Below are 69,244 nucleotides of genomic sequence, written 5' to 3'. Positions count from 1 at the left end.
GTTCTCTCCATTTGGCAGGTGGAGAAACTGAGGCAGAAAGGTGCAGGGACTAAGCTCTGCTCACAAAGGAACTCAGGCCTAAGCCAGGCTTCCTTCTACGGCTCCTGGCATGCCTGAGGGGGCATCGGCAGAGAGGGGGGGAAGCTTGCAGAGCCGCACAGTGCCTGCCTAATGCACAGACTACCTCTGTCTCCACCACCTCTAATCCAACCCTAAGAAGATAACGTAGAAGGAAGCATGGCTTAGGCCTGAGTTCCTTTATGAGCAGAGCTTAGTCCCTGCACCTTTCTGCCTCAGTTTCTCCACCTGCCAAATGGAGAGAACTTACCTCATAGACTTTAAGGTCCGAAGGGACCGTCATGGTCATCTAATCTGACCTCCTGCACACGCAGGCCACAGAACCTCACCCCCACCCCCTCCTGTAATAGACCCCTAACCTCTGGCTGAGTCACTGAAGCCCTCCCACCATTTGCACTAATTTAAACCTGCAGGTGACCCGTGCCCCACGCTGCAGAGGAAGGCGAAACCCCCCCAGGATCTCTGCCAATCTGACCTGGGGGGAATTTCCTTCTCAACCCCAAATCTGGCGATCAGTTAGAGCCTGAGCATGTGGGCAAGACCCACCAGCCAGACACCTGGGAAAGAATTCTCTGTAGTAACTCAGAGCCCTCCCCATCTAGTGTCCTATCACCAGTTACTGAAGATGGTTGCTGCTAGCAGTCGTAGATTGGCTACATGCCATTGTATGCAGTCTCCTCATACCATCCCCTCCATAAACTTCTCAAGATCAGTCTTGAAGCCAGTTAGGTTTCCCCCTCACCCCCTGCTCCCCTTGGGAGGCTATTCCAGAACTTCATTCCTCTGATGGTCAGAAACCTTCGTCTAAGTTGAAGCCTAAACTTGTTGATGGCCATTTTTATATCCATTTGTTCTTGTGTCAACATTGGTGCTTAACTTAAATAACTGCTCTCCCTCCTTGGTATTTATCTCGCTGATGTATTTATAGAGAGCAATCGTATCTCCACTCAGCCTTCTTTTGGTCAGGCTAAACAAGCCAAGCTCTTGGAGTCTCCTCTCATAAGCCAGGTTTTCCATTCCTTGGATCATCCTAGTCGCCTTTCTCTGCACCTGCTTCACTTTGAATTCATCTTTCTTAAACATGGGAGACCAGAACTGAGCACACTATTCCAGATGAGGTCTCCTCATGGCCTTGTCTAATGGTACGAACACTTCTCTGTCTCTACTGGAAATACCTGGCCTGATACTTCCTAGGACTGCATTAGCCCTTTTCACAGCCGCATCACATTGCCGGCTCCTAGTCATCCTGTGATCAACCAATATACCCAGGTCTTTCTCCTCCTCTGTTGCTTCCAACTGATAAGTCCATTGCTTATAGCAAAACTTTTTCTTGTTAGTCCCTAAATGCAAAACCTTGCACTTTGCACTGTTAAATTTCATCCCATTTCTATTACTCCAGTTTACAAGGTCATCCAGATCATCTTGTAGGATATTCCAGCCCTCCTGCATCTTGCCTAGACCTCCCAACTTTGTGTCATCTGCACATTTTATTTTTGTGCCAAGGTCAGTAATAAAAATGTTAAGTAAGATTGGTCCCCAGACCAATCCCTGAGGAACGCCGCTAGTAGCCTTCCTCCAGCTTGACAGTTCACTTTTCAGTATGATCCGTTGTAGTCTCCCCTTTAACCAGTTCCTTATCCAGCTTTCAGTTCTCATTTTAATCCCCACACTGCAAGCTCAGAAACCTTTATTACGCTCAGTGGAGCACTTGAAGGTAAGTATTCCCACCATTTGGATTTAAATTGATTTGTGAATTCATCCCTTCTTTGTATCGTCAATGTATCTGTTTTAGTGACTGGGGGTCCCCTTACCGTAATATCAGAGCTCCTCACAGTCTTTAATATTTAGCCTGACAACACCCTGAGGCATTTGCCTAAAGTCACACACGGAGGCTGTGGCAGAACAGGGATCTGAAATGGAATCAATCGAAGAGAGCTTCAAATACTGCATTGGTAGCAAATGTGGTTCGTTGCGGCCCAGTTTTCCCATGAAATCTTTCCATTGTCGCTGTTGTCCACTCATCTTTCCTGTCGTCTTTCCTATGTAGCCAAGTTGTTAAAGCACCTGATTACAAGATAGTTACGTATAATCTGCTTTTAAAAAGCACTGAGTAACTTCTATTAAAAAACCTTTCTCTTTAGAAACGTATGGCTACTTTTCTACCATGTCATTCTCGTGCAGTGCAAAATAATGTGTCACCAATTAATTTCGGATCCATTCATCAGTCCCTTGTTATCCATTATCAAAATAGCAAACAAAGATGATGCTAGCTACTGGTTTTTGATGTTTTTATTTTGATAGTTTGGGGGTTAGGGTTTGGACAGCACTGACGGGGGGGTGGGGAAGGTCCTGGGCTGCCAAGGGGCTCGAGAGACCAGGGCACAAGGTGTTGGGGAGGCTGCAGTCTTCCTGGCCTGGCAGAGCAGAGATCCCCACCCAGGACTGTAAGGAGAAAGACGAACCCCCAGCCCTGGGGGAGGCCTGCTGCTCACCAGATCCTGCCCTGAGTCGGCTCCTGGCTGGTGAGTGAGCGAGCAGGGCTGTAGCAATGGAGCTGTGGGCTGGTGACGTTGGAGCCCTGAGGCCCAAGGTGCAGGGAAAGCTGCAGTCCTGGCAGGGCAGAGTACAGACCCACAGCGCTCCTCGCTGGTGAGTGCGGGGGGCAGATCCTTGACGGCACGGCTTCAGAGCGCTCCCTGCACTGCCACAGGAGCCATTTAGCAGTGGGGTCGCCTCTCGCCTGCAGCTGGGCACTCGTCATCCTGCTTGCAGGCCTGGCATGTCTGATCGGCTCTACCCTGCCAGTCCTGAGGCGGCTTGGGGAGACCGCTGCAGCTCTGCTGTCACGGACCCACTTGTTCACTCTTGTGACAGCCAGCGACAACGGATCCCTGCAGGCATGCTGACTTATCCATTGATTTTTTTTTTTCCCATCAACTTAAGTGTCAGTTGAAACTGACATTTATCAACAGTTATCCATTTAAAATCGAATCCTGCCAAGACTCTATGTAACGTTGCTGGGCACTGCTAAATCAGCTGCCGTGCGTTAACCCAGAGGTGGCTGCATTTTGATGGTAGGTGAAGGGAATTCCTCCAAGTAGTGCACATAAAACGCTTGTGGGGTGGAAAGTTGCTATATAAACGGTTGCTCACTGGTTACCAAGGTGCAGGGGATGGGCTTTCACTGTACGTTCCTGTTTCCATTTCAGCACGATACGTGTCCAGTCTGCAGGAAGAGCTTAAACGGCGAAGATTCCACTCGGCAAACACAGAACTCGGAGGCCTCAGCAAGTAACAGCTTTAGCAGCGAAAGCCAATTACACGATCGATGGACTTTCTGAAGCTTGAGGGCTTCCCGGGGGCTTTGGCCGTAGTATTCTTACTACAGTTGTAAATTGTATTATAATTAAAACCAACAAAAAAAGAGTAGCAGGAAATATAGGGGAGGGAACCCAACCCGTGATATTACTGCAACGAGTACTGTCCCTTTCCAAAACTTAAACTAGCATCTCCGAGCGAATCACATCTCCATCAGAATTGCCTCTTTAGTCCTGAATTCAGAGTCTTTGAGTGATTGATTTGATTTTTATACTTGTGAAACCTTAATTAACGTGGTTCTTTCAAAGTGTGTGAGGAAGGGAGCATTTCCATCTCTACAGGCTCACTGGCGTCCTGAGCGCTGTCATGCAGTGTTCAACGTTGAGATGGAATTCCCCCCGCCTCACCCTCAGTGTTCCTAGATAAAATGCCATGGAGAGGTATGGGGCCGGGGGGAATACTCCCACTTGGTAACATATTTGATCAGATGGGAGCAGCTGCTAAGGGATGCAAACGAGGATTTTGACACATCTCCCTCACCCCATTTTGCTCCCCTAAAACAGAGTCGGTGAAATTGACTCCATTAGTGTTTACCTCTTCTCTTGAATTCAAGTGAAATATACACAGTGTTCTAGGTTACTTATGGGGCTGGGAGTGAGAATTTATAAGATAAAAGGGGATGAAGAATCTCTTTGGATCAAAATGTCTTGCCCAAGGCTTTCTTGTGGGGGCTGATTTTGGGCCGGGAGATGCAGAGACATCCAGAATTCTGGGGAGCAGGCATGCACAGAACATTTTTGTCTCATGACCTGATTTTTCTAGTCTTTATCCATGTGCCGATGTTCCCGGGTTTGTCCAAAACGGGTTGTTTGGAATTATTATTTTTTTTTTTTTAAACCCATCTGGACAGTAATTCATGTAGGATCCTTAACTGACTTGTATCATATGGACCACTTTAAGGCATCCTTCAGGTAAACAGACTTAACTGTGCATAACTGTTTTAATGGCTGATTCTTCAGTGTTTAACATGAAATCTTAATTCTCCTAGACCGATAACATTAAGAGAATCTCTCTTTTTATTTTTCACTTCTGTAACATTTCATCCATGTTTAGCTCTTGTTTTTATCGTCCAAATCATGTTTGAGCGTAGAATGCCCACTAACCCACCTGTGGCAGTGTTAAATCAGTGGATCAGCCCGGAGGAAGGAGGAAAGGAGAGGGTAGGTCGCGTCTAAAATTGTTGCCACTTCATTGCTGTAACAGTGTACCAGGTACACTTGATTTAAACTAGTGTTTCGTTTGCTATAAAGTCAAATAAAGGCCTTTCTAAAGAAGATCAAATGTTGAGAGGATTGCTGGGGGGCTTCCAGGGGTGGATGAGGGATTTTGAAAAGTACCAAAAGACTAACCGGAGACAAAATTAGACAGGAGTGTTGCGACTTCTTTATTAAAGAACATAGGGTCTAGCTTAAAGGTGTTCTTTATGTTAAGGGCTTAATCCAGGACCGTTGGGAATCAGGGGAAAGACTCTGGGTTTTGGAAACTGATCTATATTCTGAATTGCAAAGTACCAGACTTAGGGTAAAATTATAAAAGCACCTAAATCTTGTTTTCCAAAGCGACCTGGGATCTCATGGATAAGGTTTTGCAGGGTCGCTAGTGGCTTTGGGTGGCCAACTTGAAGGCACCCTAAAGGCGCCTGATTTTTCAGAGAGTCGGTCCGTAGCACTTTCTGAAAATTGGGCCCCCTCGAGGCGTCGCGTGTGGCACTCCCCGCAATTGAGACACCTGGGATTACTAGTCACTTTTGAAAATCTGGACCTATCCTATTGAAAGTCAGCAGGACTTCAGCTCTGAGGCACCTAGGTCGCTGGTGAGAATGGCGCTCGGGCATTTGATACTTTGGTCTTGACTGTGTTGGTTAGAAAGCTGCGCCCTGGTCACGGCCCAGTGGAACAATCCTAGCAGACGCTGTTGTTAAGCCTGGCTCCGGAATACCATTGCAGAGTGCGCTGAGTCGAGATTTGAGGCACTGAAGCCGACGGTCACTCGTTGGAACAGCTCAGTCTAGCGCACTGCCCGTAATGTGCATTGAATTGTTCGGCGCCGTCCACGCGAGGGATCTCCCGCTGGGTGAGGATGGTTTATCTTCCTGGCTATAAACAGGGCTGATCTGAAGCATACTGAAGTCAATGGGAGCCTGCAGCAGGCCTCGAGATGGGGAACCGGGAGCTGCAAAGTCCCCTTTTAGAGCCTCTCCCGAGAAGCTGAAGCTGCAGCACTAGTGGGAGTTGTTAGCAGGATTGGAACACCCCTTCCCTGGCTAGCGAGGATTGTGTGCACACTCGAGAGCCGTGTTAGGCCCTTAAAGCGAAGAACTCCATAAGGGACAAGTGTGTGCGGACTGGGTCTCAGACACACAGCCCCTGTGCCGCTGCTGAGGGAAATGCGATTGGCACTGCTAGTGGTTCTTATTCTAGTGTGGTCGGGGCTTAAATTGGTGGGGGGAGAACGGCTGGGATACAGGAGGGTTTCTATGAGCGATTCATATGGCCTATGAGGGCCTTTAATGAATAAACGTCCGTTCTGGGAGATAGCAGAGGAGGCGAACATTTGGTATGTTATTATTTTAACTGTTTTATTGTGCTAACGCCTAGGGTCCAGCTAGATTGGGACCCAGTTGTTCTAGGCATTGTATAAACGTACCACCTGCCCTTTTTGCAATCTAAAAGTATATTGGTGGTGGGAGGAAGCATCAGGAAATTCATGCCGTGGAGTCTATTCTGTTCTATTCTCTGCGTTCTTAGACCGCCCTCATCGTCACTGTCGCATCCGAGTGCCTTCCAGTCATGCATTAAGGGATGTGACTAATATCTGCCACAGTAGGCTTGGTTTGGCTTTTGCAAAAGCATCTCTGAGTCTCCCGTTGCGTGGTGGGATCTAATCTCTCACTTGATGGTGCAGTATGCTAAAGCATAATCACCTGCAAATACATCTCACTGCCAACTACACACCCTCTAGACTTGATATTCAGGATCTCTGATTCCTGAAACCCTCAATCACTGAAAATTGTTGGGTATTCCGTTAAAATCAAGCTCTGATTTTAAAATAAGAAATGAATCCCCAGCCAGGCAGACTGATGTTGTTTCACCTCTTGCAACCTAACCAGATGGTATCGTAATATTTTCTCCAGTCTTTCTCATCTTCTATTACTGGCACTTCCAGACATTGTTTGCTCCTTCACAGTCCCCTAGAACTTAAACCCTATGTTTGCACAGCAGCTCTAATTCTGCACCTTGATCATGGTGGCTGTTCAGTTGGGCGGGGTGGATTTCCGATGCTCACGCGGCTTAATGTCAATATTGTGGCGTATTCTTTTAATGTGTGTATTCCTGGTTCAGTTCTGATTTCACGGACAAGTCACCCATGTTTTTTGCCCAATCAGCTGCCACGTGGACGTGTCACAAGTGATGCGCTAAGTGTTTTCAGTTAAGACTCGACTCCCCTTGACTGGGGATCTGACTGGCCAGACTTCGGAGGCCAGATTTTCAAAATGTTTGGCACCCAACGCACAAAGTCGTCCTACTGAACGCCTGGCCACTTATTTCGGTGCTTACATGGGAGGTGAGCTCTTCTGTATATCTGGCTTTTTAGTACTTGCAATTAATCTCTGTCAGTTGTCACAGGAGAAGTCTATAAGGGGCACCAGTGCTGCTCTTACGGTATGACTGTTCACTGTAGGGGTTGTGTGGGCAACAGCACCTGTTGGTTTTGACTGGGAGTATTTGCTGAAGGGGGGATAATTGCATCTCTGCTGCTGAGTGTTTGTCAAAGACAAGCAGGCACTTCAAAATGTTTTGCTTCCCATTTCACCTTGACTGCAGATCTACCTGTCAATGCTTCGTTATTTACAGAAATCTGCTTGGATTGTTCCACCCACTTCTGTGTCTTCAGTGGTTTTTTTAAGTGCTGCAGCGTGCCTGCATCCTCACATAGGTGTCATGAAAGGTCGAAGGGTTTAAATGATCTGTGTTGAGCGAGCGAGCTGAGTAGAATTGGTCCATCTTGTGGCAACGAAAGGCCAAATTGTATCCTTAGATACAGGGATGAAAAGCAGGGCTAACTCTACTGACTTCGGTTGAATGATTAGCTTTGCCCTGCTGTAACTGAGAGCAGAATGGCGCTCTGGCTCACCTAATTCCATAGCAGTATTACTAGTGTGAATCGTTTGTGTCATCCTGACCATGTATTTCTCCATTCCTCCCCCTGCTCGTTGGTGAATTTCACAGGCCTCCGGAAGCAGCTGTTCAAGAAGGAGACAGACGTTTGTTTGCTTGAAGCATTGCCATTGAATAATTTAAAAGGGAAAGGAGAGAGCCCGACTGAGCTTATCCACAAGCTATTTAGATAATGGCGGGTCTAACACACTGAATGCAAAGGAAATTTGGTGAAAGGGGGCACGTGGACTGCGTGGTATATGTGTGTTGGAAGGGGTGGGATAATGGACGGATGATTAATTGATCCATCCTACAGCTAATTCGGAGGGTAAAGTTATTGGAGGTAGGGGCAGAGAATGAGCCTATGTTTGGTCTGTAATTAATGACTCCCTGGTGGGGAAGCGGGCTATATCGTGAGACCTTTTTATGACCAAGGTCATGTCCACACTAGGGGGCCGTAGCACCATCATAGCTATGCCACTATAGCCTCCATAGTATAGACACAACCTCAAGCCACGGCAGGGGTTTTTCCGTCAGCGTAGGAGTGCCACCTCCCTGAGCAGTGGTCCATGGAAATATTCTTCCGTCCGCCTACCTGCATCTACACGTAAAACCTAGATCAGTTGACCGAAGTTTTAAGTGGAGACCAGGCCCAAGATCTAAATCCCACTGCAAAAGAAACACAGTCTTCATTAAATGTTGCACCACAGTTGTAATACAGAAATCAAACGTGACTAGTAATGTGGGGTGCCTCGCCTCACCTTAGCCGCCTTAAAAAGAGCCCTAATTTTCAGAAAGTGCAGACCCCCCTCCCCATCTCCCTGAAAATCAGGGCTCCTTTCAGGCATCTCAAATTGAGAACCCAGAAATAGAAGTGCCCTCAAATCGCTACTCACTTAAGAAAATCTTGGCTGTCAATTTTTTAAGGCTAGAAGGGACCAGTATAATAATCTAGACCAGTGATGCATAGACTGAGGCTTGGGAGCCTCTGTGGCACATGATATTAAAATACCGTGTGATTGGTTAATAATTAAATGCAAGTTATTAACCAATCAGGATACTTTTCCTATGTTATTAACCAATTGTAGCTGATAAAATAATACTTGGTCAGTCATTTTGCTTTGAGAATCGTATATAAAAATAATAAAACATACTCAAATGAAACAATGAATTCACACTACTGTGGCTCTGTTGGGTACTGTTGATGGCCAATTTGGCTCCTGGACCAATGAGGTCTGAGTATCACTGATCTAGACTGACAAGTTTCAGAGTAACAGCCGTGTTAGTCTGTATCCGCAAAAAGAAGAACAGGAGTACTTGTGGCACCTTAGAGACTAACAAATTTATTAGAGCATAAGCTTTCGTGGACTACAGCCCACTTCTTCGGATGCATATAGAATGGAACATATAATGAGGAGATATATATATAAACTTCAAAAGTTTTTTTCTCTTAATTAATTGGCCTCTCAGAGTTGGTAAGACAACTCCCACCTGTTTATGCTCTCTGTATGTGTATATATATCTCCTCATTATATGTTCCATTCTATATGCATCCGAAGAAGTGGGCTGTAGTCCACGAAAGCTTATGCTCTAATAAATTTGTTAGTCTCTAAGGTGCCACAAGTACTCCTGTTCTTCTTTTTGATCTAGACTGACCTCCCGAATAACAAAAATGCTAAACGATTTAGAAAAGCTAGCCTAGGAGGAAAGACTAAAAAAAATCTGCAAAAAGAACAGTGGGCTGTAGTCCACGAAATCTCATGCTCAAATAAATGTGTTAGTCTCTAAGGTGCCACAAGTCCTCCTGTTCTTTTTGCGGATACAGACTAACACGGCTGTTACTCTTAAAAAAAAAAAAAATCTGGGCATGTTTAGTCTTGAGAAAAGACTGAGGGGGGATCTGATACGTCTTCAAATATGTTCAGGGCTGTTATAAAGAGAATGGGGAATCTGGTGTTCTCCATCTCCGTTGAAGGTAGAACAAGAAGTAATGGGCTTAATTTGCAGCAAAGGAGATTTAGGGTAGAATTAGGGAAAACTTTCTAACTCTTAAGTGTAGTTAAGGCTTCCGAGAGAACTGGAATCCCTTCACTGGAGGTTTTTAAGAACAGGTTGGACATACACCTGTCAGGGATGGTCTAGGTTTACCTGATACTGCCTCAGTGTAGGGGGCTGGACTTGATGACCTCTCGAGGTCCCTTCTAGCCTGACGTTTCTTTGATTCTATAACACAGGCTGTAGAATTTCACTCTTTCCTTCACTGAGCCCGGTAACTTGTAGTTGAACTAGAGCATCTGTGTATCCATACTGGATCTCTCAGACTGACTCCAAGTGATGGAGAAGCCACCATGTCGCTTGAGAAACTGTTCCAATAGTCAATTACTCTCACTCTTAACAATGTGCATCTTATTCCCTGTTTGAATTTTGTTGACTTCAGCTTTCAATTTGGAACGGATATATGGAGCCATCAGACTGCTGCTTTGGAGTGTATTCTTCACTTGTGTTTTACCTGAAACCGTGGTATAAATTGATGGCAAAGCCTGGTGTCGCCAACTTCAGAAGCCTCTGTGAAAGAGGAAACCCTGGTCTGGTAACTTTGGGTTTATATGGTACCCAAAGAGGTAGGGAAAGAATCTTGAGAAATGCCACCAATTAGGGGGTTTGCCTTGTCTTTATTTAATTATTTAAATGTGTAGTCATTGAGATCAGTTAGTTGTGTAACCATGTTTACACTCCACAGAAGAGCTTGTTCATTCTTACCGACTTCCCCATATCAAATCATGGGAATGACAAAGAGCGGTGGGAAACCAGAGTAGGAGGCGGCGTTTGAAATGCACTTTGGAGCCAACTTGGCCTGGTTCTGTTGTTGTCTGTGCATTTGTAATAAACAGCCATCTTACGTGATCACCTTGTCTAGACTTTGTGTTACCATGGCTGCTTTTTGTGGGGGTGCACGGTCAAAAAAACCACAAGATTGACTTAAAAATCCATAGAAACCAACTGTCCAAGAGTGTTTGGGTTCTTTGTGTTTTGGCAGCCTTTGGGGTTTCCATTCTTAAGCATTCTTCTGCACCTTTATTTTTTTTATTTCCATTTATTTATTTATTTTTATTTTTTAAGGACAGCTGAAATTCTCGTGTCATCACATGACTCCAGGAGCTGGAGCTTTAAGAAACAAAACATTAAATATCACGAGAATTGCAGTTGAATCCAGGGGCGTTGGCAGCACCTCATTAAGAGGGTTGTTTGCCCTCCAGAGAATGAGGGGAGAATATTATCCCACCGAACAAACAGTTTGCCATTAGTAGGGAAGTTGTGGCTTGTGCATTTGCCCACTTCTTTATTGATGTAGACGGTCGTGCTGAATTTGACTCCTGCTGCTATTTCAGGGAGACAGAAGTCCCAGGGTGTAGTCTTAGCTGTGCCACTGACTTGTATGATTTTGAGCAAGTCACTTCCCCTCTCTGTGCCCATCTCACCAACTGTAAAATTGGAGGGAATGATGCTGACCTCCTTTGTAAAGTGCTTTGACATCTATGGATGAGACGTGTAACCACAAGAGGAAAGTATATTTTCTACTTGAAAAATCACTTGTTGCTCATTCCAAGAACCTCCGAAGAGGGCTATGACTAGACTGCAGATAAAAAGACTCTGGGCCTGCTTCTCCTTTGCACTGAGGCCCTTTTATACCACTCTGGCAGTGTCAAGGGGCCTTAACGTGGAATTAATTCCATTAGTAACTCACTGGTATTAGAGTCAATGGTTAAACATTGGATTACTCTGTGCAGTTGACTGCCCAAAATGTCAGTTTCTCTCTTCTCCTTGGGCAGTCTGTTTCCCCTGGTGTGGGAGGGTCTCTTTTCCCTGCCCTTTAGCTGCATGGAAATAGGAAAATTAATGCTCCAATCCTGCAGTGGGGCCGCGATGCAGGGATTTGCCATTGCAGGTTTGGAACCTGTGGCTGTGAGACCACAAAATTGGCAAGGGGATGCAGAGCTGGTTACGGGGCCTGAAACTAATACTTTTTATTCAACTGATTACTTCCAAGTTGATGGTGTTGCTTTAATTGTAAAACCTCTATTCATCCGGAGATCTCAAAGTGCTGTACAAAGGAGATCCGGTGCCATCCGTCTCTTACAGTAAAACTGAGGCACGCGGGCATAAAGTGACATGCCCAAGGTCACCCACCAGGCCAGTGGCAGAGTACAGAATAGAATCCAGGTCTCCTGAGTCCTAGCCCAGTGCGCTGTCCACTACGCTACGCTGCCTGCCCGCTGAGAGTTGGGATCCGGTCTGCCCCCTTTCCCCCCAGAAGCTGCTGCTAATGATTGTCATTTTAAACCTGCTGCAATAATTGCATAAGCAAAAACAAAAGCTACGTTCAAAGGAGCTTCTTGGCAGCCAGCATCATATAGGTGGCAAGAAGTGGGCACCGTTTGATTTCGCAGGAGCTGGGAAGACGGATTTGCTCACTACACAGGCAGGAGACTGCAGCCTGGAGGCTAGTGGTGGAGTTTAGACCACGTTTAGAGAGACTCTCTTTAGAGCTTGTTTGCATGGGCCGCTTTTCAAAGGGAAGCCACGAGAATACATCCTCTTTTCATGAATACGTTTTTATTTGCTCCAGCAGCAGTGTCACGGATTTGCTTGGTTTTGTATTCAGTGCAGACGGAAGGGATCAGCTTTTCCTTTGAGGCACAACCAGAGGGAGGGGGAAACGAGAAGTGGGTTGTTAAACAGCGGAACCTCTCTAATGCACGTGTGCAAGTGGGAGTTCTAGGGCAAGCGACTGAAAGTTGTGAATTGGCTCTTTGCGTGTCCTGTGTTTGTTCGGCACCCAGCACGACACTGCTGGGTGCCACAAATAAATCAAGGCTGTGACTTCACCAAATGTTCCCTCTTCCCTCCTTTGGACAGATGTAGTTGCCATTGTTTGTAAAGGGTTCTACATGTCAAGTATTAATGGTTGATTCTATAATTAGTAGGAATACTTCATACCCCTGTTAGCAAATAATAGAGATTTGAAACATAGCCATAGGTGCTGTCGTTGGAGTGCCGGGTCAGCTTTGAAAGCTTTGAGTGGATGCATTAGTGTGAAAGCTCCTTTTTGGGGTGCGTGGGTTTGTGAATTAGTAAAAATGAACGACTGAGATAGAAGTGCTCTTTTCCAGCATCTCTAGGCCAGGAGCAAGGTTATTTTGGTGACCTCCATTGTCCAATTCTTATAAAGGTGGGAGAAGGTTAACTACACATCAGAAGGATCCCGCTGCCTTCCTGTTGTTGCCTGTCTACGTGGGTAACTGCTTAACTCCCTTCCTAGCGACAGTCGTCCTCTCTCATTTCTCTCTGCGGCCCTACAGCTCGTTCCTTTATTATAAATCATGTCCCAGCAACTGCAGGACCTAACCCCATGAAGACTTTAATCTACAGTCGGGACTAGCCTGGGACCAGGACATGCAGCGGGTTTACTTCAGCTTCAGTTAGTGCGAACACCTGCCTGATTTAGTCTACACTTGGGGGACAGAGTCATGGGGGTTATACAGACTGCCGAAGCCTAGATGTTCTTGTGTGTAGAAGGCCTTGGAGATTTTCGTAGTCATTCCCCTGATGCAGACAGCAGCTGACAACCTCAGCCTAGAGAGTGACTCCTCTAAACACTACTTTGTGGCAAAGCTCTGCTTATTAAAACCAAACCGTGCCCTTCACTTTACATTGGTGCTGCTGCTTGATGATTTTGCCTCTTTACCCACTTGGCTAGTGGTCCGTTTCAGTCCCTGGCATCTGAGGCAGGCTGTTCTTTAGCTTTCATAGACGTGGCGGGCTGGAACGGACCTCAAGAGGTCATCTAGTCCTGTGCTGAGGCAGGGCCAAGCATACCTAGACCATCCCAAACAGGGATTTGTCTCACCTGTTCTTATCCCTCCCCAGTGCTGATACACATGCAAAATGGGAAACGACTGCCTCGGAAGGAGTACTGCAGAAAAGGATCCCGGGGTCGTAGTGGATCACAGGTTAAATACGAGTCAACAGAGTAACATTGTTGCAAAATAAAGTGACCATCCTTCTGGGATGTATTAGCAGGAGTGTTGTAAGCAAGACACGAGAAGTAATTCTTCCACTCTACTCCGCGCTGGTTAGGCCTCAACTGGAGTATTGTGTCCAGTTCTGAGCGCTACGTTTCAGGAAAGATGTGGACAGATTGGAGAAAGTCCAGAGAAGAGGTCATGTTTAATCATTTTTGTTGCTATGAGGGAAGATTGAAAAAATTGGGTTTGTTTGGTCTGAAAAAGAGAAGACTGAGAGGGTACATGACATAACTTTTGATGTACTTCAAAAGTTGTTACAAGGAGGGAAAGGTTAAGAAGAACAATTTTTCTGAGGAAGGGACAAGAACCAATGGGCTTAAAGCACAGCAAGGGAGGTTTAGGTTGGACATTAGGAAAAACTTCCTGTCAGGGTGGTTAAGCACTGGAATAAATTGCCTAGGGAAGTTGTGGAATCTCCATCCTTAGACATTTTTAAGAGCTGGCTGGACAAACACCTGTCAGGGATGGTCTAGATAATACTTAGCTCTGCCATGAGTGCAGGGGACTGGACTAGATGACCTCTCGAGGTCCCTTCCAGTCCTATGATTCTAGCACCAAATGATAGGAGCATCTCTTTGAACTGCTTTATGGGAGACCATCTACTGTCTGTATCAGTGTCCGCCACATTCATCCCACTCTAAAACCGGTTCAGCTCTGGCTGGGCATGGACTGCAGAGCTTGAAGACCTGCTTAGAGTAGGAACTGGTTACACTTTGCCATGGGTACCTTCTCTTGGTCCAGGCTTGAGTCAAGAAAAAATCAGTCTATGTCAGTGCTGGAGCAGACTCCACAGTCTAGGGGATGTCCTAGGAACTTTCCCTCCTTCCGGTTTTCAGGGGGTTGAGCAGACACCCCCAGGAGGCTGTGGCGCTTTTTAACCCTGCTCCTTTAGCGCTTGTGGCCTCTGCCTTTGGAGAAAAACGCAGCAGGCGCAAAGCACCTCGTGCTTCTGGCCTTCAGGCTTGTTCCAGGGGAATGATTCATCTCCTGCTCTACCAGGGACGGAGCAGTAGCCGGGGATGTGACGCTTTCTGACCCGGCCTCCTCCAGCCACAGGATTTTCTAGCCCCAAACTCTCTCTGATCACATGCTATAGTCCCCTTCCCCCCCCCCCTTACCTTTATGCCCAGGCCGTTGTTGCTTCACCTGGACCTGCATCTGAGTGCACCTTGGCTCCTATTAGTCATTCCTGAAAGGGGAAAAATCAGTGGAGCAAGAGGTGCTCCCTGAGCTGTCGGGCGTCCCTTCCCTAATTCCAGCTGTCCTGCTCACACAGACAGTTCCTCTAATTCCTCACCCTGCCCCCGCTCAGCCTGGCTCTGGTTCCAGTGACTAACGTCGGCCCCACTCTTGCAATGGGGGCTCAGGGCATTCCTGCTGTGAAGGGAAACCCCAAGGGGGATGGAGCAGACATGGCTGAGCGACCGGACTTGCACCCTGGTAAAACAGCATCTGCCCAGGGGGGTGAGGTTTATTTTAACTCTTTACAGTCCAGTGCAAGAGGGGGAAAGGACTTGGCAAACCACGCTGCAAACTTTATTGACAAGCCCCAGCGGGCCACGACAAGTTGCAATGACTACACTGCTCAAAGTGCAGTGGGAACACTGCGGCAGCCTGTGGCTGCAGCTGGAGAGGTGGAAAGAGTTTCTGTGAGACAGCATCAGACGGCGCTGCTGTCTTTCTGATTTCAGCTGGCCTGGGCTGATGGGTTGAGTGGCTGATTTGGAGATCCACCCTGGCTTATGGGGGTGGTTTTTGTGCCTGCTTTGGTAGCCGGTAAGGTTCCCCGTAGTCCCTTTGGGCTCAAAATACTTGGGAACTTAGCTGCATTCTTCATGCAACTTAGCTTAGGAGCACTAGCAGGGTTACGGGATTAGCGCCCCCCCCAATCCTGGCACACCATCTTTTGAGTTGTGAGCCCAAGCAGGAGGGGGTCCATCTTCCGCTAGTTCTACTGCTAGAACCCATGTGGCACCAGCGAGAGAGAAAGGTGGTAAGATCCTTGGAGCCACCGGCGTGCCGAAGGAAATGGTCATGGGCTAACCGAGTAAGGGTCTCTTCTGCCCCTCAGCCCAGCCCCTGCTGCTCTTCCTCTGAGGCAGGTGGGATTGGCTGGAGCGTGGTGGGGCTTGAGAGACAGTGAATTTGTTGTAGCAAGGAATCGAGCAGGGCAGCCCCTGCAGTGTCACTGCTCCTCCTTCTCCTCTTCCTGGATCTTCTTGTGAGTAAAGAATCCAAGCTGTCGAGAGAGGAAATTGACAGATCAGTGTGAATTTTGCCAGGGAGGTGGTGATTAGGCCTCGTGGACCTGCAATAGACCAGCGGTGGGGCTAGAAAATAAACGGGTCAAATAACAATCCCCCACTGCTCCCTGGCAAAGGAGTTTAACCCTGCCCAGCCTGCCAGTCTCCCTCCAGGAAACCAAGACCTGTAGTCTGCAGCCAAAGGAAAGGGGAGGGGTGGTCCCCGCGGCAGCTAGACAGCCCGAAGCTGCTGATAAATATGGGGCATGTCACAACATTTGTCCACCCAGCAGTATGCTGTCGCTAAAGGCATGGTGCACTGTGGGAAGGTATCCCAGAATCCTCCACAGCACCTGCAGGTTCACTGTATTGTGTGGCATAGCTGCAGGCAGTGTGGCGTCAAACTCCCAGCCTTCCCTTTGCTGTATCTATTGTTAAACAGGTTCAACTGCCTGACCTTGTTCCAGCTCGATCCGGGGACTTCACATCCGTGAGAACTCAGCCACGCTAATGTGAATGAACGACAGATGTGAATTTCTAAAGTGGACTAGTGAAACCCCATCAAATCCCCGTGGAGATGTGCTCATTCAGAAGGAGTGGCCTTAATGGGGTTTAGCTTAATTCACTTCGGAAACGCAGTCTAATTTAACTCATGCTGAAGTGAATTAAGCTAAACCCAATTAAGGCCACTGTAATTCTGAATGGGAGCATCGGTAGAGGGATTTAATGGGGTATCATTCGTTTAATTAATGAGGTTTAACTTTCTGGGGTGGCCCTGTGTAAACCTGAGCATTGGAGGCCCGAGGGCCCCCTTACATTCCCCCTGGCACCTTTTTACCTTGCTCGGCCAGCGTACGGGGCCTGAAACGCGGCTGTGGTGGACAGGGCTGTCCCGCAGCCTCCGCGTTCAGGGCGCAGTCACTGGGGCAAGTTGAAGCCCTGACATTCGTGAGAGGACAGCGCCTGGTGTCCCAAAGTGTGTGCTCCATTTCTACACGGCCGCCTACCTTCCACAGCCCGAATATGATCAGCGCCAGGAGCAGGAGCCCGCCGACGCTGCTGCCGATCAGGATCCATAAGGAGATGGGGATGCGCTTGGGCTGGATGATCTCCAGGACGGTCTGTAAAGAGCTGCTGATGTCAGAAGCAAGACCAAAACTTCCCTCCCCCTGCCCGCGTTGGGTACGGAGACATTCATGAGGGTGAGCTGCCCCGGGGAGGGGTGTGGTATAAGACCCTCAACAGAGCACACCTTGTAAGGACTGTTTGCCTCGTGTGCCATACTGCCCACTCTAGGGTGGAGCACGGTATCTGTTCACCACGACCCAGGACAAGTGAGGAAGAGCGAAGCCACAGCGGGGCCAGCTCATTCCAGCAAGCCCCTTCGTGCCTGATTCTCAGTAAGTGTGCGTCTCCCCCCACAGTGCTGTATAAGGCTTGTCTACATCGAGCAGTGGGGTTTAGTAGAAATGAATCATGTCCTTAGGATTTAACCCTTTCTCCTTCCCCAAACCTACCTCTGAACGGACTAGCTTATAAGTGAGTGTTAGAAGCAATGCAGGGCTTCTGCACCCATAGCTTCTCCTAGCCTACACCAGTTCATGAGCCTGGACACCAGAAACGCCACCCAAGCGTTGAGACGATGCCAGTGTGATTTCCCTCCTACTAATTGCGGGGCCCGAGGACTCAACCCGCTGTCTTTTGCCACCAATGGACTTGACCAAATCTTGGCTTGTGAGAACATCTAATGCAGCCGCTGCCACTCGGGAAAATTCATCTTTCACTCACACAACTACTCCGTTCCACCCAGCCAGCACCTGCCGTTCCCCAACAGTATAAACACAACCCCCACCAAGGCAGAAATCAGGCAGGGGCAGCCCCTTGACAAAGCCCTGGCTGGGATGATTTAGTTGGGAATTGGTCCTGCTTTGAGCAGGGGGTTGGACTAGATGACCTCCTGAGGTCCCTTCCAACCCTGATATTCTATGATTCATTATTTTTACTACCTTGACTTTGGCTGTATCTGAATAAGAAAATAAGGCTTCAGGCCCAGCTTGTCCCAGGTGCCTAAATCCCCTGTCCCTTTGAGGATCTGGGCCTTGATACGTGTGGACCCAGCCCAAGGTGGGCTGCAGGGAGGGACTAGAATCCCAAACCATGGCTCCGTAGGAAGCGTCCCGCTCTGGCCCTTGCAGGGCTATAAACCCCACCCCCACCCCATCCCCCCCACCCATTACCTCTCGCCGATGCGCTGACTCCTCGAGGAAGAGGAAGCTGTTCTCGTCGGCGACAAGTGCAAACGTGCTGATGACTTTCACGGTTTTGAATTTTGCCTGTTGGGAAGAGTCACGAGGGCCAGGGATCAGCCTGGCGTGGTGCAGTGTGGAACACGGGGCTGCGGGTTGAGCCCGAGGCCTGGTTTATGCTAGAAACGTAGGACGACGGGGCTACAACCCTCGGGGGGTGGGGTGTAGAAACCACACCTGGGGGCTGCAACTGTGTAGCGTAGACATAGCTAGGGCTCTGGAAGAATGTGTCCATCAACCTCGCTCCTACCAGCGCTTGGGGCGGTGGCACTACTCAAGCACTAGGAAAACCCTTCTGTCACTGGTGTGCGTCTGTCCTACGGGGTTACAGCAGCCCAGGTGCCGCTCAACCCTGTGCTGGAGACAAGCCAGCGAATAGGAGGGACCATTGTGGTCGGCTTGGCGGAGCTCCTTTAGGGACTGCCCTGAATTAATCGGCGCACGTCTTTTAAAGGGATCTTGCACAAGGATACAGGGCCGTGCAGAAAAGCAAACTCCCATGCGTGGGAAACAAGTGGCCAGCGTTTACCCCAGCAGCACCTCCAGGCCCTGCTCTGATGCCTCTTAGCAGAGGGGAAGTGACTTTGCCCAAGCTCTCAGAACAGAACTCGACTCTCCCACGTCCACTCGACCATGCGGCTGCTCCCAAAAATGACTACAGTAATGGATCCAGCTACCCTTGCTTGCCCCAGTGCTGTGAGTCTGGGGGGAGGAGGGTTGTGCCGGTATGATGCAGCCGTGTGTGTTACGGATAGAGACGTGGACTGGGCCACTGGCTATTGTATCTCCCCCCACTTTGCGCACACAATATCTGGGCGCACTCACCCTCCTGAAGAAGTCATTGTGGATCCCTCTCAGCAGGTGGATGGACACCTCCGTGTTCTTCTCCAGCTGCTCCAGCTCGCACCTGACCACCTGGCACCAGGAGTTGCTGCAGTTCTGTGAGGGGAGCAGAGGTGGGGCCAGGAGCGTCATACTCCGAACTCGTGCCAGCCGACCCCCACTGTCACCTTAGGCAAGGGCCGGTGGGGGGTGAGGCTGGTGGCGCAGGTGGGGATGTCTCTGCCAGTGCTAGGACATAGCTGGTTAGATGGCAGAGAGATCACTGGGGGTGGAATCCGTCCCAGTGCACTTGACTGAAGCCAGTCTCACCAGCTGCTTGACGTTTCACAAAGGACTTTGCAAAATTTGTCCCATGCCAACATTTTTTTGCCAAGAAATTGTCTTTCAAATATGTCATGGCTGGGTGGGTTCCGGGCGGGATATTATTTCCTCCTTTTCCCATCCCTCTCCCTCTCCCCAGCCAGGTCATTTTTCGAAAATAACCAGGGGGTGGAGGAGAGGAAATGGAAAATCAAACAAAGGAGCAAACTGGGTGCGTTACAATGCCTGCCCAACACCCCCGACTGAAAAATAGAACGAGCTTGTAAAGAAAAACCCAACCGCTTCACCCAGCTGTAGGGTAACATTTTCCAAAGTGCAGCTGTGACTGGCTCCTGGATCCCCTTTTCAAGCATGACGCAGGCACCTATCGCCCACTCACCGGCACTGGTGCTTAAGCTTGTAAGGCCTAGAGCCTCAAAGAGATGCTGCAATATCTTTGTGGCTCTGCGTCCTAAGTACCCAAGACCTTATATAGCACTTTAGCCGCTGCAGTGTAGACGCAGATTTCCTGCTCCAGGGGAGCGTTCTACTGGTCTAGCAGTTCCCATGCGGGAAGGGGAATAAGCTATACGGCACCTTTATACCAGCATCACTATGTCCACTCTAGAGGTTGGCCTGGCATAGCTAAATCACTATGGCCACGTCTCGACGGACAGCGCTGCATGGCCCAGCTGTCCCGAGCACGCTAGGCCACTGCAGCGTGTCTGGTGAAGACGCTCTATGCCGCTAACAGAGTTAAACTGGTATAAATGCTGGGTGCGGATCAGGCCCTTTGGAAAATGGGACTTAGATGCTTTTGAACAATGTCACCCCCTAACCATTATCGTTTGGGGGAGGAGGGCGTGGCAGGGCATAGCAACAGCAGGGGGAATTTAAGGAGGCCCAAAGAAATGACCTGAGCTGGAATTCAAGCAGGACACCAATATTCAGGTTCTCTTTGCCAAGGTGTTGGTGGCAGCGGTGGTGTCCACCAGCTCTTCAGATGAGCACAAGCTGCCACTTTGGCTTGGTTGAGTTGGACGACACCTCCCATGTTGCGCAGCAACTGGCTTCGGCTCTGCTAACCTCCCCACCTAGGGGAGAGCGCCCCCTTCTGAATGGACTGTCCCAGTTTTGGCACACCCACGCTTTATTTGGGGGAGATGTCCCTCCAAGCATGGATTGAGCCCATCCCTGCTTCGTTGGAGGTCCCTGAGTGAAGGCAGTAGGGCCGCTGGCGCTGCCTGACGGTGCCGTGCCACTCACCAGTCTGTCTGCGTGCAAGAGATCTTCAGGGTGAATAGGAATCACTCCAGCCTGGCTCCGTAGCGTTGCCTCCGTCAGGTTTTGCACGACACAGGTAACCTTGAACGAGACAGCACGTGGCAGTGTGGTCGCTACAGGGCCTGGTAGGAGTATGGCCTAGAGGGGGGATGTGGGGGCTGGCGCTGAACAGACAGACAGCCCTTTGCAGGGTAGGGGATCCTACCAGATCTGCCCTCTTCTCTCTTTTCAATTATTTGAGGCGTAGAAGCACCAATGATGGAGAGCAGCAGAGAACTTAGACCTACATCCACTCCTGCGCTTGAGCCATGAACCCATGCAGCCCATGCTCCCAGCTGGAGCTGAGGAGGTCTAGCAGCTGTTAGCACATGGGGAAGGGCTGAGGGCTGGCCCAGGGGAGAGAGGACTCGCAAGCCAAGGACTCACATTGTCGGCGATGATGCGGGTGACGGAGAGGAAGTAGCTGCGCCGGAAGGCCATGGCAGGGAGGTACATTATGATGGAGAGGTTCCTGACCACGTAGCAGCCGAGGTTCTGGACCTGCACGGAGACAGGAGCGATGCCGTTCGACAGCTGGCAAAGGGCAGGGGCCAGCTCCTAGCAGAACCAGCCTTAAGCAGCCACCCAGCCTAGAGGAGGTTGCCTTTGATTGTTTGCTCTTGGCGGGGGAGCAGGGCCAGTTGGCTTATGTATTTGTACAGCACCTAGCACCTCCTCTGTGACTGCTCGGCACTATGACTCTCCATGCACCTTGCTGGACAAACCCTCCATTGGCGCCCTGGGCTTGGTTCATTAAGGGAATGCTTCGGATGGGCGACCCCTGGAGTTCAAAGACCCCCGAGCTCTCCAAGGGGCCATGCTTCACTCCTAAGGGCCCCCCCACCCTTCCAGGTGGGGTTTTCCCAGGGGCATGGCCGGAAAAGGAGCCAACATGATCTAACCCCACCCCCGAGAGCTGTTGTAGGGGCCCCCCTATTCCAACCAACCCAGGAGTTGCTGGAGGCATTCCCCGCTGCATCTCTTGGGAGGAGCTGCCCCTCCCCCCCCGCATTGCTGGTACCTTGATGGTGGTCTTGAACTCCGGCCCGACGCTGCTGGAGAAGGTGCCCGCCGGGTGCACTTCATAGCGGTTCAAGGTGGCCTCGCTGCGGGGACACGGCATGACTGGGGGGTGACGTGGTGCAGAGCAGATCGTCCCCTAGCGCCCCGACCCTGCTGTCTCCAGACACCTCTGGCCCCCAGATCACAGGGACTGGGGGAGCCTGGACTAATTTGGGGGCAGGGGAGCACTGTCAGAACAGTCCCTACTAACGTGGTTTGTGGGGCAGGGAGCCCGATTTATCCCCCGGGAATGGGAAGGAGCAGCAGTGTTTCCTCCTGCGGGGATTGGCCAGTTGCAAACAGGCACGTTTGGTGCTGGGGTTCAAGCATCTAATTGGCCAGGAGGCCAAGTCTGCTGGAATCTCTTGGCCATGTTTTCCCAGGGGCTTGGCCCTGCCCCAAGCAATTGGGAGGCCCTAGTGGGTGGATGGATTTCCCTATGCCCACCTGCAGCAGGGCCAGCAGGGAGGCGGCGCAGGGTGGGGAGGGGCGCAGGCGCCCCCCACAAATCAACTCAGACTCAGCATCGGGGTCCCCTCCCCGCCTGCATGAGAGGAGTGCCCCAGTTTAACTTACAGTGCACCTTCAAACCAGTTTAGTTCTACCCGTGCCAACAGCTGCGGTGGGAACGCTCATTGGGGTTCAAATCAGGATCAAGTTAATTCAGAACAGGTCTAAACTCAAGCACGCTAAGCCGCTCTTAAACCAGATCGAGAGCCTCCACAGACACAGGGCGTAACTAAACCGGGTCGACTTCACCTCTAACGCTGTGCAGGTTTCTCGTGTGGACAAGGGCGCGGTTCTGGCTGCTTTAATCCCAAGCCAACACTCGGGCATCCACCGCCGCCCCTCCCCTCCCCGAGCCTGGATCGGCTTCCCCCAGACGGTCTCACCTGGAGAGGAAGAGGTCGGGCTCGTAGGTGACGTAGGCGAACAGCTGCACTGTGTTATCGTGGAGGGTCTCGTTCATTTCGATGCTGTCGCTGGGAGGAACAAGAGCGGATCGTTACATACCCCGCCCCAGTTCTCAGCAGCTGCCCAGCCTTGGCGAAAGGCCCTGTTGCTGGTCGGATCTCTCCCACTCAAACGCCCCCTCCGCATTCCTGAATCAGATGCTTGGCCCATCAGGGACAGCCAGGGCTGATGCGGGAGGAACAAAGGGGGACAATTGTACCAAGGTCCCAAGCTCCTCCCCCCCCACACCCTCCCAAACATCTGTGTAAAGAAAGACATGGGAGGGGGTGAGCCCCAGCCAACATGTCATCTCGGGAGCCCCAAATTTCTCTCCTCAAGCCTGGAGCTAACACGTGATGCTGAACTGCCCCCGGCTGGATGAGTAGTGGCGGTTCTCTCCTCACCACCGCCCCTTACAATCTTCAATCTCCAAGCCCCTCTGCGAGGCAGGGCCCGGCTGGGATCCCCGCTGCACAGCTGGGGCGCTGCGGCCCAGATCCACGCAAGCTTTTCAAGGCCGAACATCCACTGCGGAGGTTCCAATGAAATCTGTGGGTGTTAGGCGAAGCGACCTGCTCTGAGCCTGTGATTGAAGCCAGCTGTCCCACGTCCCAGGCTAGCACCCCGTCCGCTTCTTGGTGGCGATCAGCTGACACATGGAGGTGTGACACCCTCCTTCCCCCCACTAGCCTGTGAGCCCAGCGGGCCGGGGAGGGTCAGTTCAGCCGGCCGCTCTTACCTGCTGGCCGTGAGTTTCAGCTGCGCTCGGTTGAGAAGGAAGGAGCAACTGAATTCAAACTCGAGCAGGATCGCCACCTGGGAAAAGCAGAGCTTTCAGCCCAGCCCCTGGCCCGTCGCTGCAGCAACCCGGCGTGGGCCATGCCCAGCACTGGGGTGGACGTGGAGACGAGAGCACAGGGTGCATGAGGGGCCAGACAGGAGGGGAGGTCCCATTTTCATGCCAGTCACAAAGGCTCCAGTTCGCTGCACAGCGGCCTTGCAATGGTGTCAGTGACAGCGGTAGGAGGGGGCAGAGCTAGTGGTTAGGTCTAATTCTTTCCTCTGCCCGCCTTTGTTCCAGCTGCTTCTCCTGCCAGGCGTGTGCCGCTCCGTCCTACTAGCCCCAGCCGCTTTCCTTCCTGCCCCTGCCTGGCTACCTGCCAGACCAACGGCCACGCCCAGGAGCGCCTTGGGCCACAATGGGTTAATAAGCCAGCCTGTGGGGGCGCAGAGGACAGCTTCACACCCCACCCTCCCAGCCGCCCACCAAAGGTGGGAGGTGGAACCCAGGGCTGGAAGACCAGGGGGCGTGGGGTGGGATGGAGGGGCACTGGCGGAGGTGGGAGGTGGAACCCAGGGCTGGAAGAGCAGGGGGCGTGGGGTGGGATGAAGGGGCACTGGTGGAGGTGGGGGGTGGAACCCAGGGCTGGAAGAGCAGGGGGCGTGGGGTGGGATGAAGGGGCACTGGCGGAGGTGGGAGGTGGAACCCAGGGCTGGAAGAGCAGGGGGCGTGGGGTGGGATGGAGGGGCATCGGCAGCTCTTAGGTTGAAAGCGGGGAGGGGGCCAGGACTGGAGCTACGGGTCAGGAAAGCAGCCAGGGGGGTCGCGAGCCAGGCTCCCGGCCCTTTAACCAGCAATACGGATTCACTCAGAGCCAAGACAATAAGGGCTTCGGCCGGACTCACCTTTGCCAGGGACCTGAAGACGGGGTAGCTCACGCTGCAGGCGCGGGTGTGCGGGGAGTGGGCCGCGCATTCAACCTTCACCTGGGTTTCCCCCTGCGGGAGCAGACGAGCCCTTCACCATCCCTGCTCACCTCCATCCAGCAACGGGGCTTTACCCTGCCTGGCAGGAGAGGCGGATCACGGCCCCTGTCCCCCATGCACTAAGCTGTCGCAGTCCAGTCACATGGGGCAGCGTGAGGCTGGGTCCAGGCATCTAGCCGGACCAAATGGGCCCGTCCCCTGACCTCGCATGGGCAGGAGGCACGTACCAGACTGGAAGAACCAGTGCTCCAGTCCAGCCCAGCCTCACTTCTGGGCACTGCTCTCGGCAACGTGCCAGCCCTTCCCCGCAGCTCCCCCGCCTCCAGCCCTGGCTCCCACCTTGAGCGAGAGGCTGGCGAAGTGGAGGTTTTTGGAGAACCAGAACTTCAGGCTGGCGTTGTAGGCGTTTTCCTTCTTGTTCTCCAAGACCACGTCCACCAGAACCTTCCTCTTCCCCTTGCGGATAACGTGAGGCTTCTGCCTGAAGCGGGAACAGAGGCGATGATTCAGCGTCAGACTGGGAGCAGCTTTGGCCGGGCGGCTGCTGCACCGTCCGTCCTGGGGCCGTGAGACATGCCTGGGGCGAGGCCTGAACCCACAACCTCGGGATCTAAAGCCCCTGCTACCTCAGCTAGAGAGCTCATCCCCTGGCTGAGACTGACCACACTCGATACACAGACTGGCCTCTAGAGAGAGACAAAGGCCCAGTGTTCTGCATCCATCGCCATGCATCCGCTAGGGCTTGCAAAGCTCCCCGCGTCTCCGGGGAAGCCAGGCTCAGAGCAGCCAGTGGCTAGGCCAAGGGCCCCTGCAAGTCCGTGGCAGAGCAGGGAATAGACTCCAGGCCGCTCCGTTCCCGGGGCTGCCCATACCTGGAGCCGGCGAGATCCGTGCTAGCCTGGAGCACCAGGTCCGTGACGCACTCATTGTCCTCTCCGCAGTCCTTGAAGAAGGGGATCTGAAAGCAACGGAGGAGTCACTGTTGGCCACCAACAGGTTACGGCTCAGCGGGAGGCGCTGGGCTGTTATCCGAAGTCAGTGTGGGGCGGGGAGGCTGTCTGCAAGGCGGCTGTGGGGGCCAGAGTAGATGACAAGGATTCCAGCTCACACATTTTGCCCCACCCAGCTCAGTCTTCCCCATCCTCTTCCTCCCGCAGAGCCTTCAGCGGCGGGGCAGTTGGGAGACGCACGGGGAACGCTCTGAGACATAGAGTTTAGGGCCAGAAGGGATCATCTTGTCTGAGCTCCTCTGTGTCACCGGCCGGACCCACCCAGCGCCCGCACACTCAACCCAGCCACTGAATATAGACCCAAGTATTACAGCTCACAGGAGACTGGATGACTGGCTTTCGAACCACACCAAGACATAACCAGAGTCTAGAACTGCAGCCCCCCCAACAGAGAGTCTAGAATCACCCAGTCTAGAACCACAAACACCAACAGAGAGTCTAGAACTACCCACCCACCCAGGCTAGAACCACAAACACCATCTAGAACCACCCATCCACCCAGGCTAGAACCATAGGCACAAGTCTGGAAGAGCCCACAGGCTACTGGGATCCATTTCCCACGGGCACCTTCCGAAGTTAGTTTCATCCTCCACACCTCTCCGTGTTTTTGGAGGCAACCCCCGCCCCTTTCTGCTGTCTACAGGAGGTGCTATCCAGCCCCCAAGGCTGGTGCCAACTGCAGAGAAGGGGGATAAGGGGAAGCAAGGTTCAAAGTGGCCGTATCCAAAGCCTTGCCCAGCTCCCAATCCCAGGAGGTGGGATCCCGGCCGCCCAGGAACACAGCGACTTGTTAATGACCCGGAGCAAAGGGACAGGCCGAGTGCTCACCAGCTTCTTAACGGTGGTGGACGATCTCTCATCCAGCACGGGGCCTGGGTCAGAATCGCTCAGGGCAAACTTCACCGTCATGCTGACCGGCCTCAGGTAGTCCGTCGTGTCCTGCCGGGAGGAAGGAACCTAGGCTCGAGATGGGATTCCTTAGCCACCCACCGTCCCCCGGGAAGGATGCCAGCTTTGCTTGAGACCCGCTGGACCCCATGCTTCAGCAAGAGGATATGGAAACACTTCCCCTGGGGCATGATGGGATTGAGGGGGTCACCTTCCTCTGAAGCATCCGATATTAGCCATAGCTGGAGGCAGGGTAGCTTAGCTCGGCCAGTGGTGGGATCCATATAACTGGAGGTGACGTGACTTACAGATCCCTAAGTGGTCTGGGACTGGCCCTTCTCTCCCCGGGCCGTACTCCCCAAGCTGGGTCCCCCTTGTTATAAAAGAGGGGGCTGCTGGCCTGGCATTCGCTGGGAGCCTGGAGCTTGGAGCGGTGTTCTGGAGCAGAATCAGGAGGGTTGGTGGCTGGCTGAGCCCCCGTGACACGGATGATTTCCGGGCTGCTGAGGTTTACCTTTCATTGTATTTATGGCCTAATTCATTATGCTAACGGACCTGGAGCCTAAGCTGGGCCTCGTGGTTATTTTAAATGTAAATCAAGAACAAGTCAATAAATAATCCCGGGCCAGGGAGCTCAAAGATGGGATCCGTCGCGGGAGGAAACCCAAATAGGACAAAATGCTTTGATCCCGGGGGGCAGGACAGCGCCCCCACCCCACAATTGGGCAATGGCACATAGAGCAAGAAGGATCAGGCAGTCCTAAGGGAGGCAGTGTGGTCTAGTGGGTAGAGCACTGGGCTAGGAGACCTGGAGCAAGATGCTTCCCCGCTCTGTGCCTCTGTTTCCCCTCCCACTCTTTCGACTGCCAGCTCTTAAAAGGGCAGGGACCGTCTCTCGCTGTGGGCCCGTCGACGCTGCACTCAGTGGCGTGACTGCAGCACGGGCAGACAGACCTGTACCTTAGCCGGCTCGGGTACCAAGAGCAATGAAGCCACTGCCAGGTCCCTGAGTATGCGCTTGACCTGCCGGCAGATAACACCTCTGCTTGCAGGGCAGCGTAGTCTCAGGGGCTGTGTGCAGCAGCGGGGCCGCTGGGTGCTGTTGTAATACTGATGCTGTCCAGCAGGAGGCAGGATGCTCCATCTCTCCCCTCCCAGAGCGCCCCCCCGTACTCACGATCACGTGGAAGGGGAGCGGCTCGCAGGCTGCCCTGCCCACGGTGGCTCGGAGCCGCTTCTGCACCAGCTTCTGGGAGGTGTCGTCGAACACGGCCCTGGCGCTGAACTTCCTGTCGTCCAGAGACACGCTGTACTTGATCCCTGCGCCGACAAGGGGGGGGAGTCACGCCGGAGTCCCGGCACCACGTCCCAAGCCGGGGGCGGGCGCCGGGGCCCCGCGGCACTCACCGAAATGCCGGTCCCCCCGGCCCGGGGACCTGGAGGTGGCGCGGAAGCAGACGGTGGCCGTGACGCACACGGAGTCCTTGCCGTGCCGCTGGCAGTTCTTCTGGAGCACGTTGATGGAGGTGGGGTTGACGGCCAGCGAGGCGTTGACCTGGACGATCCTCCGTGACCTGGCCCCCGGGGACCACACGTTCAAGACACTGGTTCCCTGGGGCGCCCTGTTTGTCCAGCCGCAGGGGAAACTAGCGCACAGGGAAGCTAGAACCGGACACTATGCCTCCCACCACAAGACACCCCTGCACTGGGGGCCTCCCTCCACCCTCCATGCCTCCTGCCCTGCATTAGCTAAGGCAGTGTGGCCTAGTGGTTAGCGCACTAGGCTGGGCCTCGGGAGACCTGTGTTCTATTGCCCAGCCCTGCCACTGGGCGACCTCAGGCAAGTGACTTCCCCCTCTCCGTGCCTCAGTTTCCCCATCTGTAAAATGGGGATAACCACCCTGAGCTCCTTTGGGAAGCGTCATGGCCATTGGCTGGTCCGACACACTCGCCACCTGTCCCGCTCGGTCCCTCTGCGGCGGGAGGGAGCGACTCACCGCAACACCACGGCGGCTCCCTGGGCCCCGACGGCCAAGTCCACCAGCTCGTCCCCGTCCAGGTCCATCTGCCCGTCCACACTGCGGCCGAAGTAGCTCAGACTCGAGTGGAGGGACGAGGCTTCGATCCGCTGGCGGGTAAGTGGGGAGTTAGTCACCGGTGGAACAACGGCCCGGGCACCACAGGCACAGCCAGGTTTAACTCATTCTCCCAAGAGGCAGTGTGGCCTAGTGGTTAGAGCACTGGATGGGGGCCTCAGGGGACCTGGATTCTATTCCCAGCTCTGTCACTAACCAACTGGGTGATCTGGTGCAAGCCGCTGTCCTGTTCTGTGCCTCAGTTTCCCCACCCATGATTTGTCTGGCAGGCTGTTTGGGGCAGGGAGCATCTCATACTAGGTGTCCATGCAGCACCCAGCACAATGGGGCTCTACCTTCTGGGAGTTCCAGTGTAGTAATAACAACACCCCAAGGCCCATTAGCGCCAGCCCCCTGGGGAGCCAGCAAGGGCGTTCAGGGAGACCAGCACCCAGAGCCCCCCAAAGGTAGCTTTAAGCCCACCCACCCTCCTGCCCCAAGAGCTCCAGCCGGGAGATCCCAAAGTCTGCCTGGCTAGCGGGGAAGAATCGCTGTTGGTGTTTCTAACCCCCCTGTCTCTTCCCCTGGGCGAGGGGACATAGTCACCTCCTGGGACACCCAAAAACTGCCTCGCTGGACCAGACAGGTGTCTGCATGATGGGCAACCCCCAACCCGCCTCTGTGCTGAATCTGGGCGCAGGAAAATCTTTCTGCACCTCAAGGGGTCTAGCCAGAGGGCAAGCGAGTGAGTCGAGAGGATTTTGGTGCCATCTGCCACCAGGGGGCAGCCCAGCCGCAAACAAAACCCCGCGGCTCTTTATTCAGCCCTCACGCCTAAGGCCACCCTGCAAAGTTGGGGCTGGCTAATTCCTCCCCCATAAGCCCCCCATGCAGTGGGTGCCAGAGTGGGACCCCTACAGCCAGGGCTCAGATCCTCGCCTATGGAAATTAAGAAGAGTTAGGAGCCTTGAGCATCTGGGCCCAGATATTGAACACGGGATGGTTTCCTGGGAATTTGTCGGGGCTGGCGGTGGAGAAAGGGTGCTTGGTGAGGGGCACTGTGGCAGGTGGGTGGAGAGAGGGTCTAGTGGTTAGAGCTGGTGGGGGCTGGGAGTCAGGACTCTTGGATTCTGTTCCCAGTACCAGGAGAGAAGTAGAGGGGGCCGGGCACCAGGAGTCAGAACTGCCACCCCTGCCACTGACTCAGGCTATGACTTGGGGCATGTCACTGCCCCGCCCTGTGCCTCAGTTTTCCCATCTGGAAAATAGGGGTGAACATTACCCAGCTCACTTGGGGAAAAGACTTTAATGAATTAACATTAGCGAAGCACTTTGATCTCCTCAGGGGCTAGAGAGAGCTGTAAACCTGGCATGACATTATCCATCCATTATTAACAGCAGTTAACCCACTTGTTTACAATAGGTCCTAGTGTAATGGAAGAATTGGTTTTAGGATCCATACAAGTGTCTGGATCTAAATCCTCCTTAACAGGGCTGGGCTATTTCTGTAGGCCAGGCACGCCGTGCTCTCGGACACCCAAGTGACTGACCTGCTGGTACTGTGGCAGGATGGTGCCCCGGGAGCCATGGTAAACGTACACGGCCCCCCGGTGGCCGTCCTCCAGGGGCGCTCCCACCACCACGTCATTAAAGCCGTCGTGGTTGAGGTCGGGCACGGCCGCCAGGGAGTAACCGAAGCGGGAGTCCTGGGGCTTCTTGTCAGCATGCAGGGTCCCGTTGAACGTCAGCAGCCGCTGGGATGCGGGGAAGGAAGTGAAAGGGCCTTATCACCCTCCAAGCCAGATTCAGCCTCTCTCTGCACCTGCCAGGTCCCCGGCCACGTCTACCGGGAGCCTTTGATCATGTCACCCTCTTGTGGCTAGCCCTAGCAATTACAACAACCTACTACTTTCCCGCAGCCAAGAGTTAGCCACATCTACTCTGTCCTGCCTTCCCCCGCCCCACCACATCTAGAGGCCCATGAGCCTGCTACCAGAGCTGGTCTTTTAGCTCAGGACGTGTTTTAAAATCCAGAGGCCCCAGGTTCAATCCCCCCTGCCGACATCCAGGGGTATGGTGCAGGAGCAGAACTTCAGCAGAGAGCGTGTTTGTTTGCGGGGAGAAGGGTGGGGTCTGTCTCAGCTCCAGGAACCAGACGCATGGCTTCTCTTTCCCCTCTGCAGGCTTGCATTCCCATTCCCCCCCCTTTACAAATCAGACAGCATGCTCCTTATATGCACAAGTACCCCACCCGCCCAGGGAGAAAGGTAGGGTGGGCGCTGTAATTTACCTGGCCCACTTTGTAGATATAGACCCGGCCTGTTTCTTTGCTCTGATCTCCCAGGTACATTGGGGCGGCGACCAGCAGGACGTCCGTGATTCCGTCCCCGTTCACATCCACAGGACACACTTCGCTGCCAAAGTACGAGCCGATCTGCAAAGAGGGTAGATTGGGGGGTGGGGGCGTCAGGAGGCAGCGAGCCCTCATTTTCCTGCCTCCCCAGAATGCTTAGTGCCAGCCTTGCTCTCTGCACTGCTCAGGTCTTGTCTACACCCAGACGTGGCCTCGATTTAACAACTGGCGCTGAATTAACTGAAGCTGGAACCGGTGCCAGGGGCCGTGTAGACACTCTGTTAAGCCAGACATAAACTGGTTTAACTTCGGTTGATTCTGAGCCAAAATGGGTTCGCACAGATTTAGCTGAAATCGGCTTAAAGCAAATCAGTTAAACCAGTTCCACTTCCTCATGTAGACAAAACCCCAAACTAACCCGCCCTCTTCGGGAGATAATGGGTGGTGGAATGGAATGGAAAACTGCACTATAATGTTCAGCCACTAGGTGACACTGTGTGTAACTTTACCAGAGCCAGGACTACCCAGAGCAAGCTGTAACGATATCCTCAGAAGTCATCTCTATGTTTCTGGCATTAACGGGGGCAGGAAGGGGTGTATAATTCAGACTGACGCGTCACCATGGCCGGGGCTATCCCCTTTTTTATACACTCGCACGTGCAATTGTGCACGGTGGGAATTTTTCGCCGAATGCTTTTTTTCCTGGAAAAATGCAGATTCACCTAACCCCAAAAACCCATCCCCGATGCCACAGGTCTGGATTCACACAGGAGCAGAGATTGACCCCGAGGGGTCTTTCTAGAGAGACAGGCTCAGCCCAACTCCACGCTGCCTGCCCGGCCCCTACCTGCTCCCCAGTGAGGGCCTGGGATATGACCACGCGCCCGCTGTTGCTCATCTCGAACAGGATAACCTTCCCCTTGTGCTTAAAGCGCGGTGCCCCCGCCACGTAGAGACATTTCCCGTTCCGGAGCCGGACCGAAGAGACAGCGTAACCTGTCACGGAGAGAGGGGACCCCGTCAGCTCTGCCTCCGGCACCCCGAGACGCTCTATGCTGCAGAGAACATCAGAGCTGTTCTATGGGGCAGGCCGTGGGTTCCTGGGACAGGGGGGTAGGCAGCTGGCCAGGTTTGGGGTTTGGTTGGCTGACACAGAGAAGTGGGTTTTACTGATCTGTGGCGCTGCCTCCAGGGGCGTTAGTCTGAAGACAACCCTTCCAGAAAGAGAAGAATGGGGCAGGGACTGTTTCTTTGGTCTGTGTTTGTACAGCGCCTTGCACCGTGGGGGGTGGAAAGGTGCCACCACAATGCAAATGAAAAGAAATTAACAATACAGTGACTAAAGGCACAGAATTGTTCCCTGGCCTAGTCTTCTAGAGCCAGACAGCTCTCCTTTTCCTCCAGGGCCCAGGGAGAGATGTGTTTCCCGTGCGTTGTTCCCCCCAGCCCAGATTTTCCTGGGCCATCCTGATTTGGACAGAACTGGGGTACGGGCAGCCATGGGGCACATGCCTATCAGGGCTGGTACCTCACCCACTCGTGTCACAGAAGCCAGCTGGCAGATAACACTGGCTTCCAGACCCAGCCGGGATTGTCCTTTTGTTCCGTTTGTTCAGAACCCAGCACCAGGGGGTCCTGCCCCATGACTGGGGCTCCCAGGTGCATCCACAATACAAGTAATAAATCCCACCAGCTTCGGGCCAGGTTTTCAAAGCCATTTAGACACCTAAAGATGCAGGTCGGTGCAGAGAGGGATTTGCAAAAGCATCTATGTGAGTCAGGCACCTAACCCCCTTGGGAAATCTGGCCCTTGTGTTGAGCCGGGCGACCTAGAGGAGACGGGATCTGCAGCCCGTTATTAATCCCTCGAGACATTCCACGCCCTGCAGCCCATGAGACATTTCTAACCCATGTGCCCTAGGCGCTTGGCTCCTCCCCCAAAGGTCACATGATAACGAGAGGCGGGACAATAGACTCCCAAGGCCGCTCAGTCCCGGGAGAAGAGGGCTCGGGCCGACGGCGCCACCTCACCTAGGTAGGCCGCGTGGTTCTTCAGCTCCAGCGGAAACTCCTTCTCGAAGGCTTTCCTGGGCGGGATGACCCGGCCGTGTCTGCTCTCCTTGAGGACGGCGCCATCCCAGTCGTACGCTCCCACGGTGCCAAAGAGGATCCCGTCCTGGCAGGGGCATGGAGGAGAGAAGATGGGAAACCGTGATGTTTCTGTTACGCCAATCCCTTGGCTACGAGCCCAATTTACGTTCCCCTTTGCAGGTCCCCCTGGAAGACAGTCAGTTCCTTGTGCTGTTCCTCAGTGGAAAGGGGATTCTGAGGCACAGAGAGGAGAGGCTATTAGGATAACTTCCCACTTCTGCAATTGCTTTCTAGAGAAGTCCCTCGTAACAGAAGCAGGCAATGACTGACATAAGAGACGACATGGTCCGGTAGTGGGACACCTGACTAGGCCTCAGGTGGCCTGGGTTGTCTGGGTGACCTTGGGCAGGTCCCTTCCCCTCTCTCTGCTCCTGTTTCGCCTTTGACTCATCTATTTAGATGGCAAGGTCTCCAAGGACAGGGATAGCCTTTGTATGTACAGCACCGAGCACAGTGGGAGGTTAATTTAATCTGCCTCATTGCAAAGGGATGGAGGATATGATTTTGAGCCCCCCTTCTAGCCCTACCTGGGGGGGGGTAGGGATAGCTCAGTGGTTTGAGCATTGGCCTGCTAAACCCAGGGTTGTGAGTTCAATCCTTGAGGGGGGCATTTAGGGATCTGGGGCAAAAATCTTGGTCCTGCTAGTGAAGGCAGGGGACTGGACTCAATGACCTTTCAAGGTCCCTTCCAGCTCTATGAGATAGGTATATCTCCATATTAAATTAAGCCAACGAGCAGCAGCCTTACCTCCAACAGGTGGGTTGAGAAGCCAATCTGGGACATCTCCAGTTCAAAGGAGCTTTCGTTATATCCATGAGTCCCTGGTGGGGAGGGGGGAGAGAGAGAAAAAATCAGCATCATTTCGGGTAACCCAGCACAGGAAGATGGCCAGGGACATTCCGCTATGAACTCTCACATTTGTCCTGGCTCTTCTAACAGGATGTAGGGCCAGGAGTGGCCGCTTAGCTCTGTAGACTGCTAAGGGGGAACTGGAGCAAGAGGGCCCATGTTTCAGGGAGGACCTAGCTTGGTGTGGGAGAAGGAGGTCAGGAAAGGCTCAGGTGTGACACTGGCCTCTCAGCGCGTAGTATAAAGTTCTGTTATCTCCTATGCTGCTGGCGGCATCTCTGATTGCCAACGAAACAGAACCCACGAGCGTAGGCGTGGAAACTAGGGATGCAGGGGGTGCTGTAGCACCCCCCCGTTTTGTGCAGGATCCCGGCTGCCGGCCCCGCTCCCGGGGGCTCCACTGCCGGCCCTGCTCCCAGCTGCTGGCCCCACACCTGGGGGGCTCTGCTGCTGGGCCCAGTCCTGGCTGCCAGCCCCAGGTCCTGGCCCCTGGGACTCCACGGCTGCCCCGATCAGCCAAACGCAGTTACCTTCAAGGCTGAAGATCCTATCCCCTAAGGCGTCCACAATGTCGTTCAGGGCCGCCTCGTCGCTCACGTTGAAGAAGTATTTCTCATCGGGGTCGCTGGCGATGTACTTGATTTCGCTGATGAAGGAGTGGGGATCCTGCTGTCGGCGCATGTAGTGACCTAGGACCTGAGAAGCCAGGGCTGTTGAGGACCGTGTCACCTTCAGCTGGTTACTCACTGTCTAACATGGCACACTCTACAGGTGTCAGGCAAGAGCCCCTCAACGTGAGCCGGTTGGAAAATGCATTTTTCCCCCTCTCCCAGTGGAAAATTTCAATTTGGAAATTGCCACCACAGTGCCTCATGGGAACTGTAGTTCAGCTGCCTCTTGCCCCCATTCTCCTCTATAGGCCAGGGTCACTGGTTGGACTACATCTCCCAAGATGCACCAGTCTACCCTCTTCGAGGCAGCAGTTGCACCATGGGAGTCTTTGGCCATGGTGCAACATGGGAAATGTAGTTTGGCTGCCTCCTGCTCCTCTATAGGTAGGTTTGGAAGGATTAGCTTTTTAGTGGGTAAATGTTAAATGTTGACTTCCCCGAAAACACACAAACCAAGAAAAAAATATTTCCATTGAGAATAATTGAAATTTACAGATGGGCAAAGTAAGAAAAATGTTGCTTGAGAACTTATTAGAGTAGGTTTAGGGCTATTTACTTTGTATAGTTTGAGATGTGATGTTGACAATTTGTGTTTTAATCTTTATAAAGCCGTCACTTTTTCAATCTCCAGGTCATTAAATAATTTAATTGCCTGATGCCCGTGTTGTCTGACCCCTCCCAATGTCCCACAACTGTGAACATATAAATGGCTAAAAATTGAAAAAGTGCTTCAAAACAAACATTGTTATTATCCGTTGAAAGTATAAAAACTAAAAATTGAGTTTGGCCAAGCCCATTTATTGGCTGGCAGTCTCTGGGTGGACTACATCTCCCATGATGCACCACAGTCTTTCTCTTGGAGGCAGACATTGCATCATGGGAGTCCCTGGTCATGGTGCAACATGGGAAATGTAGTTCAGGTCCCTCGTGTCCCTGATCTCCTCCACAGGCCAGGCTCCCATAGTGATAAGAGTTGACACAGGAAAGGAAGGGACGTTTCCCCGGATAAAATTCCCCATCACCATCAACCAGTCCAGAGCATGAGAATCAGACAAGCCGGGCTGGCGCAGCCACACAGCACTAGCCCATGCCCCAGCCACATCGAGTCCCTGGGTGCTGCCCACTCACCGCGATAGCATAGCGCGTGATGTTGCGTTTCTCACATTCAGCCAGGGCCTCTGGCAGCTCATCCCCATCATGGGACTCGCCGTCGGTCACCACGATCATGAGTTTGGTGGCTCCTTCCCGGCCCCCCCTCTCCGGGCTGAAGGCCTCCGAGCTGCCACAACAGAGGGAGAAGACACAGACTGAGGTTCTAGCCCTGGCTGAGGGTCACATGCTGTGAGAGGCCCAGTTCCTAACCCTGCCCTATAAGGTGCAGAAGGGCTTCAGCCTCCAGGGCCCATTCAGGCTGCCAGTGAGTGGACCAATTGTGGTGGCGGACTCCACCGTGCTAGGGGCTGTACAAACCCCCAGCGAGCGCCCTGCCCTGACAAGCTTACAATCCAAAAAGAACAGACAAAAGGCGAGAGGGGAAACTGAGGCACGGGGACAGGAAGAAACGCACCCAGGGTCCCCCAGCTGGTCAGTGGCAGAGCTGGGCATAAAGCCTAAATCTCTGGAGCCCCAGTCCGATGCCTTCTGCGCCATGCTTGAACTGGGCTGAGACCCAGATTTCATTTCCACTGAGCAGCATGCAGCTCTTCTTCCACAAACCCACCTTCAGGCCAGCTCTGCACTGCAGATGGGGCTCTGTCGGTCCGGAGGTGTGATTCCCCGACTGACCCAGTTGTGCTGGCAAGTACCCTCGTGGCAGACACAGCTTATGCCAGCAAAACTGCACTTTGGCCACTGCAGTTTGCTCCGTTCAGGGAAGGGGAGAGGATGTGGAATAACCAGGCCGGTGGAGAGAAATTTGGGGCCCCGGGACGTCATGTTCGCTGAAGCCCCACCCCCGTTATTTCTGGAGAGATCAGTAGTTAATTTACTCAGACATTACTGATGTTTTGGGCTCCCCCCGCTCTCGGGGAGCTGGTACAATTGCCCCCTGTTAGCCCTGATAACAACCGTACTAGCAAAAGTACAGCTTTACCGATACAAGCCATGTCTACACTAGGCGAGCGTTGCTGGTATAAGATACTGATCTAGCTACCCAGGCACGCACGGGGCTTCAGTCACGTCTCGTCCTAGAGGGCGGGGTAAGAGCACGTTTTCATAGGCTGATCTCTGGGAATCTGTACCAAAGGTTCTTCTACACCCCCTCGCCCCATAATCATAATCCCCAATCCTTAACAGATTCATCCTCCCCAGCCTCCTGGGAGGCAGAGCAGGGCTATTATCTCCACTTTACAGCTGGGGAAACTGAGGCACAGAGCTACTAAGTAACTTGCCCAAGGTCATGCAGGGAACCAAGCAGGGGCTTGAACCTGGGTCTCCCCCATCCCAGAGGTGTAGTACTCATCCTCTCAGTAGCCACCATCTCCTCTCCAGCGCTCCCATGACCAGCCTCCCACCAGCTTTCCCCAGGGCCAGTCTCAGCTCCCGAGAGGCCTGGCCCTGCAGCCCTGCTACAAACGGTGCTGCCTCTTGCTCTCGCCTCGGGCACTTCGCCCTGGCGCCATTAGCGCGAGCCACAGGGCCAGCTGTCCCTTTAATGAAATCTCTGCCCACACAGATCCCTCCAAGTCTGAGTTCTACACCCACTTCCTTTCCTGGGCTCCACAGAGTCAGTTGCGGGCAGCCTGGTGAGTTTGTTGATCCTGATCAGCAAGGAGCAAAGAAGACCTCAGAGGATGCACAGGGTTAGCTTTTGGGCTGGAAGAGAGCTCTGAGAGCTGGGCCGTCCAAAGGCCACACACTTGAGATACCTGAGTTTCAGTGTGTTGGCATCTGCTAGAGGAGTCTTAAAAACTAAATTCCTGTCTTAACAACCCTAAGGCACTTAAGAGATGAGCAAGGACTTGCCCTTCTTGGGCTGCATTTCTCCTTCCCCACACTGTTGTGCTGGGTTGTTAACAGTTGTTCTCCACCCCTGAGCTGGCTGCATTTCGGTGGTGTCAGCCACACACAGTTTGTGCCGGGTGTTGGGATCCCAGAGCTGTATAAGCACCAAGATACTTTGCCATCATCTCCCTGCAAGAGGCCCCCTTTTCTCTGGGTCTGCCTGGGGAGGAAATACCATGAGAACAGGGTATCTAGGAACTTTCTGCTCCTGGAAATTCACCCCAGAATGGATATGGCACTTAAGCAGCTAAGAAGTGTGGAGACCACAGTTAAAAATCCACACACCCAGCTCCCATGAGAAATCCCTCCCACCACTCCCCGTACCAGGCCTTGTGGATAGCGAACGCCGTGCGAGTCTCCCGGCCCTCCTGACGGCTGATGTTCTTCGCCGCCTCCACCACTTCTTCCGCTGTCTGGTAATCCTGGAGGGTCCATTCATGGACAGCTTTCTCCCCGTACTGCAGCACCCCCACCTAGAACAGAGGTGGCACGTTCAGTGGTGCTACAGGCAGCTCGGTGCGACGTTATCCCTTCTGCGTGTGAAGGCTGGGGTAGGAAGGGAGGGCAGTGGATTGGGATTCGAGAGACAAGGGCTCAGTCCATGGCCTTCAGCAAGTCAGTTGACCTTCCACTTGCTGGTGTATTGAGGACTGTGTTGGAATTGCAAACTAAGAGTGGCCGGGGGTGGGGGGGGGGTTCCTTCTTGCACTCTAGAGGGCTCTGTAGCAAAGTGTGGGAGCAGAGTCAGTCAGCACAGCAGGTAGCCAGTTTGAAAAGATCCCACTTACACCAAGGTGGGGTCAGTCATGTGTCTCTGCATTAGGGAGCAGCCTGTTTTGTCTCTCTCTGTTTTGGAGTTATTGTTTTCAATTCTAAGCAATAAAGTCATGTTACATTGCAACCTTCCAGCAGGAATATTTATGTTTTTATCTAACTTTGTGTGTGTGTGTGTGTGTGTGTGTGTGTGTGTGTGTGTGTGTGTGTGAGAGAGAGAGAGAGAGAGAGAGAGAGAGAGAGAGAGATCGGCTGTGGGGGTAAGAGGCAGCAGGAAGTCAGGAGAAGCAGTTGTGAGCGTGATTTGGAGGGAAAGATGAAACAAAGCTTGTTGGGCACAGAGCTCACAGGAGGGGCAGACGTGGCATTGTCTGAGCAAGGAAACTGCCAGCTGTGGGAACGAAAGACAGACTCTGTGGACATATTTTTGTGACGAAACAAGGATAGCTCTGACTCGTAGCACTGAATTTTTATCCTGACAGAACCCGCCCTGCATGGCCCAGAACACTGGCTAACTGCACAGGCCAAAGGGGCAAACATCTCATCAGTCTGATTAGTTCAGGTGCGAGGTTGCAGACCGGTCTGGGTGTGTATCCCAGATGGGACGCTGCATTGTTTGCCTCTTTCATGAGCATCGAATCCTCCAGCCAGAGGAAATCCTCTCTCCTTTGGTTAACGTACTAGAGCAGCGAAGAGCAAAGGGGGCAGAGGGGACGCGCAGTCAGACTCCAAGTGCTCGCTAGGGGCGGATTGGAAGATCTGTATGCAGGGAGCTAACACGGGACAGGCGTCTGTCCAACACCCCAACGGGAGGGGGGGAAATCCGTGGCATCGCGGTCCCGTCTGTAGGTGGATGGGAGCTGAGCTAGCAATAACAAAGCTGGCTTTTGCTTGGGTGACTCTTGAATGAGGTTTTGCGTTTCAGCCCTGGCCTGTGCCGACTCAGCAGAGCGGACCTTCTCCACCCCCCCCCCCCCCCTCAAACACACACAACAAAGCTCAGAGGTCAGGCTCTCTTTCCGCCTCTTTTCTTTACATTTCCTGTTTCCCATGGCATGGGATTTCTTGGCGCCCCCCGCCCCTCCGAGTGGACACAGACCCTGGGGAGTGGAAAAAAAATGGACGCCAACCAGAGTGTTAGTGCAAGGCATTGTGGGAGCAGGCCAACCGGTGCCAGCCGCAGGGCATGACGGGACTGGGCTAACGCCAGGGCCACAGCGAGGAAAGGCATTCTGGGAGTACAGGAGAGGGTATGAGCAAGGCATTCTGGGAATGTGCCAATTGCAGGGCCAGAGCGAGACTGGACATTTGGGGAGCAATGTGGGGCCAAAGGCAAGCAAGGCATCCTGAAGAGAGGGGCTGGGTGCAAGGAATTCTGGGAGCAGGTTGGGACCAGAGCAAAGCAGAGCATTCTGGGGGCAGCAGGGCAGGGTCAGAGGCCTGTTAGCATGATCTGTCTGGGCTCTACAAAGGGGAAGGAGGGATAGACGTCCCAGGGCCTGCAGAGTATTACAGCCACCGGCCCTGCTGCTGGGAGGAGTTGAGCCCAAGCGCCCGTGGGAGCAGCGTGGGTGTGCCACTCCTCTCAGGATCAGGCCCTTGGAAGAAAATCGGGACCCGTGGGGAGGGTGGGGGAGTTGAGGCAGTTAGCCACCACTGCGGCCCTGAGTCAGCCAGCCTGCCCTCTGTGAGTCAGCCCCGTGCCACGGCAAGCCAGCCAGACTCACCGTTTCCTTATTTACTCATCCGGAGGATGTGGGGAAGGGGGCGGGCGGCTGGCGTTTGAGGGGGAAGCCTGTTTCCTTTGATCTCCTTGGGGGGGCCGGAGGGAGGGGGCTTCAGGCTCGCCAAGATGTGGACTCCCTGCTTCACTTCAGCCTCAACCCACTTCTGACCTCCTTACTCCCCTCCCTCTCACCTTCCCTGCCCTGACCCCCCACCTCCCTTCCTTACGCCCCCTCTCCTTCCCTCAGCTAGCTAATCCCCACCCCAAGATTTATGGGGGTGGTGGATCAGCCCTCCCTCTGCTCGCTCCACCTTTCCTCTCGTCTGTCTTGTCTGTTTCATTTGTAAACTTTCAGTGGCAGGGATGGTCTCTGAACAGCGCCTGGCCCAAAGGGGCCACGTTCTCACACTGCAGTAACGCAAATGAGCGGAAGTGAGGCCTTCTCTATCCTGGGACGTTACCAGCTGCATCGGTGCCCCCCCAGAATAGACACCATTTGCATAATTTATCCCGGTTTGCACCAGCGGGCAGTTTATCCCAGTCTGCACCCACATAAATTAGACGAATGATTCTCAGCCAGGGGTCCGCTTTCCCCAGCGAAGACGGTACAAACTAAATTCCATACAGACAATGACTTGTTTATGCTGCTCTGTATACACTGAAATGTAAGGACAATATTTATATTCCGATTGAGTTATTTTATAATGATATGGTAAAAACGAGAACGTCAGCAATTTTGCAGTACTAGTGTGCTGTTACGCTTGTGTATTTTTATGTCTGCTTTGGTAAGCAAGTTGTTTTTAAGTGAGGTGAAACTTGGGGGTACTCAAGATAAATCAGACTCCTGAAAGGGGGACAGTAGCTCGGAAAGGTTGAGAGCCAATGAATTAAACCATCTAGGTTATGTCGAGGCTTGGAAGGTTTGGATCTTTACGGGTGAATGTCGAGGAACGTCGATTTCCCCGCACGACGAAAACCTATTCACAACTGAAATGTTCAGATAGGCCAAGGACAGAAAATGCTGCTTGGGGACTTAACGTTCGAGATTAACTTGCTTGTATTTTGACCCGTGACATCGACAATTTGTGTTTTAAGGGTTACAAAGCTTTAACGTGTTGGATCTCAACATCTGTCCTGAAATAATTATTGTCTGACACCCTCCCGGGGCAACCCCTCCAGAATGTCCCCCCACCGTGAAAATTTAAATAGTTAAAAATCTAAAAATAAACATCGATTAGCCACAGAAATGATAAAAAAAATAAAAACCGAATTCTGCCAAGGCTAGTTACAGCTGTCAGGGGCTTGCCCTCCTGCAGCTATGTTGGCTGTCCAGAGCCTGGTGTAGGCAAGATTTACAAGATCCCAGGATCAATCCAGAGTCATGCCGCTGAGTTCCACACGGCTGCTCCGGATTGAGTCCCGAACTGAATCTGGCGGATACACTCACCTGGATCTGGTTCGGGTCGATGAAAAACTTGCCGAGGATGTTGCTGAGGAAGTTCTGCACCTCGTACCAGGGGTAGATGCTGTTGGAGCCATCCAGGACAATGACTATGTCCATGTAGGTAGAACACCCTGAAACACACATGGCAGGTGGGTCATCAGACGGGAGCTGACATGGGGGATTGGGGATCCTGGCCATTGTGGCTTTGCTATACAGACCTGGGGCTAGCGGGTTGGAATTAGGGAGGATCTTGACGGGGTGGCTGATTTTTACAGAGGCAGTGTGGTGTAGTGGTTAGAGCAGCTGGGAGGGAGCCAGGGTGCTGGGGTTCGGAGGATGGGGAGTAGAGGGAGCCAGGACTCCAGGGTTCTATCCCCAGCTCTGGAACAGGCAGAATATTCGTGACTCTGAGAGGACAGAGATCTACCAGGTGTAAGAGTCAAGGCCGATTTTGGCCCCTCGGATCCAATCTCTACCGCCGGTGCTTAAATGCAGGGCCCCCAGTTGCACAGCAGGATGAACACGTTTTGGCCCTGCTGGGTGAGTGGCAGTGGGTAAGAAAAGCCCTCGAACTCCATGTTGTACTGAAAAGAGCTAACAGCTTTCCTGAATGCCTCTCCCGGCTGCAGGTCACCACGGAGCGAGCTGCTGCATAAGTCTGGTCCTAGCACCTGGCTGCAGTGCATTCTGGGAACAGCCAGAGGCTGGCGCATTCTGGTGCCAGAGGCAGGGCATTGTGGGAACGGCCTGGTGCCAGTTAGCTGCTCCAAAATCCCGGACAGGACCGTGGAGGAGACCTTTCCGGGGCATTGCATTAAGGCTGGACACAGCTGAACGGGTGACGTCTCCTTTCTGGCATTGCCCCAGGACTTGCAGACCCAAGAGGCCAGCAAGCCGCCCCCTCCCTGCCCCCAAAGCTGCTGCGATACGAACGCCAAAAGTCCACCCAAAAGGGGCAGAGGGGAAGCCAATTGGCTGCATTGCTGGCATGCTTGTAACGCAAAACCGTCTCAGGCCCAGGCAGTTTTGTGGCCCGGCTCAGCTCCATTTCCACGCACACAGCAGCCGGCTCGCCACCTACTCTGAGCCGTGGGGGCGATGGTTTCGGTCGGCTGGAAGCTGCCATCCACCCTGGTGCAGATGCCCGTGCTGAACATGGAGGTGCCGCACTCCTGGGACCAGAGAGGGGCGCAGGCCTGCCGAGGAGAGGGAGATGCAGGTTAAGCCTGTCCCTGAGGGATGGCGCGTCCCCATCATTCTGCCCACGGAGCTTAACGCTCCCCCTCACCCCTTTACTAAAACAGGAAGCGTTTGCCATGCCAGAGCAGAGCAGTGGTTCATCTGGACCCACCTCCACTGGCACAGCCCAGGGGTCTGTCTAGCCCATTACTCCATCCACAGGCACCCTGGAATAGGCCAGTACCCCAACTAGGTCACTACTCCCCCTGCACGTGTGCTGGAATAGGCCAACATCCCATCTCCTGGAGCATGGGCAGGGATTAGATGGGTCATGAGTGTCTATCCCACCTCGGACGCGTCTCCCACCCTGCTGTGCTGGGATAGCCCAGTGGGACCAGCCAGCCCGCTGTCCTTTCCCTGACGTGACGTGGGTGACGTTAAATCCTGGCCCTAGAGACCAACATCCTCGGGGTCTCAACTCCTATGTCTCCACCCGGGCAGGGCACGATTGCTGCCAGGTACAGAGGGGAATTCCTCTCCCTGCCCCGATCAGCCCTCAGTGTTGAAGCTGTCAGTCAAGGGGGGGGGGATTCTGAGAGACGGACGCTTGTCTGTTGGGAACTGGCCTGAGCCCCACCAAGCTCATGTCACGCAGGAGCCAGCAGACGGGGAACACACAATGCCTGGCGCTATGCTATACTGCGCCACCCGAGGTGGGGTGGACGTGGAATTATTTACGTCGAATTAGGCGCCTAACTCCCCATTGATTTCAAAGGGAGTTGGGCACCTAAATACCTTTAAGAATCTGGCCTTTAGGGTATGTCTCCACTGCAATCAAAGACCTGCCGGGGGGGGGGGGGGGGGCTCAGAGCCAGGGCTCCAGAGCCGGACAGCGACACTGGTATTCTTACGCCCGCCGGCCTGAGCCCCGCGAGCATACGGCCATTGACCTGGGCTCTGAGACTCACTGCTGTGGGTGTTCGATTGTGCCGTGGCCTCTCTGTGTGTGACGCAGGGATAACCCGTGTCCCCACCCCACAGGGGTGTCATGGGGCTAAATCCGCTAACCGCTGGGAAGTGCTCAGCCGCTCCGGTCTCGGGAGTCAGCTAAGTACCTTCGAGTAGACGGCTACCCCAGGGAGTGTGCTGTGTCTGGAGCAGGGAGGCTGTGGGGGAAACTGATCCCCAGTGGCAAAGGCAGCAGGGCTGGGGGAGAACCCAGCACGGCCCCCCGCTGCCCACGGTGGCCTGACCGGCTCTGAGCAGACGCTGACTCAGTGAGCAAACAAGAGCGAGACCACAGAGATGCAGGGCGGCAGCTGGCAGGGAACGAAAAGCCACACAGGGCTATATTCCCAGCTGAATGACAGAGCCAGGCCTGGTCGCCTTCCTAATGCTGCAGGACTGGCAAGGGGGACGAGGCCACGGCTGGGTGCTCCGAGCGCAGCCAGACCCTGCAGTACTGAGGCAGGCTGAGAGCAACTCGGGTATTACCTGGCTCTAGTCTAACTCCACTCGAATGTCGCTCCTCTCCTGTCCCACCCCCTCCCCAGCCCTGCCCTCCTCCATCCACCCCGTCTCTCCCCACCATCCCGAAGGATCTACTTTTCACCCCTCAGCAGGACTCTGCCAAAAAGCCCAAGGGATTTAGGAACACACGCCCCACTGGGCTCTCAGCAGGGTTTGTGCTTCTCCCTCCCTCAGATCACTTTGGCAAGTCCTCTCCGCCACGCTGGGGAAATTTACAAAACAATAACGTCTCCCAGTGTTAAAATGCAACTTGCTCCACTTTGAAAAGACTCCTTTTATCCAAGTCTACCCCTAGCTCAAGAGGCAGTGTGGCCCAGTGGGTAGGGCCCTGGACCAGTAGTCAAGTATTCTGGGTTCTATTTCCACCTCTGACTTGCTATGTGACCTTGGGCAAGTCACCGGACCTCAGTTTCCCCTCCCACTCTTTGTCTTACACTGACTTAGATTGTAAGTTCTTTGGGGAAGGGACTGTCTCATTATGGGTATGTACAGCTCCTAGTACAACGGGGCCCTGATCTCAATGGGAGTCCTGAGATGCCACCACAATAGGAAGTTTGTGGGTCTAAGTTTGCGACTGTGAGGCTCACACCCGGGATGGTGAAGGCAGCTCACAGAAATGCAGCACGTGGGACTTTTTTCGGCCCGTTGGTAAGAACTTTGCTCACCACGAAGCCATCCTCTTTGTTGTCCAGGAGCGTCATTCCAAAGTGCATATTTCTGATTTGCGTGGAGACGTTCCGCAGGGCCATGTCACCTAAATAAAGTGCCAAGAGGCGGAAGGAAAAGCAAACGGCGTTTTAGTGCCCAGCTCCGAGGCTTAGACTGAAGTTTCAAAGGAGCTGAAGGGAACTGGGGATTTCAATCGGCGTTTGGCATCTACTTCCCGTTAGATCCTTTGTAAACCCTGCCCTTTACATTTACTTTCGAAAGGCTGAGAGGTTTCAAAACCACCCGGGGTGGGGAGTGGGCAGATTTAGACACCCAGTTTTCAGGAATGAAAATGCCAGTACAATTATGAAGGATACATTCTCATTAGGGTTTGCTGATGCTTGGCGGATTGGGCGCTAGGGATCTTGGGTTTGGATGCCAGCACTCCAGTCCCCATCGAGTTCCAAATCCCTTAGGGCAGGTTTGAAAATTTCAACCCAAACGGATCCGTTTTTCAAGGCGGCGCCTTCACGTGGCGTTACCTAGGTTGACCTTGGCACACGCGGAGTTGTTTCTTGCACCCATAACGCACTTGTACACGTCCCCTTTCCGGTTGTCGGCTGCCCCATCCCAGGGCGCCCCGACCAACATCCTGTAGAGGAAACACCAACAACGCAGTCAAGGGGGCAGAGATGGTACCTTCCTCCTCAGAACGTCAAGAAATAAATTGTTAGCAGAGTGGGCAGCCTGAGGTTCTGATGCGACAGGGAGAGGTTTGCAGGGAAGTTTGATAGTTAGTTTTAAAAAGTGTTATATATAAACCCTTCACGGTGCATGGCATAAACCTGAGGTGAGTAAGAAACTGCCCCTAAGGGTCTGTTATTCCATAAGTATCCACTAGGGGGGATTCTTGCACCTTCCTCGAAAGCTGCTATGATTGGCTACCCTCAGAGACAGGAGACCGCAGACAACCTTGATCCAACAGGTAGTGCCTATGTTCCTAATTAACAATACTTGGCGCTTTGACAGCATAAGCCAGTCTAAAAATTGCAAAGCATTTCACAACAGGGCAGAGCATCATTAGCCCCACTGTACAGATGGGAAAACTGAGGCTCACGGAAGGGGACATGACATGCCCAAGCAAGTCACTGGCAGAACTTGGAATAGAGATCACGCTGCAACTGCCAGAGTCCTACTCTAGATGCTAGACAAACTCCCTCACAGAGCTGGGCATAGCAGAGTGACAGAATAGGGCCGCGCCCCTTTAAATAGTTCTGAAGACCTCGAGTTCTGTGTTTTAGACACACAGCCCCAGAAACCAGCCTGCACAGCGAGGCTGGGCGTGTTTGCATGTCCTTAGCAAATACGGGTCTTTGGGGCTGACCGTGCCTGGTTTAATTGGGCTTTTCCCAGTCCTGCAGCCTCCTGGAATCCTCATCACACCAGCCCCCTGCTTGCCTCTGGTCTGGTAACCTAATGAAAATACCTTTGAGTAGACGAGTTCTGGCTCTCTGCTTTAGCTAAAACGCTGCCTAAGTTTATGGCTCCGTGAGTTCCTCTTGGTTCACACGCCTCCGGGGGAAAACACACGCGGAGGAAATTCTCTGCACAGATGGATCGGGAAGGGAAGGACGTACCAGAAGGCCAAAACCTCAGCTGGTTCAGTGGTTAGGGTGATGCCTTAGGACTCGGGGGATGTGAGGTCAGGTCAATGCCTTGTTCTTCCAAAAACTTGGGCAAGTCACCAGTGCTCCACTGATGCCCAGGAACTACAGAGATCTGGCCCTATTCCCACCCGGAAAACAACCCCTCGGCGTTTTAACTGCCTGCAAGTGCTTTTAAAACACCGCAGGTTAAAAAGATCAAGTCAAACGAAGAAGGGAGAAAATAGACGCCATGAAACCGCTCTGGGGAGGCTCTCTCTACTCCCAGCCCCAAGGAGCGCTGGTGAGAGAATGAACCTGAGGAGGAGTGAATGGAGAAAGCAGCTCTCAGGCTGAGGATGGGTGAGGGGGAAAAAGGCACTTGGATGTAGATGTAGGATTGTTCAGCCAAACTCTGCAACTTAAATCAACCGTCCTCGCGCTGTCTGTGGTTGTTGAGCATGGCTGACACAGCTGCAGAGGAACAACGGATTCAGTTCCCAGATCCTCGAAGATGTTCAGCACCTAGCTCCTCAGGCACCAGGTGGTTATCCACGTGCTTAACTTTAGTCCCGTGACATGTCCTGTTACTCCAAGCCTCCGTTTCCCAGCTGCAAAACAGCGACAACAGCGCTGCCCTCCCGCACAGCATAAATGGATTCACAATGGCGAGGCCCTCTGATGCTGGGTACGTCAGACAGATCAATCTATTCTTGGGGTACCTCCCTTCCAGGCCAGCGGCGTTTGACTTCCCAGCACTCATCACAGTTTGTTTCATTTTTAAAAAAGCCAGTGCCTACGTAGACAGCCGATCTGCTGCCAGCCCTTCGGGATCTTGGCATTGGCCCGCTATTGTTTTATTAGGGCTGATTGAAAATTTTCCATCAAAACTTTTTTTTGGGGGGAGGGAGGGGACGCAGGGACGGAAAACTGGGGTTTTGCTGAAACCAAAATGTTTCCTGGATGCGTCAGCTTTCCTTGAAAGGTTTTGATTTTTTTTTTTTCAGTCAGAAAACTGAAAAATGTGGGTGGAAAAGCCAGACTTTGAGTTGGGGGCCAACATTTTTGATTTGTTCTCCCCTATAACGAGGAGTTCACTTGCTCTCGCAACAAATGAGCCAGAGACCTCTTCTGAGGGCAATCACCAGTGCTTTTTATTTTCAGTCTCCGTTCCCACCACCTTCTATTTACCGTCTGCTACAAACCAGCCACCTGGGGGACAGCTAGCGTCTCCAGCCAGCTGGGGTGCACGCGCTGGGGTTCCTCCCTTCCCTTTCTCTTCCCCCCTCACTGCCTTCCTGCCAGCCTTATATAGCCCCCTGCTAACGAGGCCTGCAGGTGCTTCTCTCCTAGCAATTAGGCGTGGCATACTCAGGCAGCCCCAATTAATGCTTCTTAATTGGAGCTGGGCTAACAGGGGCCTGGCTCAGGACACCCCCTCAACAAAAAGTCAACATTTTCCACTGGACGTGTTGATAAAACGACAGGACAGATTTTTGGGTTTTGTTAAAATTTTCCATGGCGCACCCCTCCCCCCGCATTTCCCAACAAGCTCTAGGTTTTCCAGCCCGGTCGCCGCACTTTAAAGTGGCTGACAGTTTGGGGGAACAGTTCTAAATGCGGGCGGATGCACTGCCTTTTCCGTCCTTGGTGGAAGTTCTGTCGTAGAAGATGTCATGGCTGCCCAGAACAGGAGCGCCCGGCTTAGGCCCCAGATTTAGCCCAGGAGGGAAATCAGTTAAGGTCTGGAGGTTGTTTTGTCCGTCAGCTGGACCTGCCTTAGCCGAAGAACATGGAGCTGGAGACACACATTTTCTTGGGGGTGGGCAGAGGTGCCGTCGTGAAAGACCTGCCCAGCATCCGCAGAGGAGTGGCAGTAGACGCTTTTCATGGGGACAGCCTCCCTTTAGCTTACTGACACAGGCTATCTTGCCAATTTTGGGAGGGACTGTACCTCCGGAATCAAATGACCCCATATTTGGGTCACTAACCCTCGCCAGTGATCCCATGAGGCCCAGCAAACTTAAGAACATAAGAGCGGCCATATTGGGTCAGACCAAAGGTACATCTAGCCCAGTATCATGTCTTCTGACAGAGGCCAATGTCAGGTACTTCAGAGGGAATGAACAGAACAGGGAATCATCAAGTGATCCATCCCCTGTCGCTCATTCCCAGCTTCTGGCAAACAGAGGCTAGGGACACCATTCCTGCCCATCCTGGCTAATAACCATTGATGGACCTATCCTCCATGAACTTATCTAGCTCTTTTTTGAACCCTGTTATAGTCTTGGCCTTCACAACATCCTCTGGCAAGGAGTTCCACAGATGGACTGTGTGCTGTGTGAAGAAATACTTCCTTCTTTGATTTAAGGCAATCCGAGTGACTATGCAGATTGTAGAGCTTTAGAAGAGTTGAGGTTTACAGAGAAAGCTGGTCTAAACCTTAACTCTAATATCATCCCTCCTCATTGCAGCTAAGAGAGAGGACTTGATTCCCTACGGCCTGTTCTCACTTGGGCATCTCTTGCTGAGACTGGCAGCCCAGGGGGCCAGTTAGCGCCAATGAAGATGTGGTCGCCAGTCCACTGGGAATGGCTTGGTGACCCACCCACTCCTCCATTGGTCACCTAATGGACGGCAATTTCGGGTCACCCTCTGAGCTCGTACTCAAGCCATACAATAACACTAGCTCCCAGCTCAGCACAGAGATGGCTGCAGATCCAAGACTTTGCTCCAAACACCCACGGACAGCTGTTGGCCTGCTACTTCACTCCCCTTTCCCCCTCCAGAAACGCCCCCATACTATACAGCGTTTGTTTCCTGTATTCAGATGACCTTCGTGTCAAACAATTATGACGACCAGTCCCGGCCGCGGCTGGCTCCTCCCGGCATAACAGTTGGATTTCCTGAGTGCAGGAGATTTTTATTTTTTCCCCCTTCTCCTTCTGTGAATCATTTTCAAACAGCAGCCGAGTCAGGGCTGCTAGTCATTTCCTTTTATTTTTTTTTTATAAACTGCTGATGTGCACTTGGGGAAATCAGGGATACGGTTCGGACTCCTCCCTCCCCTGCTCCCGTGCACGGCTGCGATACAGATGTTCGAATTAAAGCCAGGGGGACCTCATCAGTTTCAACGGGGGGTGGGGGAGGTCCTCCAGTTTTTGTCCCCTTTGGTATCTCTGAGCCTTGGCCATGCAGGGCAGTGAGTTCTCCCCGCTTTGAATGTTCCCCATGTTCCAGAGAGGCAGCGTGGCCCAGTCATTAGAGCACTGGCCTAAGACTCAGGAAGTCTAGCTTCCTGGCCCAACTCTGCCACTGACCGTGGGAAAGTCACTTCCCTTCTCCCTGCCTCAGTCTCCTCTCCCACCCTTTGTCTGTCTTATCTGTTTAGATCAATGGTCCCCAAACTTTTGAGGGCCATGTCCCCCTTACACCTGTCTGTGCCCCCGCCTGGAGCCACGGCTAGGAACAGGACTGCGGCTCGGGGGGGGGGGGGAAACGACATATGGACGGGGTAAGGGGCCAAGGCTGGGGCCGCACCTGGGGGTGGGTCTGGGGCCAGGAGCGGGGCCGGGGAAAGAGCTGCGGCCAGGGGCTGGGTGGCACTCCCTCCCCGCCCCCTCTCCCCCCATGAGGGCTGGCCTGGGCCCCTCCAAAGTTTCCTCTATGTCTCCCTAGGGAATGCGTGCCCCACAGTTCAGGGACCTCTGGTTTAGTTTGTAAATTCTGTATGGACGAGCACAACAGGGACCTGATGTTGATTGGGGCCCCTAGGCGCTTCTGGAATGCAAATAAATAATATTAGCTCTCCCCTGCCAAAGGCACCACAACTATGTCAGACCGGAGTCAAACTGGTTTCCAGTTATGGCCCGAAAGTGGATTCGAATGAGGAATGCAGCCGTGAAAAGCACATGCAGTTATTGGCTCCCCTCAGCTCAGTCCATCTCACAAGCCCTTGTAAAATTCACACTGTCCACACTGGCACGAAGGGCTGCCCCCTGGAACTGCTGTGGCAGGTAATGCTTTCCACACTCACCATTTCTTCCCTCCGGCCTCGTGCTGCAGGACTTTGTAACCGAACTGAGCCTCCAGTGGGCCCTGGAAGATCTGAGGTCTCTTCACATCAATGTTGAATGACCTGCATAGCCCTAAAGAGACATAGAGCAGAGTGTTAGTCTAATCCAGAGACCCCCCAAAGTTGGGGGAGGTGCAAAGACGTAGGGGTGGAGTGGGAGGACAGAGACAAAACTCTCAACCATTCTCCAGAATCTCGGCTTTCATTTAAAACAAGAGTCAAGTCTCCAGATGTTACGGCTGCAAAGAAAAGCTTACAAATATGACCCGAATAGTAAGTTAGCTGGAAACTGTATTCTGTGCGGCACTGAAACCATTGGCCAATTTGGCAAATAGCTTGGGCTGAAAAAGGAACCAAACACAAACATTTCAGACACATTTCGTTCCAAAAGGTCATTCGGAATTGACATTGGAACCATTTCATGTGGCCCAAATGGAACATTTTCTCTTTTTTTTTTTGTTTCGTCGAGGGGGGAAAAAATGGAAAAATTCAGTTTCAGTTGAAACTAACCGCCTTTTGTGGGGGATTTTTCAGTTCGGTGGCCGAAGCTGACACTACATCACTTACACTTGGGTCATACTTTTTAGCTTTTAATCCACGAGTCGCCCTTTTTGCCTTGCAAGACAGGGCCAGTAGGAGCAGAATCAAGCCAACACTTTCAAAAAAACCACCTCCCTCCGTGTACATCTTTCATGCACTTAAGTGAACTCCAGAAAATTCAGACTAGTGTGTTACTTTAGCATCCCTGATCGGAGCCCCATCGCGGCAGGCACTCCGCACGAAACAAAACAACGTGGGTTAATCCTAGTGTAGACAGGACAGTGGGAGTTTGAACACGTGTTAACTAGGCAATTACCTGGACCAGGTCCCATCTGCATCAAAATTTTAATTTGGTAAAACCACATCTTTTTTCTCAGCAAAGACCAAGCTGTAGTAAAACAGTCCCTCTCCTAAATTACTTGCAGTCTAAGTAGGCGAAACAAAAACATGTGAGGGGAAACTGAGGCGCAGAGAGCCAGATCCTCAAAGGTAACTCCATTGGGAGTTAGGTGCCTAAACAACTTTGAGGATCTGGACCAAAGTGACTTGCCCAAGGTTGGTGTCTCAAATTACATGGTTCATAACAAATCCATCAGGTCCACTTGATGCAGGACTCGGGGGGCCGGGGGGAGATTTTAGAGCCTGGGTACGCAGGAGGTCAGACTAGATGATCACAACGGTCCCTGCTGGCCTTGGAATCTGCGAGTCTCTGTATCGTGAGCTGCTAGGGGAACGGAAACATTTGTGCAGCCTGCGACCAGATGCTAAAACAACCCCCCGTTCCCACTAGCCCAGGCAGTCCAAGCCCTCAATGAGACTTTCAGACTCTTCCCAAATTGGGTTCTTTCGGGTTAACAGCCGCAAGGAGGCCAGGCAGACCGCAGCCGGCAGCACACGTGGCCTGGGTTGAGTTTGTGCAGCCGATTCCCCCCCCCCCCCCCCCCCCCGGCCACAGGAAATGTCGTTGCCCCATCATGTGGTGGATTTTGTTAGCCGGCCTGCCCCAGAACTCACTGCCGGCACTTGCATTTCGACTCCCCGCTGGAGTCAGATTCCAAGGCCAGAAGGGACAACTGCGATTATCCAGCCTGCCCCCTGTGTAACACGGGCCATGGGCTATCCAATCACCTTGGGCTGCAGGACCCGCAGGGCCGTGCTGCCCTGTAATGGTCAGCGTAGCTACACCTGGAGCTTTTAGGACAAAGGGGCAGGGGAGTGAGATACACAGGTGTTTACGCACCACCCCTGGGAAGTATTAGCCCTAGGGTGCAGATAGGAAAACTGAGGCATGGAAGGGTGGGGGAAGTGACTTATTCAAAGCTGATAGAGGAGCTGGGGCCTGAGTGCCCTAGCCACATTATGATTTGTACTTCAGTAGCACCTACTGGTTCCCAGCGAGCCCAGTGCTCCCCAGTGCACACTCAGTGAGTGACAGTCTCTGCATTGAAGGGGCACTCAACAGGCCAATGGTGGGAGTGGAAACTGAGGCACAGTGCGTGGGGGGGGGGGAGTGATGCCCCAGGACATACAGCACGCCAGTAGCGGAGCCAAGAATAGAACCCCAGGCGTCCCGAGTTGTTTAATTCGGAACCCGGCCATGGGTCTGAAGAGCTCAAGTGATTGCTTCCAACCAGGCATTCCCGTGAGGCCGTCAGGACTGAACGTCACTGTCTATTGCATTGCCCGCTCACCCGGCTTTATCACACCCACACCCTTCCCCGCTCCCAGGCCTGGACCCTACCCCCGGGCTACGCGGCCTCTCCCCCACCAGACCAGAGCTGAACTCCGGCCCTGGGACAGCATGGCAGGCTAAGAGGAGAGGAAAAGGGACCCGATCCCCTTGTGGCCCGGCAGCAGCCTCTCTGACTGCGAGCAGGAGGGGGTGGATTGGTCTGGCATGCGCCCGTTTTAAACGGGGCCCAGATTTAGATCCTGTCTGCAGCAGCAAAAGTCCCCTCGCATGCATCCCGAATGGGATTTAGAGAGCAGGGCTGGAAACCACTGACCGCGCTGTTACTCCCAGCGGAGGGGCGGCCATCCTCGCAGAGAGCACTGCCTGGTGCCCATGCCCACTCTCTGCTGGACTCCAATTCTAGGCCCTTCCAAGCCACAACAGGGTCAGCTCTACTCTGGGCTGTACTCTTCCCAGTTGGCCCGATTCTCCCCCTTGGCCTGAGCATCTGCCAGCCACCTGCTTCCCCTTGTAAGGCAATGCCCTTGGGGTGGGGGAGTAGCCAGCACCAGGATGTGAACCTGCGACCTCTTGGCCTAGCGGCACAAGAGATAAAGACCCACCTCTGCTAGCTGAAGGCTGTTGCACATCTGGGCAGAGCACTAGACAGAGACAGGGTGGGTTAGCGAAGCCGGGTCAGGCATTGCGTGAGCGTGGTTTGGAAGCAGAGAGACAGGCCGCTGGGAGCAGTGCCGGTAATTCAATAGCGTTGTCAGCGTGGCTCTCTCTGGAAACCCTTTGCCTGCGAAAGCCTGATGCTAAGTCTGCACTGCAACTAGTAGTCTGCATCTGGGCCTGGGTAGACAGCCGCGCGTTAGCTTTGCTCAAGGTAGCGCGCTAGGGGCTAGCCACCCGAGTGCAGATCCAGGAGGTCGCATGGGCTTGTACCCGGGTGGCTAGCCCACGGTGCCCCTTGTGCCGCCAGATCTTGAGCAGCTATCTGCATACGTGGGCTGGGTGGCATGGTGCCTGATACCGTGTAGAGAGAACAGCAGGGTGTCGGCCTGTGTCCAGTGGAATTCCCTTTCTACTATTCACACTAGACCTGGTCAACAAAAATAGAGACCCAGCCGTTTTCCATTGCAAAAAGCGGTTTCGGCAAAAATCAAAATATCTCCTGGGAACGTGTTCATTTTGCAATGGGAAGAAGTCAAAAGTCCATGGAAAGGACGCTATCCAGCTGAAACGTTTTGATTCCTGTTCATGTTTAAAATAACTTTCCGATTTTATCTTTCACATTAATGGAGAACAAACGTCAAAGCAAAAAGTGGCCGCGCTGCTGAAGCAAAACATTCGAAGGGTCCCAAATCGAAATCGTTTCGCGGGACGTTTCGGCTTTTCATTTCATTTGGGAACGACAACCACCACATTTCTCCGTGTCAGAATTCCTCAGGGAACAGAAATGTGGGTTCCCAACCAGCTCTTATAATCCCCAGTCCCGTCTCTTCTCTGGTCCAAGAAGCAAACGCTGTTCCCAAGTTGGCGCTAGGAAGTGCTGTGCGGCCTGACTCCTTGCAAGATGGATGTTCTGGTTCTTTTAGTGTCCCCAGCAGCCCGGGGCACGTTTTAGAAACAGGGGAGGAGCCCGAGTGAGCTGGATTTCTCCCAAAGCGATAATTTAGTCCCATCTCCTTAAAAACACCTCATAGTCCCGTGCCTCTTCCATGTGCCTGCTCATCTCAGTGATACCTCAGTGATACATCCCAATCCCAAAGCACTTCACGGATCACAATTAACCCTCACGCTCGCGTAGGGAAGAATCAGTCCTGCCTTCCTGCAGCTGCACGGTGAAGGGAAGAAATGCGCCCAGCGGTACAGCATCCCAACTCACGGCCTCTTTCTCTGATCCCACGGCCCACATTCCCCCCCGCCTCCCAGACCTGGGGCCTAGAACCCTGGAGCCCTTGAGTCCACTGCACGACTAGACGATTTCAGCCAAGCACCTTAAAACCAAATCCAGGAGGAGGAGGAAACGAAACTGACCATGATCCATCAGGTGAAAGTGACTGAATTTATTGCACCGGCCAAAGGACTAAAACAGGAGCAGTGACAGCAGCGGAGGTCCGTGCGAAACTCAGGGAGGGCGTATTCTTTGGAAATATACAGGGTCTGATTTCCATGTACACCAGGCATTGGCAATCTAGGGGCCCTCCCGAGATGTGGGAGAGTTAACTGTAATTGACACTTGATTTTTAAGGCTGCTTTAAACTCTCCTTCATGGAACTATCAAATGAAGCCCATCGTAGGGTGACCAGATGTCCCGATTTTATAGGGACAGTCCCGATTTTTGGGTCTTTTTCTTATATAGGCTCCTATTACCCCCCACGCCCATCCTGATTTTTCACACTTGCTGTCTGGTCACTCTAAGCCCATGATACGGCCAACCTTAAGAGCGTCTGATGCATTTCATGCCTGGGTGTCAGTGAGGCTCGAGACTGGAGGAGTTGTCCTGAAATTATACTTTCCAAGCTGAGATCATAACAACCTCCCAGCGACAGGCTCCAGCTTGGCAGGGCAGAGCGGGGCAGTGTATTTCCTGTCTCTCTGAGGATGTGTAAGGAGAGGGCGGAGGCTGCGCCCCTTGCACACTGACTCCTCTGTCTTGGGAGCCGACCGTGCCCCAGATTCGCAGCAAACCTCAGGAAGAAAACAGCCTAGCAATTACGCAGGGTGTAGTTTGAAAATAGAGCGCCTTCGCCCCAGGATGGAGCACACGCACACACTGCAAATTCCTTGCATGGCTGGCTAGCTAATTACCAGCAGCGCCGAGAAGCCAGCTTCGGAAATTAGCCCGCACGGGTATTTTAGGAATCTCAAATTAAAGAGAGAAAAAATTCTCGTTGTCTTGAAATATTTGAGAATTGCACCGGCCCAGAGCCAAGAGCCTTGTTTATCCCAGCCTGGACCTGCCAGTTAACCTCATATGTTACTGCTGTCTTTAAAATTGTCATGCAGTTACAGCCAGTGATCGTCTGGTCTCATCTCCTGCGTAGGACAGGCCAGAGAAGCTCCCCCGGGGACCCTTGCACTGAGCGGTGGTTCTCAACCTTTTTGGGGCTCGGGACCCATTTGTAAATGTTTATGGCCCATCGCAACCCAGTAAATAGCCTGAGGGTGGAGTAGAGTTAGCACCTGGCTGGTATCTGATCGGCCTGGCTGGTTTTTTTACGGATTTGCCAGTTGCCAGACATATAACGTAATCTGCCAGTTTTTTTTTATGTGGGTCTGAAGATTTGCATGATCATCATAATACACGGGGACAGCTAATGTTAAAAGTTTCTATGTCCAGCTAAAGATGCTGCAGTGTTCCCACTTCCCCAGTTTAAGTAAAAAAAAAAATGTTATCAGTCTGATCTATATGTAGGGTGACCAGACAGCCAGTGTGAAAAAGCAGGATGGAGGGGTGGGGGGTAATAGGACTCTATATAAGACAAAGCCCCAAATATCAGGACTGTCCCTATAAAATCGGGACATCTGGTCAGCCTATCTATGTTACCTGCGTGTGTAGCTACAGGCAGCCGTGAAAGTCTTTAGCAGAGGGGGAAAATTCCAGCAGCTCCCCGAGGCAGGAAAAGGCTCCGGCAGTGGGCACTACACGTGGGAGGCGCTGGTTGGGTGTGTAGAGAGCCGTGTATATAGACCCTAAGGTTCTAGCATGGCTTTGCTTGGGAACCTATCCTTGTAACAAACCCCGATGCCAATTCTGTCCACATATCTATTCAAGTGACATCATCATAGGACCTAATCACATCAGCCATACCATCAGGGGCTCGTTCACCTGCACATCTACCAATGTTATATATGCCATCATGTGCCAGCAATGCCCCTCTGCCATGTACATTGGCCAAACCGGACAGTCTCTATGCAAAAGAATTAATGGACACAAATCTGACATCAGGAATCAAAATACTCAAAAACCAGTGGGAGAACACTTTAACCTGTCTGGTCATTCAATGTCAGACCTGCGGGTGGCTATATTACAACAGAAAAACTTCAAAAACAGACTCCAACGAGAGACTGCTGAGCTGGAATTGATATGCAAACTAGACACAATCAACAAAGGATTGAATAAGGACTGGGAATGGCTGAGCCATTACAAACATTGAATCTATCTCCCCTTGTAAGTATTCTCACACTTCTTATCAACCTGTCTGTACTGGGCTAGCTTCATTATCACTTCAAATGTTTTTTTTCTCTTACTTAATTGGCCTCTCAGAGTTGGTAAGACAACTCCCACCTGTTCATGCTCTCTGTATGTGTGTATATATATCTCCTCAATATATGTTCCATTCTATATGCATCCGAAGAAGTGGGCTGTAGTCCACGAAAGCTTATGCTCTAATAAATTTGTTAGTCTCTAAGGTGCCACAAGTCCTCCTGTTCTTCTTGGGATAACAGTCTACATAGTTATCTATACCCACGCTAGAGGAGCATGCAGTGTATGTACCCTACATGCCACCATCAGTGTAGACATCAGAAAGCCGTCCAGTCCCTGTTTAATTAGGCAGAAGAGTTTTCCATTGAAAAATGCAGTTTCATTGAAACCTAAATGTTTCACGTTGACACGCGGATTTCAACTCAATTTGTTAATGGGAAAGGTTGGATTGGATTCATTTTATTTAGTAAAATGATATTTAAAATATTAATTTTAGATGTATTCGGCATACATAGCATACAAAATATTAATATATTATAAATGTCTAAACAGAGTGTTTCAATATTATCCAAATTAGATGTTTTGAGGGTCCCAAATTGAAATTTTCTGGATTTTTCAGTCATTTTCGGTATGAATTTGAACCATTTTTTCCCCAAAATGTCAGTGGGATGTAACTGGTCAAGGTGTAGAGGAACAGGGAACGTGGCCACAAGGATTGTCAGCCTAAGTTTCTTAGAAGTAGCATCCTGCAGTAGGGCTGTCTGAGTCTCTGGTACTTCACAAGGGCCATGTGAACAGCCCTGATCTGTCTCCACATGGTGTTCACTCTGAAACCTAGTGATGCCCATTTTAAAGTGTGGCCGAAATTGGCCGCACTGGGAGTTAGACCTGGGTTTTAGTCCCAGTTCTGTCACCGACTCCTAGGGATACTTTGGCCAAATTCCTGCCTTCCTGTGCCTCAGTTTACCCACCTACAAGATGAAGATACCTATTCTTGCAAAGCATTTTGAGACTTATGAATGGAAAATGCTACTGCAATGGTGCCAAGTAGCGTCTCTTCTGGTTACAACAATGAGGAGTCCTTGTGGCACCTTAGAGACTAACAAATTTATTTGGGCCTAAGCTTTCGTGGGCTAAAACCCACTTCATCAGATGCATCTGATGAAGTGGGTCCAAATACATGTGTTAGTCTCTACGGTGCCACAAGGAGTCCTCGTTGTTTTTGCTGATACAGACGAACACGGGTACCCCTCTGAACACCTGTCTTCTGGTTAAGTCTCCTTGTTAACTATTTCCCTGCCAATTATTTAAGCAAAAGCATGGCAGCTATTCAGGCACTGTGGGTGGAGCTTGGCATTGTGGGCGGAGTTTAGCAAGAATACCACTTCTTCCTTCCCTCCTCTACTGAGGCTCCCCTCCTCCATACACACACTCACTCCAAGGAAGGGGAGTTTATATGTAAATTAAATGGACTAGCCTGGAACCAATTAGACATGTAAAGAAAAGAGGAACTCCTTACTGATCCCCTGGATGGAAGAGACCCTCCAACTATGTGTTAAGAACAGTATTCTCAGCCCAAAGCATTTCAAAAATCCCCCCAAATCATAAGATTGGAATAAAAACCTTACGGTTTTTAAACTACTAAATTAAGTTTGAGCGTCTTGACTTGGAACGTTGCCCAAACCTGCTGTTTTATCACGCGTTCCAAGACATTGGTCTGTTTTCCCCCCAAAACTCCAGCTGTTGGAGTCATGCGAGAATCTTATGAAAAAAGTACATTGCTAGTAAGTTATAAAGAAAAGCTCAGACATGTGACCTCGGTCTCAGAAACTAGAAGACACAATTAGATTTAAAAAAAAAAAAAATCGCAGAATTTTTTGAAGTCCGTCATGATTTTTGGGGGGGCCTGACTCAGGATTTTTGAATGCTTGGGGTTTGCGATGTGCCCTGAGATTTGTGAGCCTTTATGACCGAACTCAGGTCAGACTTTTCTTTGCAAGCATGAGGGCCAGAAACCTTAAAAAAAAAAAAAAAGCTGTGATTTTCACTTAATCACATGACTCCAGAAGCTGTGGGTTTCAGAAACAGAAACACCAAATACAGCAAGCCTGCCCTTCTTGTGCCTCAGTTTCCCCCTCTACAAGCACAAGCTCAAGGTACGTCGTAGATTGGATTCCACCTGGAGGGAAGAAAAGGTGTAGAGGACAAAGAACGACCTATTGTAGGAAAAGGATGCTACAATCATGGAGACATCTCACAGCAGAGTTACATCGCTCTGGACAGCCAGCGGTGGGAAAATAGGAGAGTCTAAATCTAAGTCTCTATAAAAGAGAGATACTTACATCTACAACAAAATTATGAGCTGGCTCTGCTGTGAGCAAGTGGCAGGATCAGGGGCTGTAAATCCCAGGCCCAAGAAAATCTCCCTGATTTGCCAAAATATTTCCCTCTTTGAGAAAAAATATCCTCTGGGAATTTCTCAACCACCACAGCGAATGCCTGCCAATCCCCTGGAGCGGGCTGGAGAGGGCATGATGGGACGAGTCAAAGCAGTTCCAGATGTGCCGTGATCTACGCCATCACTTGCTGGGGGGCAGGAGGGGAGAAGGCCAACCTGCTGCTTGGAGATGAGTCGAGCTGGTCGGACGTTCCCCCCTCCCCCCAATCCAGATGTAATTTTCAGGCAAAGCTGTTTTTCATCAACATTTTTAAAAAAGCCACCGAAACGTTTGACTGAGTTTTGATTTTCCAACGCCACCTCCCAAATGTTTCAGCTTCTGCTTTTGCATTTTCCTCCAAAAAAACCACTACAAAACATCAAGTTGTTCCTGGGGAAATTCTGATGAAAGAAAGAAAAGAAAAGAAAAGTTTCATCCACGTTTCCATACAAAACCATGGCATTTTCCAGCGGGTGTTCGCAGAGCTCTGTCTGCCCAGCTCAGAGCAACGAAGATGTCCCAGTGCTTAGAGGCTACAGCTGACTGCAGAGTGGCGGCTTGTGTCGACATACCTGAGCTAGCATTGATCTAGCTAGCTCCGGGTACCGCTAGCAGGGAAGCCGTGTTTTTAGCACAGGCCAGCCATGCGAGCGTTCACTCTGGGATCCGGGCAGTCTACCCGGCCCATGCGGCCACGACTTCATTGCTATGGGGACCTTAGCTAGCCTGATTAAAGCCAGCGGAGGTCCATGCACCCCATGGCTGCAGTGCAGAAATACCCTGCCAAGGGGATAAGAGACAAGGTCAGTCTGGCCGCCTGGAAAGCGTTTTGCTCTGATTAGAAGCTGCCACACTCTGATCTGATCCTGGAAGGGTGAGAGGCTATTTGGATCAATGAGTTTGGGTTGGTCCATTCGGAGCCAGCCATGAAGTTCACCCGAGTGTCGGGAACGGCATTTGGGCCCAGTCTCCAGCTTTTGAATTTGGGAGAGGAGGGTTCGAACTTGCCAAGCTCCTCTGGAATTGCTAAGTTTGGGATAAAAACAACAAGGAGTCTGGTGGCACCTTAAAGACTAACAGATTTATTTGGGCATAAGCTTTCGTGAGTAAAAACCTCACTTCTTCGGATGCATGTTTGGGATCTACCTGAAGCTCCCCCCACAGTCCAACCAGGCTCTGGGGCCTGGGGTGGCCTAAAAGGGCCGGGACTTTCCAGAAAAGGGCCAGCATCACCTGATCTCAAGAGCTTCTACCGCTTGGTGGGGAGCGCCAAGGAGCCCAGAGGAAGGGCAAGTTGCTCCCCTATTCCTCACCTCTGCTCTCCCCTGCTAAAACCCTGTGCAGATTCCTGCAGAGTCTCTTGGGAAGAGCTATCAGAGCACGGGAGCTGGCAGACTGGATCAGACCCAAGGTCCATCTGCTCCAGTGTCCTGTCACTGACAGTCACCAGAGGAAGGTGGAAGAATCCCACAACAGGCAGAGGTGGGCTAATCTGATCTCGGCAGGAGATGGGCTGAAGCCCAGAAGCATGAGATTTAAAATCCCTTCCACACATGAGTTCGCATCAGTCACAGCAACTATTCTTGTTATCCCTATAAGTGCCCAATCCCTTTTTGAACCTTGTGAAGTCCTTATCCTTGACAATGACACAGTCTAATCACACCTTTTCTGGGTTTGAATTTGCTACCTTTCATTTCCAGTGAATGTCCATTCGTTCTACAAGTCAGGAAGAACAGAGTCTAGCAAAGCTAACTCAGGAACTTTGATTTGTTAATTGATAGACTTATGCCCCCATTTATCCAGCTCCTTTCTAAGGTAACGACCCCAATCTTTCCAATTTCTTAATAGGAGAGGTTTTGCGGCTCTGAAGAAAAGTTCTGTGTAGCTTGTCTCTTTCGCCCACAGAAGTTGGTCCAATAAAAAATATTACCTCGTCCACCTTGTCTCCTTAATAAACTTGGTCATCTGCAAGATTTTCTTTCTCTTGTCTCACCCACCCTTTTCCAGATCAGCCAATATATTTAATGCTGGACCTCGAATGGAGCCACAGATGCTGCCTTGTTAACTTTTTGCCACGATTACAATTCGCCGTTTATTTCTAATCTGTTCCTTGTCTTCCAGCCAGTTTTTGATCCATGACAAAACTTCCCCTCTGATCCCATGACGACTTAGCTTCTGGAGTAACTTCTTGTCAAAGGTCTTTGGAGTTATGCCACCCTGTTCTCCTTTATCCACTCGACCGAGACATTAAAAAAAGTCTAGTAGATTAGAGACACGCGGTTTTCCTTTGTGTGCTGACCTGATCGTCTTGTGCTCTTCCAGGCTTTATTCTCTGTAACTGTTCCAACCAGTTTCCTAGGTACAGATGTGTAGCTTATTGGTCTGTAATTCCCTGAATCTCCCCTAGAGCCTCCTTCCGATACAGGTAAGACCTCCAGTATAGCAGCTGTTTTTAAAAAATGGCGTATTTCTCACCAGCAGCTCAGACACTGAACATTTGAGTTCCTTCCGTACTCTGGGACAGAGACCATCCAGGCCCGGGACTCACTGCTTCCTGAAGTTACCAGTTCGTTCCAGCACCTCCGTCTCAGATGGAACTGGTGCAAAGGGTCCTGGAGGCACATTTGAAGAGCAGCTATTGGTGGCAGAACGGGAGGGTGGCAGGGCTGGGAGCTTCTGGGATAGCTGCTTGGGTAAGAGTGTATCCAGTGGTTAGAGCAAGGAGCCCGGACTCCTGGGTTCCAATCCCAGATCGGGCACTGCAATTTGGTGGCATGTTGGACAAGTTGCTACCCCTCTCCCTGCTCCACTTGCCCTGTCCGATTCCCCAAGCAGGAGCCTGGCCGCAGATGTGGGGACAAACAGCTCACGACAGATCATCCTCCCATGCCAGTGGGCTACGTGCCAGCCCTGCGCTCACCGACCCGCAGCCCGTCAGGGCTTCACTGACTCGGGCCCCACTGTGGCGGAGCCCAGAAAGGCTGGGCTTTGGGCCAAGGAGCAGTTGCATGTACGGGGGATGCTTGATGAATGTTTGGTTTGGAACACGATCCCCCCCACCTCCTCCACTTTCCAGCCTGGGGGGCGGGATTCAGCAGCCAGACGCCCCCCCACCCGGGGGGCACAGAGAGGCCGGCTGCAGAAGCAAGCAATGTGCCCGTTTCACCAGGTAATGAAAATCACAGGAGGAGTCCAGGACTGCAGGGGGAACTGCCCGTAGGAAGCGTCTTCTGTCCTCAGCCAAAGGATAAGGAACCTCATCACTTCGCCTGGGCAGCATCTGTCAGATGGATGTTGGGACAAGCGCCCCAAATCATACGTCCTAGCATGCCCAGCCCCACCATGGCGCTTCCCCACCCCAGCTCCTGGGCCCTGATGCGGAGCAGTCTGCTCTGGCAGCTGGGAAAAGACGTCAGGAGTCCCGCTTCCCATCAGCTCCAACCACTAGACCCCACTCCCTTCCTAAGCCCACTGCAGAACCCAGCCTGCTCATCTCCCGCGCCTGCCCCCTGCTGTAACCCACTCCCCACCCCGAGCCGGGACAGAACTCGGGAGTCCCACATCCCAGCCCCGTGCTTCAGCCCTCCGACTCGCTGATGCTCAGATGCGCCTCGGGGGGAGACGCAGCCTCTGGGGGAACGTGGCTCTGCCCGATTCCAGCTGAACCCAGGAATCCAAGAGCATCTGATGAAGCTCTGAGCCGGTTCTTTAATCCCCGACACTTCGCTCACGCTGGAAATACACCAACTCCCTCCGCCAAACGCCAGCTCTCCCCCACGCTCTAGCCACATGCTCCCCGTCCCGCCCCGGTGACAGCAGACTCCAGCCAGCGCTGGGCGTGCAGCCCCCCCAGCAGGGCCTGCCCATTGCAAAGCCAGCTGTGCCTCCGTTTCCGTGACACACTTTTCCCCTGGTCTGACTCTGCCCGGCCCAGGGAATGCAGCAGTGGCACCCTCTCCCCTCCCCCAGACCATGTGCAGCCTCCAGAAAGCAGAACCATCTGGGCCTTGTGGTTACGGCACAGGGCTGGGGCTCTGGAGAGATGGTTCTGCCCCCGAGTCCCTGTGTGATGTGGGGCAGCTCGCTCCATGTCTGGGCCTCAGTTTCCCTCTTCTATAGTTGTGGGGGAATGCCTCCTCCCCCTGACCTTTCCTGACTGTACGTTTCCAGGGGTCAGAGACTGTCTACGGATTTGCACCCAGTATGACAGAATCCGCATCCCAGCTGAGTGTCTGGTTGCAACGATAAGACAAAGACCCCAGCGTCCGCGCTCACCCGCCCCCAGAACCCGGGGTGCAGGCTCTCCCCTGTGCACAGATTGGCAACAACCCCGTCCTTGCTCGGGAGCGGGGGGTAAGATTTACAAGAAGAACCACCCCAAATCGTTTTGTGCCCCGCGCCCTGGGTTCAGCTCTGGGTGGTGCTCGCCGGACTCTATGGCAGAACGATTTCGCTGCGGCCAGAGGCGTGGAGTTAGGATGCTTCTACAAAACCCAGGTGCAACGCTGCAGGTTCCTGAGCGCCATCCCTACACCCACGTACAGACCCCGAGCCCTGGTCCTTCTCAGGCCCTGAGCACACGAGCGCTTTGGGGGAAGTGAAGGCACCAGTGCAGTTCTTTTTATACTGCAGTAGCCCCCCCATGGGACCAATTGGTTTTTGGACCCAGTTGTGCTAGGCGCTGTACAAACACAGAGCAAGATATGGAGATATACCTATCTCATAGAACTGGAAGGGACCCCGAAAGGTCATCGAGTCCAGCCCTCTGCCTTCACTAGCAGGACTAAGTACTGATTTTTGCCCCAGATCCCTAGGTGGCCCCCTCAAGGATTGAACTCACAACCCTGGGTTTAGCAGGCCAATGGTCCCTTCCCCAGAGGACTTTCTAGTCGATAGGACAGTGGTGTGTAAGCCACCAGATGGTGTGTGGACCTGGTCTGAGCAGAGTCAGGCAGGATACTTAACCCCTGGAACCATCTATCCTACCGCTGCCACCAGTGCTACCTGCTGTGAAGTTACACCAGAAAGCGCAATGGCGAGAAGTTTTCCAGGAGAGAGGCTGGTGTCGACACCCCCTAACAAGACCATTATCTACAGCAAAGCTTCATTCTAGAGCAAGTACTCCTTGTTTTCCATCTCACCTGGACCCCCCATTTCCCATACTCGGGCCCCCCATACCATGGATCTAACCAGTTGTCCAAATACACTTAGCAATATTGGAAGGGCCGGAGACGTCTCAATCCCTGACACCCGTTTGCGACCCCCCCAGCTGAGAATGCAGAGGGAGCACATCAGTATGCAGAGGGGCCATCCAGGGCTCTCTTTCTACTTCGTGTCAGCCAGGGGTTCATTAGAAGCGCCAATTTCCCATTTCCCCCAGGTTGTCTCTCCCACTCAACGGCCTCTGCATTTGAAGTATTGCATGCACACCAGTGGAGCCCGGAGCCCGTGCGATTCTCCCATGGCACTCGGAGAGCCACGTTATCCCTTACCCACAAAAACCCGGCACTTTCCTCCAGCCCGGCAACAACGCACCAGAAAAATTAGAGCAACGTTTGCATTCCAACCCACTGTTAACTCCTCAAAGCCCACGGTCTGGGCAGCTGTGACGTCCCCGGCTAGCCAGGGCACAAGACGAGGGCGCGATGGGTTAATTTCGCCTGCAGCTAGGGTGACTAGACAGCAAGTGTGAAAAATCGAGACAGAGGGTGGGGGGTAATATAAAAAAAGCCCCAAATATCAGGACTGTCCCTATAAAATCAGGACATCTGGTCACCCTACCTGCAGCACTTTTTAATAAAGTGGGCGCTGATTAGAAGGGGAAACTGCCAAAGACCAACGGGCGTTAGGTGGCCAATTAGGCTAGCCGCTGGATGCCCACCAGTGACTTGGAAAATAGCTCCTGGTGAAATAAGACTCAATTCAGTCCTGGATTTCACAGTCCTGCTGGGTTTTGTTTTTCCTTCCCTTTTCATATAAAGAAATTAAGAACCAGCTTCTTTACCTCTAAGCAGCAGCAGAATGCAGAGGACACAAAAACGGCGGGACGGCTCCATCGCCCGTTAGAGTCCGGCCGGAGCGTTTGTTCCAGGAGTGCGGACAGCCAGACTGGGCATAGTGCGAGCGTATGTGAGTGCCGCTCGCTCCCGCTGCCTCAAAGGTTACTCTGTCTTCTGCTGCTTTATTACACGCCACTCATATTTTTTCCTCCTTCGTCTCCCAGACATTTCAATTGGCTGCTAAAAATAAATGGCAGGGTAGGGATTTTTTTTTAAAGCCAAAACAGCAGAAACAATGAAGGAGCAGAGAGGGGTGGGAATAGCAAACTAGAAACCACCCAGGCAACAGATGCAGGGAGCTAGTTGGGGAAAGGGCGATTCTGTAGCACGGCTTTTTGAGACACTCTTTTCACTCAGCCTGTTCTGAGTGTTTGCACAAAGTACCGGTGGAAAGCGTGCAAAGATACTCCCCCTTGACCCTGCCCTGGATTTTTGCCCAGCCCCCACCCCCCACACACACACACTTGTGCAAAAATACAGGGTTGGATGAGTCAAATAATCCTGTACAGTTGCCCTTTTTTGTACACTCTTCCAAACATATGGGACCTCTTACTAGTCCATTCCTGTAGGTTTGCCCTCAGGACCAGGACGGAGTGTGCAGAAATGTGCAAACACCTAGCAGTGGTGTTTCCATCCCCTGTTGTTCACGCCCAGCTTCTAGCAATCAGAGACAAGGGACACCCAGGGCATGTGGCTGTCCCTGACCATCCTGGCTAATAGCCATTGATGGACCTATCCTCCGTGAAGTAATCTAATTATTTTTGGAACCCCGTTATAGTTTTGCCCTTCACAACATCCCTTGGCGATGAGTTCCACAAGTTGACTGTCCATTGTATGAAGATGTACTTCCTTTTGTTTTAAACCTGCTGCCTATGAATTTCATTGGGTGACCCGTTGTTTTTTTATTATTATGTAAAGGAGTAGATAACGCTTCCTTATTCACTTCCGCATCATCCTTATTCACTTCCGCGTTTGTTTTTTTAACCTAATCCATTCTTGCATCTTTGCGTACTCTAAAGAAAAAACTGAACAAATATTGCTGCTCTTTGGGGACACTTGTTAACCCTTTCTTCCACACTTCTTTCAAAGGTTTGTGCCTTGAACCATTTCAAAGTAACACTGAAGTCCCCCCTGCTCCACCCATTAGCATCCAGGTGTCTGTATTGTGTGTGTGGGGGTGCATTCTAGAGAAATGCCCCATAGTTCCACACCTCCATCCCTTTGCAACTTTGCCCCCGGCCAAGGCAGGGCTGGAAGTGACAGGGACCATGAATTCAGCCCCTGTTCAGCCCCCCCCAGGTTTTCCACTTAACCTCACTTGCACACAGTGTCAGCGATTCAACAGAGAATGTACCAAGAGGAATCGTACTGAGGCAGGGAGCAGCCAGCCAGCCAGAGCACGTAACATTTCATAATTGCTAGCTAGGCACTGCCGGCTCTGAGGAGTGAGCCAGTGCGGGTCTAACCATCGGCCAGCAGGGGGTGCTGCAGTGTCACCTTTGACATGAGCGCCACATTTCCAGGACCTGAGCCTTTGATGTCACGTTCCGTTGATTTCCATCTAGGATTCTGGATCAGGCCGCACTACCCATGGCTAGCTGGGGATGCTTGGGATCACAAGCCCGATCAGACACAAAAGCACAGGGTGAGTGTAATAGTTTTCCAACACCTCCAACTAGAACTTAAAGTCCTCTGGCCGGAGCAGGGCCAGCCCCAAGGAGAACCCCTCTACGGGTAGTAAATGGGAGTCCAGTCCCCAGAACGGCCCATTCAGCGCTTGGCCTCCTAGCTGAGGCTGCCGACAAAAGGGGACGGCTGGTGCAGCCCCGATCCCTTCTGCAGTGTGACCAGCTGGTGAGACTCATTCCACATGGGCCATCGGCTAGTAGTGGCTGCCTGGCAAGACCAGCCTGAGCAGGGTTCATGCAGGAGAGATGGGCATTCTGGGTCAGAACAGAGGCCCTGCACCTCAGCTACACATGGCATGGGTAACCCCTCTGCTCCCCAGGGGTAGCCACAACTGCAAGAGTGGTGACCGCTGCTTTGGTCACAACCCAGGATTGAACCACTGACTTCCAGAGCTAAGAGCAGCTGCTGCTTGAGCTCCAGGACGGAGCCCCCAAGCTGGGAGCACTAACAGACCCCTCAGTGGATCAGGGATGGGGTGGGGAAAAGGGACACACAACGCCCTGGACAGAGGTTTACAGAGGCTGTGTCCCAGCCAGGGTTGAGACCCCTCAAAGCAAGAGGCCTCGTATTTAACCCAGTCCCCCTCTTCACCGTTAAGAGAATTGCAGTTGGGGCTTTGAATGTACCTCCTGGTGTCTCGATATTTAAGTTCCCATAATGGCCAGAGACGCGAGATCGCTCCCGGCTCCAATTCTGCAAAGCCTCGGCCTGGTTCTGATCCCCGTCTTGGCCACTCACCAGGGCCTGGTACAGTGGCCGCGTCTCCCCGTTGGAAATCCTTGCTGTTGGGTTGCCCTGGAGATGGTGGTAAGAAATTAGAAGGTCTGGATGGAAAACAGCTACAGAAAAAGCACATGACAGCTCATAGACTCATAGACTTTAAGGTCAGAAGGGACCATTATGATCATCTAGTCTGACCTCCTGCACAACGCAGGCCACAGAATCTCACCCACCCACTCCTAGCTCCCCAAGCCCTGAACGAGGGCTGACACAGACACACATGTGTGGGGGCCGGGGAGAGGCAACTGATCACTGAGCAGCGTCAGGCTACAGAGGTCTTATTCCACCCCCGCCAGCTTTTAAAACACAGCTCGACACGGGCCTTCCCATCCCCCAAAGGGAGCCCGACTGGAATGGCTTTTCCGGTACAACACCAGCCTGGACCCTCTATTCCACAAAAACGCGATTCCTGGATGACTCTGTTTTGGAAATGCACTAATCCTTCCCGAACAGAGCGACTTATTCTGGAACAGAGAGTTCCCCAAGCGGAACGGTTCTGGAATCGCTTTTCTGGTCCATTTCCATGTGTAAACAAACCCCAGACAAAAAGTGGTGTGTTCTTAAACAGGTTGAAATCTTAAAAGCTTGTCTTCACTGAGGGGAAAAGGAGGGCTCTGACTTGAGCTAACACGAGGGAAAACCCTAGTGAAGACAAGGCCGGCTGGAGGTTTTCACGTGGAGGTAAAGATTATGGGGGATGTGGGGTTTATCTTGACCTGCCAACACATGTTAACGACGACAAACTACCTCCTCTTCACAGGGGTTTTAACATGTGTGGGACATGCTCTTTTTTTTACCAGTGTAGACGCGGCCTTAGGGTTTGTCTGTGTTAGAGAACGTTTCCCCTCAGCGGAGTGCTTGAAGAGCCAAAAGTTGCAGCGCGTCCACACTAGCCTTCACAAGCATTAGCCACCTTGAAAGAGGCCGTCAGTTAACTTGAGGCAAGAATCTAGAGCAAATAAACACTAACGGAAATCCCTGGGGGCACCGAGAGCCGTGACTAGTGAGGGAGACAGGCATGGTCTAGGGGGTTAGTGTATAGGAATGCAAGTCAGGACTCCTAGGTCCCCTTCCACGTTCTGCTATCGACCTGTTGGGTGAGCCGTTTCTCCCGCGCTGGGCCTCAGTTTCCCCCCTTGAGGAGGGGGCTGCTGAGAACACGAACCCTCCTTGTTCTGGAGCGCTCAGAGCTCTTCAGATGAAGAGGGATAAGCATTAATGTGCAAACTCGGCTCTCGGCAGGGAACCCTGCAGTTAGGACTGGGCAGGGCCGGCTCTGGCTTTTTTGCCGCCCCAGGCAAAAAAGCCTCCCGCCGCCCTCCCCCCCCCCCCC

The 69,244-nt window shown here is 52.5% G+C and overlaps 2 protein-coding genes across 2 annotated transcripts in view; one reads left to right on the top strand and one right to left on the bottom strand.

Moving 5' to 3' along the window:
• The window catches only part of RNF115 (ring finger protein 115), a 26,824-nt gene extending 22,094 nt beyond the window's left edge, over positions 1 to 4,730 (top strand). The window contains exon 11 of the mRNA XM_034756954.1: positions 3,288 to 4,730. Within this exon, the coding sequence (XP_034612845.1) occupies positions 3,288 to 3,419 (132 nt within the window). The 3' untranslated portion in view covers positions 3,420 to 4,730. The remainder of the gene's footprint in view (positions 1 to 3,287) is intronic.
• A 10,168-nt stretch (positions 4,731 to 14,898) lies between these two features.
• Positions 14,899 to 65,584, bottom strand: ITGA10 (integrin subunit alpha 10). Its single transcript, XM_034756863.1, has 30 exons — positions 65,388 to 65,584; positions 50,479 to 50,590; positions 45,342 to 45,451; positions 44,817 to 44,905; positions 42,524 to 42,638; positions 41,446 to 41,573; positions 37,823 to 37,971; positions 35,624 to 35,774; positions 34,355 to 34,520; positions 33,723 to 33,796; positions 32,855 to 32,999; positions 31,671 to 31,819; positions 30,761 to 30,904; positions 30,021 to 30,224; positions 28,393 to 28,523; positions 27,803 to 27,969; positions 27,573 to 27,715; positions 26,336 to 26,446; positions 25,370 to 25,455; positions 24,837 to 24,978; positions 24,417 to 24,509; positions 23,470 to 23,546; positions 22,670 to 22,759; positions 21,736 to 21,820; positions 21,102 to 21,215; positions 20,658 to 20,756; positions 19,074 to 19,187; positions 18,180 to 18,275; positions 16,950 to 17,063; positions 14,899 to 15,938 (listed from the first exon to the last, which is right to left on the bottom strand). The coding sequence occupies exons 1-30, from the start codon at positions 65,437 to 65,439 to the stop codon at positions 15,885 to 15,887; spliced, it is 3,504 nt and encodes a 1,167-aa protein (XP_034612754.1). The 5' UTR covers positions 65,440 to 65,584; the 3' UTR covers positions 14,899 to 15,884.
• Positions 65,585 to 69,244: the final 3,660 nt, after the last annotated feature.

This window comes from Trachemys scripta, chromosome 24 (assembly GCF_013100865.1).
Source record: "Trachemys scripta elegans isolate TJP31775 chromosome 24, CAS_Tse_1.0, whole genome shotgun sequence".
NCBI lineage: Eukaryota > Metazoa > Chordata > Testudines > Emydidae > Trachemys > Trachemys scripta.
The sequence above is the reverse complement of the archived record's forward strand: the minus strand, read 5'-3'. Positions and strand labels throughout refer to the sequence as shown.

Excerpts from the sequence above, each read along its gene's own strand:
- ITGA10 (XM_034756863.1), bottom strand. The coding sequence starts at position 65,439 with ATGGAGCCGTCCCGCCGTTTTTGTGTCCTCTGCATTCTGCTGCTGCTT. Across the intron at positions 25,456-26,335 it reads CCACCACCGTTAAGAAGCTG|ATCCCCTTCTTCAAGGACTG; the intron begins GTGAGCACTCGG and ends CGTTGCTTTCAG. Across the intron at positions 24,979-25,369 it reads ACGGATCTCGCCGGCTCCAG|GCAGAAGCCTCACGTTATCC; the intron begins GTATGGGCAGCC and ends TTCCCGCTTCAG.